The 60,948-nt window shown below is 36.8% G+C and overlaps 1 protein-coding gene across 1 annotated transcript; it reads left to right on the top strand.

Annotated features, from left to right (window-relative positions):
- Positions 1-29,777: 29,777 nt before the first annotated feature.
- On the top strand, positions 29,778-57,939 carry EDNRA (endothelin receptor type A; the record flags this gene model as incomplete). Its single annotated transcript, XM_081999486.1, has 7 exons — positions 29,778-30,179; positions 42,982-43,109; positions 50,458-50,656; positions 54,524-54,676; positions 56,807-56,940; positions 57,345-57,453; positions 57,799-57,939. 7 exons carry the CDS (start codon positions 29,778-29,780, stop codon positions 57,937-57,939), a joined length of 1,266 nt encoding a protein of 421 aa, XP_081855612.1.
- Positions 57,940-60,948: the final 3,009 nt, after the last annotated feature.

Here is a 60,948-nt window from a genome sequence, read left to right on the forward strand (position 1 = left end):
CCAGGCTCACACAGAGAGCATGAAACTCTACCCAGCAATGAACATGCAAGACAGTCCCATCATCAAGGCTAAAGGGTGTCACAGGTTTCAGCAGGGTGTACAAACGGGAAGAGCCAGATAACAAGGCAAAAGTATGAGAAGAGGCAGGCTGAAGTCACTTTCTTCCACTCTGCTGGATGATTCCCCCATTTCTGCATTCCTGTAAAATAAAGTGGTACTTCTCATTCTTGATGATGGGACTGTAATACGTGATCAGACACTTCATCTGCTTTGTCCTACATTTTCTAATGTCATTGAAGTGATTTGGCTGAAAACATGAGAAAGTCAGTTCTGTGCATATTTTGTTTTTCATTTTCTTGGGACTCTCCTTCAGTTTGCCTGATCTAAAAATGAACAACCACCCTTCTCCACATTGCGAGCAGCAGCACACAGTTCTCCCAGGACCTGCCAGCATTACAAGATGAACTGTAGATGACTATTCATTAAAGCGCTCCTTAATTTAGAATCTTTGGAAAGGCTTAAATGGTCTGCACACACACTGACCAGCTTCTAGGAAATTAGAGAAGGCTGACGAAAGGAAGAAAGTGTCTGAGATGGGGGATTTCAATGTATTTAAGGCGCACCTGCATTTTCTTTGTTCTCTCATTCTGAGGCGCTATTTCTTCGTCATTAATACTAATACAGGTTCATAATCACACTCATTCTGAATTGAACTGAACTTAGTAACAGGCATGGACCAGAAGCTAAACTGGACAAGAGTCTACGTAGGGCATACCACAGGGGCATGAGATATACCAAATGTGTCTCCCTCCTCGCAGTCCTTCCAAGATAATCCATCAGGCTTCGCATGCCTTATGGCTCCCATACCACTATTTTGATCTAACAAAGCAAAAGCACAAATCTGACAGACCAAAAGCAGTCCTCCCACTTTGGTTATGGCTTCTCTTCCTTCCCTGATAGGGGACATTTGGGGGTTTCTCCTAGTGATAGCCTGCACGTGTGGTTTTGCTGCCAGAAGAGTACCATGGCAACAGTGTGAGGAAGTGATCTGACAACAACCCATAGCAGCAAGCACCACACTTACGAGTTTATAAAACTGAAAGCAAAGTGCTTAGAAGTCCATATCCTGGATCACTGCCATGGTTCAGTTCCACACATGCTCAGATTATGCCCTGGGTTTTTGACCGAGAAACCACAGTACAGCCCTCATCCTACCCTTTTATCGGAAATGCATCTACAGAGACTGAGACCTGGTTTCTTTTTCAGTGCCTTTGGTTATAATGACAGCACAGAATCAATACAAAAGGTCTTCCTACCAGCCCAGAACACCACCAGTCTTCACTCTTTTTCCCTGAGGCATCAAAAGTACCCTCTTTCTCAAGCATAGTCAGGAACTTTGATATTTGTCTTTATTTGTTCAAATATGTTTGTGGTGAATGAAGGGAGAACATGGGTTCTCTTCTTCCCTGTGCTTTGCTCCATGTCCTGTACCACCTACACACAAAGGCAGGAACACGCTAGCCAAATGACTGCCATGACCTTTATGTTTACAAACCAGCTAAATAACTTTTATACAGGAGGAGCAATTGCAGTATGACTCACCGATGGCTAATCACAGCACACTATTGCAGCAATAACTACTACGTGAGCATCTCCGAAGGAAAATTGACCCTTCCAGTACCTGGCCTTCTGTGTAACCACACACCCTTATCCTGCCCACATGGCACCTCTTTCTAAATGGCTTTGCACTTGGAATACAATCACATCCTACATTCTTGTAATGAGCTATTGCAGGCACAATGTCCCTGCTTGCTTTTTCATTCAGAGTTGCTAACAACTTATCAGTGTTCTTATTTCACCGAAGATCTGAACCCAACTCTTTAAGAGAACATTGTGTGTATTGTACCACAGTATGAAAGCTAATGACAGTTGGGAAATGCTGATGAAAAACTGTGATTTAATTTGTACTGGTGTTATTTTTTGTCATTAAATTCATAAGCAGTTGCATGGAAGAGGAAAATGCATCTGAATCTAGTTATTTAGTACTAAAAGAAGCAAAGTCTTTTCATTCTAATGCCTTTACAATGTTTACAATGTAGAGACCTTCCTGAACTGCAAAAACTGGGCCTGGTCGTGGACACTGCTCTTCATGAGAGCATCAAGAATAAATCAGCCAAGTCTTATGATTCACTGATTCTCAAAAGCCTTTGCCAGGTATCCATCAGAAAAGGAGATGACAGAATTCCATTCTTAGGAATGTCGCAGTAGGTATGAAGATGTTTGTGCTGGCAAAGTAATAATAAAAATAAAAAAGTAATGATGTTTGGAAACTGTCAGTGATCATTCCAGTAAAATGCAGTTAATTTTTTCTTGATCACGAATACAACCATCTTAAAAACATCTATTTGAAACAGTTCTTTTAAAACTAACACATAACTGCAAGGAACTAATTAGTCACTCATCCTGTTCTACTTTTCCCAAAGGATAAATTAGTTACTGTTTCTAAATGGATACTCAGTATTAAGTTTCTTTTAAAGCATATGGAGGAGAGGAGAGATGTAGGACTGGAGAACCAGAACTTCAATTACAGAACCTCAGTTAATGACATAGGATTTTTGGCGTATAGATTCAGACATTTCTCAATAATTCCTCTATATTATTGCCTAACAGTAGACTTTATATATCATCAGTTCAAATCCACTGTAATACAAGAGGATAACTCTCACCTGAAAGTTGGGAAACATAATTCATGTTTTGTCATCAAAAGTGCAGAGCTAAAGTTACCATGAGTAACAGGAAGTTTAAAAGAGCTTTGACTGGGCACTTAAATAAGCTTTTAACCACAAGGATGAGGTGAGACTAGCAGTTAACAAGAAGTCTGGCATCACTCTTTTACCAGTTGAGAATTCAGTGAACACTTTCTGAATTGAAAGCAGTTATCATGAATGATATCGTCCTTCATCCAGATGGCATAAATATGAAAAGGCTGAAGAAGTGGTAACTTAGCTGATACTGGTGTAATAAGGGAAAATTCTTCTGTGTTCAAAAATTATGCTTGAGCTAGACCTGGTCAGAAAAGTTTGATTAAATTTTTATTAATGGGAAAAACATCAATTAAAAACACCCAAATATTTCAAAGTGTGTTGATTTTGGGAAGAACTCATTTTTAAAAGAACATTTTTAAAAGTTGTGTCAACCTCTGCAGAACAACTAATTTTCTAGTTTGGAGTTTTAGAAAAGTTATTGCTCTTTAATTTCCCTACCTTTCTCCAGCTCTACCCTTCACAATACAAATGTTTCTTAGTATCTAACTGCTTTAAAAGCCTTCAACAATATCTATATATTCCTTCTCTGTTTTATCACTAGTATCACTACCTAAAGCTACTCTTTCAAGCTGTCCTTCTTCAATATGTCCCGTATCTTGCTCCTGCCTCTGGATCACTACTGAATCTGCAGTCATTAAAACCCCTAGCGACTCTTGGTACAAGTCTTGGAAAATCTTAGAACCAGTACTGTCCTTATTCTTCACCAGCAATAACATCCTTCACTTTTTATGACTCTGCTATCTGTGAGCTATTCCATATTGATCATCCCTTGTTCATTATCAAAATGTCAGCTTCCACCTCCGATCAGCCATGGATATCTTCTGATACCTCTTACATTTTAAATCATCATCACTGGACTTTTTCTCATTCTGCCCTTCACACTTGGGTAAAGCTCCCCATAAACATCCAGAAAGTTATCTCACAAACATCTCCATATCTTTTGATACGCTGCCCATAAAATTATTAGTGCTGCTAACTATTAAGTTCTCATGCCCTGATACTACTGAGTATCATAGTAGCCAATACTGTTTTATTGTTCTTTTAGGCTCCTTATCTCTTGTTACCTACTTTGCCTCTTCTGTGTACTGACATGACAGACTTTAAATTAGCTTTCTACTCTTTGTAATTTGTATACTGCACAGCATAAGCTGACACTGGTTTCTCACTACAGTTCATAGCCATATAGTACTCCACAATAAGACCAATAAAAAAAAAGGACCTGCAGCAGGGAAACACTGAGTTCAGTTTTCAGAAAGACAAGCGAGATGCCTATATCCCATTGGAATTCAGACACCTACATGCTTCCACAGAGGTCATTAGGAACCCGTTGTCATCTTTAATGGTACACAGAACTTTCTGCAAAAATAAGTTTCTCAAGATATGGCTTCTGAAGGATGCCACAAAAGATCAGTTGCATAGTTTTGACTCAAGTCCATGTTGTGACAGCAGAAAAGAATTTAATAAACAGGAAAATTACTTCATACAAGCTCTCCTTGAGAATGAAAGCCAAAAGCATATATTATACACATTTTAAAATAATATATTGTTCTCTCTGAACCTTCCCCTTTAAGGAATATGCAAAAGATGAAGTGAAAGTAACGTGAGAAAAAAAGAATGTGAGACAGAAAGATCGTGAGAGAGGTTACTCTCATAGCACTTTTGATCTGGCTGACACAGAGAGGTAATAAAAATTCATAAGAAGTCTGTTCTTGCTCAATTTCCAGGACAAAAACGTCTGGATATCTATCCAAAGCTGACTCAGCCTTGACATCTTTTGATCCCAAGTTCCCCATATTTTAGTAACCAAAGGTATTGTGAAGTATTCACGGAAATGCACACATTTCCCAGTGGGTTTTGGTGTAGCCTGATCAGAGAGGAATGGGATGAAAAACAAAAGCTAGAATACAAAAAACCAAACAAAAAACCACCACCCAACCCACAACAGGAAGGGTTAAAACCTTACCATTTGTAATAAACACATAGTTTATTATTTGTACAGCTCTGCTTGCATGCTGTACACAGTGTCTGTCTTGCAATCTCAGTATTAGACCTGTCAGATAATGTTATGAATACAATTCAGGCAATTTTAAAAAGTGGTGGTTTTGCTATACAAATGAAAGCGAGCAATGTGATATGTCTCAAACCAAGGAAAGCTACAAAGCAAAATCAACATTTTCTGGAGAAAAGGATGAGGATGTAGGAAGTGGGAATTTCAGAAGTGCACACATGGCGTGTTTGTAATATGCCTCAACTGACTAATTATACTTTACACATGCCAAGCCTCTTTTATTTTATAATAAAATCAAGAAGATAAATATAGGTGCCATATACATCTGTATTTATGAGTTGGAGGACATGGAGTTAAACAATGTCTTAACAGCACTATTATTGAAACCCTGGTGTATTTTAAGTGAGTAAATCAAATGTACTCACAGTTCTTGATTTCATGATATTGGTCAGCATAGTCAGTTTGCTCTGACCATTAAGGCACTGAGTTGAAGTTTTCACAGTATTTTTCCTCATGTTATGTTCTCCAAGTCCAAGTCTAAGAATTGTTATAGCATGGCCTAAGTTTTAGTGATGCTGAGCATGGATAATCTGCACATCCAATGTAATTCTGAAAAGTTCATCTCATCTGATATTAGGTCATTTAACCAAGATACCTAATATTAACTTTCAAGTTCAATTTTAATTCACTATCTCTGAAATTTTGACCTAATTCATGTCAGCTTCAATTAAAATCTACTTGATATCACTGTAAATCCAGAAACAGTGCTACTGCACACAATCTGCGCCAATGAGACTGCAATCAGAAAATAACATATGGACTGCATTTAGAGATGTACCGTTCCGATTCAAATATTACTTTAGTTTCCACTCTTTAGCCATAAAGACACACAGTACTATGTATTATTTGCACATTTGTATTTGCTGTGTCTCATACATCTATGATTTTTCCTAACATTGGGTTTATTCAATAAGGAAGGAAACTGAGAAAGCAATGAATTATAGCAACATTTTCACACAGCATGTAAGTCACCTTATAAATACAATGGAAGGCCAAAGACTACTGAAGGTAGAAAATGATACACTGTCATCCAAAGTTTATGTCGGTGACTAGAATCCATTTAATTTCAGGATTTGGATTAGGCTGTTTGGCTAGCTTCCAATTAACTTTTTATATATGGAGAAAGCAATAATTACATAGTCAGCAAGTATGGAGTTTGCACACATATTCACTTTTGTATGCTTATATTCACTTTGATATGCTTATATTGAAGAATCCAACAGAGCTTTTAGTGCTTAAAGCTACTGTGGGTGAACTAGAATAACTGACACTATCTTGGAGAGATGTACCTGAAGTGCAACCCTCTTCCACGCACACTTAACTCTACATAAACTGTGAGCAAAGCATGGAGCACAGAAAAAGCCAATTCTTTTTACTGGTAAGCCTTGTTCATGTTACCATGAAGCTTATAAGACAAGCATACCCTGGGTTTCCCTCTGGCTTACACACAACATCAATTAAGTAAAATTTGTTTGCCAAATTTAAAACTGCCAAAGCGAGACAGAACACAACCTGGGGGACATATGCCAATTTGAGTTCACAAAGTTTTTTGTTTTCTGTTTGCAACTTTCACTCACATATTTCTCTGGAAAAAGAAGACACAGGAGGAACCAATACAAAGGTTCACAATATCACTTTTAACTTTATTATTACTACTATGCACAGCATACATACACTTTGATTTCTTTGGTGTGTCCCCTTTTCAGAGGGTACATGAAGCACTTGTTAACAGTGCTGTGAGGGCAAAAGGATGTCCTGGAACTGGAACGTTTCCATGGGACAGCCAACAGCAGGCCGATTCCTGAAGAAAGTGACAGGATAGAAGTTATTGCAGTTGTTTAAACTTGAGCTGGGAGCACCTTACAGAAACTATTACTAATGCCAGTATAGAGATGGAATTGATTATTTAGTAAGTATTTCCAGCTGTTTTTTCTAGTTCTTTCAGCTTGCGTTCAAGAGCTGAATACTTCAAACACATTTGTTCTAGATCAAATAAATCAAAAACTAGTAAACAAGTGAGAATGAGATGTTGTTAATATTCCCAAGTGTGGCTATGCGGTTCTTTCACAGACATTTACAGATTCAAAATTCAAAGGCTTTAAAATAATAAGCAGCTGTTTAAAGTTCCAAGCACTATTCACAACAAATATAGTTTGAAATATAAACGCTATTAATTGTCAGGAAATACAAACATAGAGAACCTATGACTGTCTGGACATAGTCCTGAGCATCCAGCTCCATGTGGCCTTGCTTGAGCAGAGGGTTGAACCAAATGACTTCCAGAGTTGCTTTCCAACCTCAACCATTCTGTGATTCTGTAATTCTGTGAATCTATGTGCATAGAAGTGGATGTACAAGTACCTATTTTGTTTGAGAATGTAACATTTTTAAGAAATCCCTCCTTGACGGTCCAAATATTAAAAAGATAAAGGGACTTCTCAATAAATTAAGAACATTAAGATGACAGGCAGAATGTGAAAATCATACATTATTAAAATACTGCATGAGGAGTGGGAAAGTGAAAATTACAGGCTTTGTGCAGAGAGATGCAAATTACCGCTAATAAAACCTCTAATGCATATATACCAAAGTTTGTTCCCCCTCTTCCCCCCCCACCAAAAAAAAAAGTGAGTACTATCAATTGGATCAGTTATCATTTTCAAGTCTACTCAGACTTTTCTGTCTAGAACTCTCAGTCTCTGGTCGGGATGCAGTCCTACTATGGTACCTATACAAAAAATACTCTTATAAGCTAAGACCTGGCAAACATTCATCTACTCCCATAATTTTATTAATAGCTGCACATACCTAATTTCAGCTACACAATCACAAGGACTTTAAAAAGTCAATTCCATAGCCATGGCAAAACTGAGGCACTTCTAAAATTGACAGTACCTCTAAGTAGATAACATCATGCACTTATCATTTTGTATCCCTCTTCCCCATTCTTTAAAGGCTCTAAGTCTTTTGGAGCTAGGATTAGGGCTTTTTATGAGCTAGTAGACACGCCTAGCAAAATGCCTTTTCACACCAAGTTGGACACTGAACAAATAAATTCTTATACAAAGTAGGAACATGTTAATAAAGATGGCTGAAGGCAGAAAGGAGGGTATTCAAACCACCACATTTAGGTGCCTATGTTAGGAGGATGATTTGCCTTTACAGTAGATGAAAAGAGATCTCTCTCCCCAGTGACTAGGAAAGATTCTAGACAGGTGACCCTTCCAGCTTAGGTGCATCAATTAGGTGGGATGAATACTGACACCTCTATTTGTTCATTGCTTACATTTAAACGTTGTGAAAACACTTTCCCTGATCACACAAATCAGGAAATTAGCTATGCCACCACAGAGATCATCTCAGAAGGAGAACAGATAACCTTTAAATACAGAGACAAACAAATAAGATTTAAATGTAATATCGACAGCAAGAATATATATTCTGAAATTCAACACAGATGATTTTACTAGTGCTTTGTGCAGCGTGAACTTCCCTGTATCCTTGGGATATACACTCCTACCTGCAGCTGCATTTTAATGCTGCATTTTCAGCACTGATCTTTGAAGATCCCTTCCAGAACTATTCTATGAGCCTATGATTTGTTTCAAATTTATGGTTTGTGGTCAAATATTGCCTAAATGCTGCTACTTTTTTTCTTTCCCCTGTTATTTCTGGCTGTCCTGGTTTACAACAGAAACTCCTGTCCACAGTTTCCATTACTCATAGTCAGGAAAGAATCAGTCAGGTGGAAACAGGTAAAGAAGAACGATATGTTCTCATTTAACCTGTTGTAAAAACGACATATAAGGCAACCGAGCTTGCTAGCCAAGCAAAATAAAGTCTGCAAGAGAAATTATTTCTCTCTTTCTAAACAACACCAAGGGAGAAAAATGACCTAGGTTAAATAAAATGTTAGCATAAGGGAAATTTTCTTCAATGAAACCCTAAATAAATTTAGGCCAAAAATTGGAAGAGTATATTTTGGAACACCCTTTACTTAGGAGCTAGGAGGGGCAAGAAACCTAACTGGTTTCAAGGAGGACCACAAAAATTCTTGTAATGAACTAAATGATACAGTTGTCTGTGACAGCAGAACCTGATTCCAGTTGTCTGGAAATTCTGGATCCTACATTTCCAATTGGTTTGTCTGACTGATCTCCTAATATCAGTAAAAGCTATGTTAATCAGAAGAAATATAACTCATGTTAAAAAGAATAACAAATTCCCCACAAAATTTATGAACAGAAATCAAATTAATTTCTGCCTGCAACCTGGACTAGGGAAATTGAAGTTAATGCCCAAGTAATCCATTACAAGCTATTATATTACTCATTCGCAGGACAAATATTTTTTTTTTTAATTCTCTTTTGGCAATAAAAATGTAAGGAAAGATCACAGCAAACCATTGTTTTAAGCAAAAAAAAAACCTGTAAAGTACAGGAAGGGGAAAAGATGTGTTCAGCTGCACACATCCAAGAAGCAGCAGCATTTGTTCAGAGAAAAGCAAGATTAGTGAGTTTTATGTGGAGAATCTGGCACCTGCTAAGAAAACCAAAAATTGTGGAAATGCAATAACACAAATTACACACACTAGATAAACCAAGGAACTACTAAAACCCACTAATTTACCAGTGGAACAAGGTCTATGCTTCAGATTCATGAGTGTTCTCACAAGAAAATACATTTTGAAAGTATTATTGTGAATGAAACAACTCCATATAAATTAAGGGAGTTTCACTGACTCTTAGCATTGGCTCATGTCTGATACTTGGCAATTCATATTTTTGCATGTTTGAGAAGCTTCTTTAGATAAAGCCAAGTCTGGTAGCACCAAATGGCTGTGGTAAAGGCTGTCTGAACGATGCTTCCATCAAAGACAGAACATAGAAGTGCCAGAAAACTTTCAAAAAAGCCTGGTCTCCTGAGGCTTCCAGACCAGTTTTGTTCATCTCAGAAGTAGGCACACATTTTGGAGAAGAATCAAACTTCTACTCACTACACAACAAAATCTCAAAGTTTGACATGTAACAATTAATGTAAAATCTGAGCACGCAATCTCTTTGTGTTCTCTACAGACATCATCTTCCCTTTGATCACCTTTATAATTTCAAAGCAGAGAATCATTAAGGAGCTTTTCAATCAACATTGGTTCTAGCAAAGATTTCCTTTTTACTATTTCCTTTGCAGTAAGATCACCTTATGTATAGTTACAAGTCTAAAACTTAAATAAAGATCAGTTTAAAAAGGCTTTTCATGTTTTCAGACTACGAATGCTACATTTCAACTTGATCCACTCAATGTATTTCAGTGTTGACACACACAAAATGTGCACAACTGCCACTAAACCTTTTGTTTAACTGGAATTTGGCTGGTAACAGAAAGTTATGCAGAACAAGGTTTTCAAAGGCAAACTCAACCATTTTTGTAAGAAAGGGACCAAATCAGAATCTTTCCTCTGCTATCCCTGTGAAAAATCTAGTGTAAGTCTATTAATTTTATTGTTGACAGAATTGTGAACATATCTGCAAAATCAGACAATCAATTTAATCTAAATCTATAGAATTCACCAGCATGAAAAAAAGGTGTGTTGGCTCAGTATGAATGTGATAAGCAAGGCAGAGTTTTGTGACCTGAGGTCATCGCTACGAATTTTCCTTACAAGTCACACAGTACTGTCTTATCTCTGCATCTATGGCAATGCCACTACACACTGGACTAACCTGATGATAAATCTAGACCATTGAAAACTTTCTAATCAGGGGTTCAAACTGACTTTACATGATACTGCTTTTGTGGTATATAGGAAATTTGTTTTTTTTCTTTTTTTAAATCCAGTTAGGGAAACACTGCACCCATGGGTATATGCAGTTATACAATCATCATACATTTTATCACTAATACAGTAAAGTAATATTTCAAAACACTGCAGAAAAAGCAATCATCTTCTCAGATGCAATATAGTATTGGCTATCAGGGCATGGAGCAGTTAGACCAAGTAGTTTGGGTTGGTCTCATCAATATCAACAATAATAAACGAAAATATTTGTCCAAAATACACAGTGCATTTTTTTCAATATGTTGCACATCACATACTTTCCCAAACCAAATGCAATAAAACTCAGAAGTGGGATGAAAACATCCTACAGGTCAAACTCAATGCTAAGCACACTGAGCAGAACAGTTTGTTATGTTTAGTACAAAATGGAAGCTTTGCTGACAGCACACATTGGCCATTGTCAATAATGTTACTAAGATGTAAATAGCATTAGGCAAATTCCACTCTTCCTGAGAGAGAAAGAAAAGCTTTGCTATCCATGAGCTATGAAGCTGCTTTATTCAGGATTTGTGTGATAGCCTCCCCATTACATTCCATCTGTTTATTTACATTATGCAATTCTAATACAGCTCATTAAAAGTTCCGCAATAGCAGCATGAGCCAATGTGAAAGCACATCAGGTGGGAATGGGAATATATATTGCTGCTCCCGAGCTTCTTCATGTCCCTTTGCTTTAATTTGTTGCATTTCCAAGCCTAATATCAAAATCCAGAACAGATCAATTCACCTTACATTTTATTTCGTTGCTACAAAGGCAGGTAGCAGCTGGATCACTTCAAATTAGTTTGAGGATCACCAGTTGTATACTTACCATGGTTTAGGCAAACTCTGAACTAACAGACCGAAAAAATCAGTTTCTGCTATAGTCTGAAAGAATTCTAATCAGAACCAGCTATTCAGAAAAATTAAAGCAACAAGGTTCAGGTATAGTCTGTGCACTTTGATTGCAGATAGGAGGCACGTAACAGCTGCCACCTCATTAAGACTTCAATCTGAGGTGTAATAGAAAAGTGAAAGAGTAAGAAGCAGCAAGAAAGAGGCAGATACATGGTTCAATTCCCTACTATAGATTAGCCAGAAAAGCCATAGGATATCGCAGGACCTATGGTAGAGGTGGAGCAACAAAAGAATTGAGACATAAAATTCTGGATAACAGTTTCTAAGGCTACTTCTGAGATGCTGGACTTGCATCCTTTTAACAAAGGTCTTGTAATCTCTCAATGACAATGTTAACACATGTGAAGCCACTCACATGCAAGCACTCCTACAAGTTTTTTCATTCTCCTGTCATCCCTCCATACACATTCAGCTACCTTTGCATACTAAGAAGTCAATTTTTTTAACTGGCTGATATTAGTAAAAGAAAATGACATTAATAATTCCTACCAGCAATGGCAGAACTAGCATACAAAACAGCACTACCTAAGAAAGAATAGCTTTAGAACTGACAGAAGTTCGAGTTTTATATTTGTAGGCAAAATTTAATCATTCCATGGTTACATTTCTGGCTCCAAGAAATGTTAATACTGGTATAGCAACACACCATTTTTGCTTTTTTACGTTAGGAAATTTATTTCTTATAGGTTGCATGCTGTGCTAGTTATCTTTCTGTGACAGACAAGAGCAGAAGTATAAAATTTACAAGAGGCAAGCTACTAATGTAAGGGCACATATATAAACCAGAGACTGCAGCCAACATTCTCAATTCTTCACAGGAAAAGTCCTTCTGTATATAGTCTTTAGTATACAGTCACAGGAGCATGGACCCTTATGCGGCATTTTGTTTTTCAGTGTAAAAATTCTGAAGCTCTGTATTGGCTCTCAGGCCTCTGTGACCAGGTAGAGAAGCTGAAGAGAATAATCTGTTCTTTAATGAGTTCGAGCAAGATGCCAGTTGGAATTTATTTTCAAGTTTAAAACAGGATAATGATGTAAAATGGCAGTCTGACCTCCTCCACAAAAGATTGGTCTCTAAAATACGATTTAGAATAGCGTAAGATTTGAGTCACTTGGGGTGAAATTCTAGCTTCACTGAGAGACAGAAGGAATTTTCCAAGTGACTTCAAAGTGGTCAGGATTTCATTCCTTATATGCTTCAGTTATTTTATTCAGGGGAGGAATAAGCTGTTGAAGTTTAAAAAAATATGCTTAATTTAGTTAATTTTCAAATGCACCAAGATGCTGGAAGTATACCAATTCTTAAGCTGTAAATGGGGAAGAAAACCTTTGAAATGTCACTTTGAAGAGAATAAGCAGGCTTCTTGTTAAAGGGTCTTATTTGGCAACAACAAATTGTAGCATGCCTTCCTGTTCCTCATTCTCCTCTTATAACTATTATTTATTGCCATTACTGGGATGTGTTCTATAATTGGATTCTGGCACAGATCGGTGGAAAGAGAAAAATCTTTCCAATCTGATTCAAAATAGGTTTTACTTTGTAAAATACACATGCAAAGAGTGAAAGATTATCTCTTTGCTCCCCAGTAGTTATTCAAACCATCTAGATATTTTAGTCCAGGCAGACTTTAAACCTGCAATTTCTGAAGTTGTTTTTACAAACTATCTGTGTGGTTTGAGGTTGGGGCAATTTTTTTCATATTTGTTGGATAGCTTTCTACTAATGGATTTTGGCTGAGCAAATAGCGTGTTCCTTTCAAGAAACACACTTTGAACGAAACTTGCCTCTCACCAAAGAATCACATACTCTGCAGTCATAAATAAAATGTGGTACTTTACGGTCAGAGTTAACAGCTGAAAATCAGACATGTTGATTAAGCATGAATCAGTGATGCTACTTCAGTGTCTATTCAGAAAGCATATTGAAGGAATTATGAAAAAACAAGAAAAGCATAAAAAAGCATAATAGTAAAACATAATAACAAATATAAATAACAAGAAATAAAAAAATAGCACAAAGAAAAGCTAAACCTTCTCCCTCTGTTTAGAAGATGACCTTCCACAGCTGAAGAACTTTTTCAATCAACTGATTAAAATGTAAATGGCCAAGCTGAGAACTGTCAGCCCATTCACATACTCTTCAGCCAAGCACACACTGTTTGGACTTCAGGCTAATCAGAACAACACTCAGACAAGAGAATAAGAAAGAAAAATATAAGGAAAAGACAAACTGTGCAAAACAGGAAGCTGGAAACATTTAACTAAAACATCAGTTTGTTTCAATTTTTTTTCTTTTCTATAAAGCTTAAGCTATAGCAACTGCCAGCACACGCTAGCTAATAGTATCAGCTGCTTCACAAATCAGAATTACTCTGTAGTTTTGACATAAAAATAATTGAAAACTTTTCAGAGCTTTATAGCACCCTTATGAGTCATAGCCACCAACTGATGTCTATTTTGCAAGAAATCACATCTTTGAGGGCTACTATACCCCTACCTGTTTGTCACTGGCAACTTTTCTCTACAAAGGAGGCCTGCCCAAGGATCCCTTTATTTATTTCAGACCAAGTCAGCTGCCCTCATTTAATACATAACTGCAAGAGGGTGTTATTATCAGGTGGACTTGGCATGAGGTGAATTAGAAATACAGTATTTCTTCTCCTGACAGAGCTTTAGGGGAGGGCTATGTTCAGATTCTGATTGGTGACAAGCAATGGATGAGTAGCACTGTCTTAAATTTGGGCCACTGAATTCAGAAGATGCCTCTTTGTGGCCTACTTTGAACTAGGAGAGAAGAACTATTGCACTTCAAAGCAGAGAGCAGATTCTGTATACCAGTTTCGCTTACTGAAAACCCAAAAGAATACCACAAACTTGCAGAAATGTTCCAGTTTCTGTGCAAAGATATTTATTTTAAGTGCCAGCCATTTTGCGTCTTATTTTAAAAGCTTGTTACCAGCTTGTTTTTATTAAGTGGTTGAAAACATTTGACTCAACCATTATAAAAGTAAAAAAAAAAACTATAATCTTTTCTTTCTTTAAAAAAGCCACAGCACTGCCACTGAGAATTTCATATGCATCTACAGTAATGTTACATACAAAGAGTGTATTTTTTTAAAATGATGGTTTTAAGTCCTCTGGATGTTTGTCAGTACACAGAGGAAAGAAATAGATACCAGATATATCTGAAAATGTAAATGTTTAATGAAAGATCTCGTTAAACTGACAATTCAGTCTTTTGAATGCTTTCCAGGAAAAACACATTCCATGAGTATTTCTCTGAGTATGGTTTATCATGTATACATAAATAAAGAATATGGAAAAGGACCCCCAACCCTTCAGATAAATGCACGTATATCATATGTGTCGTCTTCCAAACAGAACAGTGGCTTTCACTAGAATTTTGTACCTATCTCAGCTCTTCATTATTCAAAGTTAATCTTAAGAATTTAGTTTTCTGAAACTCTAGCAGGAACAATGAAGTTTAAAACCTTAGCAATAAGTATAGTGCTCTAGAAAGAGGTGACCTAAACAAGATACTGTAAATAAGTCACAAGGACTGTCTGTAATGAATACAGTAGCATAATGGCATAATGTTTTTTTCAGAAGTGCATGACCTCTAAGAAGCATAGACTTAATCAAAGCAAACAATAATACACTACAATGGTACCTTTTGCAGCAATACCTCAGCAAACAGGGTAAAGCGATACATACTTATGTACAAATCTTAAAATACAATTTTTTAGCCTGTAGAATACTGTAGGTCTTCATAGGGTATATAACCAAGTGAAGTAAGGAAAATATTATAAACATAAATATGCACAAGCAAATTAGAGAATAAGAAAGCACAAGAGAGAGTTGCCGCCTTTGAAGAAGATCCTTCCTAAGATGGTGACTGGCTGATGTGATGACCTGTTTAGCAACCCAACTGGTGTTAACCTCAGCTAAGGTTATTAGAACAGAATAATGCTCCATGTCACTCCCTCTATTTACCTGTGTTTAAAACTGTTCCAAGCACGCTTTCCATAAAGGAGTGTTGTGATTTCTACAAGAAACTTAAGTCCCCCACTAGGCCTATGGGTTTTCACATAAATGGTTTAACAGTGGTTAAATAGGAGACCAAAAATTGCTGTTCTCTACCAGAAGAAAAAAAAACCCGATTAGTTAATATAATTTTGTACCCAAAGTCCTAAGTGAAAAGGAGACTGTCTCTGAAAGTATTATTTATCCACCTTCCTGAGCTCTTGAGATGCTGAGTCATGTATATTGTTAGTTGACAGAACCACCAGGTGACAATGGAGGGCAAGGTGTACTATAACAGAACAACCTTATACAAGGAAATAGCCTGAATCTGAGTCTCATCATTTTGATATAAGTTGCCAAACATATCTGTTCAAACTAGCATTTCTTAATATACCAAGTCATACCACCCCTTCAGGGCAGAAGGAATTAAACTATCAGTTCCTATTCACCACTAAAAAAACCCCTTAAACTTTGTTTCATGTTGAGACACCTCATTAGGGGTGGGTACTTAAATCTACAGACAGCATTATAATAAGTAATGATTAATTAAAAATTTTTTAAAACACAACAATTGAGAATTTGAACCCTTTAGAAAATTGCAAAGACTAGGCATGTGACTATCTGGAGGCAACAGTTATTGTTACTATCTCTAGAGAGTACTTGGCCCAGACATGTCTATTAATACCAGACTTATTAGGTCTTGACAGCTTATAGGACATCTGTTTGTTTCATTTCCCTTTAGTCTCGCCAAATGCTAGCAGCGAAAATCATACAGACTTTTCTCCTACTCCTGCATAACTTGAAAGACTTTTTTGCATATATGAATTTTGACAATAAACAAGATCTGCTAGTGTTCTGTATCTGATATATATGTACAGGCATGTGTATTCAAAGAACTGCAAAGGTGGGTAAATTTCTTTAATCTGAGGATATTTATCTAGGAATAAAGGTGCAGTTAGTGGAGCTAACAAACATTCCTCAGATATAGGACAGCTTTAATAGATTTCTTTTTTAACTTGAACTAAAAAAGGTTGCAGAGACCAAAATATCTCAACAGAAGTTTTTCACAAGCAACTCCAGCAAGTATTTCGGTATATTACGAAATTCCAAGAAAGCGTTACAAAATTTCAGAAAATAATATTGAGACTTTTGGTACGCTTTCCCCATTTTTTCACTTTTTAACATAAATAGAAGAAGTAAACTCAGCACACAGATCCTGACCCAAATAAAATTCAATCTGAGGTATATAGTACAGGTTCTAAGTTAAGCTGGAAGCAGTTTTTTAGTCCATCTTGCATTTTGCTAGACTGTTACGTATTCTAAATCTAAATCCAAAAGGCATTTCTTTCTCAGATTGTTCACAATTCCTGTAAAGCTTCTATTGTTCTTGGCCATTATTTCAAAAGTAACAGTACAGATGAGATTTAAATAGCACCAACTGAAAAAAAAATAGATAGCTACTTGTATATTATAAATGAATCACAGGCAGTTGCTGATGCTTTGATCCACATATTTTGCCATGAGTATATGCCAAACAGCTAAACTATTTAATTTACAAGAACCCAGCTTTGCCTGCTCATTTGATCTTCATATGGTTGTATAAATAATTTGTTTAAACTTTCAAAATAACTTTATCTTTGATTATAAACTTCATGTGAAAAATATCAATTCATACATTTGTAATTATTAAAAAAATTTAGCCTCACTCAAGCTTTGCGTAAGGCCTGTTCACAGAGTCAATACATATGTTTTTTATGGCAGTTTAAAGCTTGCTTGGATGCAGATTTCTTTAAATATTTTCACTCCCAGGAACCTAATTACCAGTAAGAATGTTTTGGATTACAGATTATTTCAGAATCAAAATTTTATTTTCAACTATTTTTCAACACATTGAAAATTTACTGATCTAGATTACAGCCACTAGTGAATTAATAATCATAAAAAAGACAGGAAGTACTAAAAAAATTATGAAAATTAATCAAAATTCTTAACAAGCAGAAATAGATTTTGCAGAAAATTGCAGCAACTCTCTAGTTTCAGATATATTTTGAGATACATGTACATGATGGCATGGTTCCCTACAAAGTATATTAATGTAAGTCAGAAAGAATGACATCATTTATGATCACTCCCTGACAATACAAATAAATGTATTTCCATTTCCATTAAGAGATTGCACTCACTAATGCCAGCTGGGAATCTGATCCAACAGTGTAAGAGTCCCGCAACATATCTTTCATTTCAGTGGGTCTGAAGTAAATAACATTTGATCACAATATTGATATGTATGTTTTCAGCATCTGTTTCACAACAATATGCATGTTTTTCAGTATATTCATAACACACGATTCTAAATAACAACAGATCTTTCATCGTGCAAAAGAGAACATTACATTCCCATTGTCTTAAATCTGACCTAGTTAAGATTAGCATTATACCATTTACTTATGGATTAGAAAATATGAGTTTTACACCCATAAGGAAGTGGAAAGTCTTTTTCCAGATGTTGTTCCCTATGAAAGTATGATGCAAATTATAAACTCACTAGTTCAAAGAGTACATAAGCTTATATTTGCATGCATTTATTGGTTGTAGTTTTTAACCTACTTCCTGAATATTTACATCAAACAGCACATTAAATCAATTAAGAGTTGATGAAAGTTTGTGACTAGGATAAGTAGTAGCTAAAAATTTAAAAAGTGAGCTATACTGGTTCTTGTCACCTAAAATACATGATTTTATTTCATTGCTAACACTTGTTTGCTTTTGGCTATATTCATAAGAATTATCACAAAAAGTTAATATCATTATTTACCCTACCGGGCCCAGGAAGTGCATAGGTCCCAAATTTTATTTTTTTTTATCTATACAAACAGAACAGTCTTGTGTTACAGCTTGATAAAAAGGACTTGTTGTAGGACTTTCTTCTGTATGTTATTTACATTCCTATTACACTGGATTTTAACACGACAAAAATCCAATATTATAAAATGAAAGTCCTTATAACTGTAGTGGAATATCAGACAGGAAAAGGACACTGGCACAAATATCTCCTGTTCATTTTCATTTCACATTCTGAAAAAATATGAAAGTACTAACTGTGACAAGAATAAAAATTAAATTAAATAATACACATATGGTATTAATATGTCTGTATATTTTAACAGCATTATTAATTTATCTTTCCACAATTTCCTTTTATTTGAGAGGACATGGGTTAACTCACAGTTGCTTGACACACAGAAATCAGCTCAGTTTCAAGTTATTTTGTAAGGCAAAGTAAGATTCCTATCACCAGAGAAAGAAATATTTATGTCCAAAGACAGCAGAACTGAGTTGGACTTTTTGTCTAGGATACTTGGACTAAGACACATAAAATCACTCCTTGTTTTCTTTCCAGCATGCCCTCCCTCTGTCAGGGAGCAGCAAAGGCTGGCAGCTCCCTCAGAGCTGGGGAGCCAGCAGCCAAAGGAGCCAAGGAGGATACCATAGAGAGCAAGGCAGGGGCCTTGCCAGCCAGAGGCTTGACATTCTCCTGGTTTGCTTATCTGCCTTTCCTCGCCACACCAAACCCCAGCACTGCAACTGGAATTAAGGGTAAACTAGGAAAATTCATCCATTTAATATTTAATGTATGAAGAAACGGGCACACTACCAACTGTGTGAGAAATGACAGTAGATCAACAGTGGATAGGATAAGGATCGGTAGAGGAAGATAGCTGATGAACACTGCTGTCAGCATTTGATGCCTACGAAGCATATGCGGAAGATACGGGAGGTCTCATTAGAAAGAATACAGCAGAAGTGATAAGGCTCTCTATGAACAAGCTGGGATAGAAGAGGAATGAAAGGAGCCAAGGTTAGTTGGCTCCCAACCCTCTGAATCCTCAAGACAAGTTCAGATTTCTTGACAATTCTGAAATTTAGTATCACTGAATTGTATTAACACAGCCAAGTACCAGTAAAAGCATTTCTTCCACGTAGTGTCTAACTTCAAGAAACACAGAACAAATCGCAATGATAAAAAGAGTCCCGTGGCACTTTCATTGTAAGAGATTTTTGTGAGATTGGATTCTGGTGAATCAATCTATGGTATTTTTATAGAAAACACCCATGATTCTGAATGATGTTTCCGAGCAAAATGCAGGATTTCAAAATAGTCCCTTAACATCAATAAGTTGCTACTCGTTGTGCATCTGTATATGACTGTTAAGAAGTTCCTGGATTATGGTAGTTTTATATCAGTCATGCAGAAAATGCTGGATTTGGTCTAATAATAAAGTTTAGTATGACATTATCCTGGATTTTTTTCATTACGTTACTCATATTTCTTTACTGAATGAAGTGAAAAAAACCAACCACATGTATTTAGGTACCAACTGCAAAGAACTAACTTGAGGCCTTAGCGTAAGGACTTTCATTTGTCTTTTGACGTAATAACATTCATGCTTGGTTTTTCTCATCTATGTAAAAGAGGGTGAAAATCATTGCAATGGAAGTCCATGCCACAGCAAGGTAATAAACAAAAACTATTGCTATCTCCTTTAATCGGTTATAAGTATCACAATTTAGGTGCTCGTTTGCTACATACAAAGGCTGTGACAACACATGACAGCACATCATACCAATCCCGTATGCATGAATCCAATCATATCTTAACCCAGCCCCTCTAAACACTGGATAGAGCCAGCTGTACTATTAAAACAAACAAATAGGCAGAATATTCCACATGCATAAACATAAAAATAGAAGGATCATTCTTGGATGGTTGCAAGAGTGTTATCACCAAAATCTAAAGAGCTGTCTGCTCCTTCTTTCTCAAGTATTACAAACCTAGATTTTTCTATTTACAGTCTTCATGCTATCCTAGCTACCTAAATGTGTTTTATTTTCCAATAAAGAATGTTTTTCTAGATAGCAGAAAGGAACGGTGAAAACTTTTCCAGAAACCTTGATTGTTCGAAAAGTCTTTATCTTAAAATTGAGTTGTAGAGCATTCCTTACATCTCTAAAAACGTGCACAAGTTTGTAGATCTATCACTTAGTAAGTCTGTCAATAGCCCTACATGTATCATTTAAAGTAAGACAGTATGTGGAATAATATATGCATTAGCATATAACATTCAATGTCTAATTCATTAGACATTGAATAATGTAAGAATGGGAGTTCTTATGAAAATAAATGTACAAGCACCTTATTTCAACTTAGCTTTAGTTAGGCTGACAAAAAATTAGATCACTTAGAAACATTAGAAATAAGTGAGATGAGTCAGGGTTTTCCATGAAAAACAGCTTCACTGCAGAGTAGCCAATGGAAATAATTTTAACCTTATTTAGATTAAGATAAAATGGCACTCTAATATCTCACTATCTTATCTAGATAATTTTATTAGTGCTTAAGATAATAAAAGAAGCATCTGGCAGCAGAACAGCATTCCTCTATCACAGAATGTGTGTTCTACACAGGCACCCATCTGCAAATGCAGACTGAAAATTACTTTTGTGAACTAAGGTAAGTTATGAAAGATTTTCTAATCTAATATATTCTCTTCCTCTTAAGTGTTCTTTAAATCAAATTTTAATTTGTCTTTATATCTGTTCTCCCTTCTTCCATTTTTTTCTTTAGTATCATTGCATGATTATGTAACAGGCATCTTGTGTGACGTATCTCTATTTCATTGTTCTTTATGTAGACATTTTTACTGCATATTTATGTAAAAATCTTTACATCTATTACAATTAAAGACTGGGTTTTTTTGAGCAGGTTCTTTGAACTCCCTTAGCTCACAGCTAGTTTCAGGGTTGCCTGAAACAATGGGGGTGAAGAATGAGAACAGCTGAAGATCCCCACATGCTCTCTACAGTCAATCGCTTTGCTGCTTGGCCTCAGAATAGAAGAAGAAAAAAAATAATTTCTTTACAGAGCTAACATTTAAAAAATACACTCTTCGCTAAAAATTTCAAACAACTCACACTTTATTCTTTTTGACAGTATCCAGCTTGACACAGAATATTAATTTATAAGTACTCTTAGAGTGGTTTGTGCTCAGTTCAATACCATATCTTTTTCCAATATAAACAATATAACCCAAAATATTTTGAACACTATAGTTGTAAAGCTCAAGGCAAAATACGCTTGACATAATGGAAGTTTCATCCAAATCACAGAATCCCAGAATTGCAGAGCTGCTGAGATTAGAAGGAACCTTTGGAAATCACCTAGTCCACCCCCCTGCTCAGAGCTGTGTCACCTAGAGCACGTTGCTCAGGACTGAGGCCACTTGGGTTTTGAGTATCTCCAAGGACAGAGTCTCCAGCCTCTCTGGGCAACCTGTTCCACTTGTTTGATCATCTTTAGAGTGAAAATGCTTTTTCCTATATTTAAATCTAATTTCTTGTATCTCAGTTTGTGCCCATTGCTTCCTGTTCCGTCACTGAGCACCAGTGAGAAGAGTCGGGTTCTGTCATCTTTCCTGCCTTCCACCAGGTATTTATACACATTGATAAGATCCTGCCTGCGCCTTCTCTTCTTGAGGCTGAAGAGTCCCAGCTCTCTCAGCCTTTCCTCATATGACAGATGCTCCAGTCCCTTAATCACCTTTGTAGCCCCTTGATCAACTTATTCCAGTAGATCCTTGTCTGTCTTGAAACAGCACCCCAAGATGTGTCTCATCAGTGCTGAGTAGAGGTGTAGGATCACCTCCCTCAACCTGCTGGCAGTACTCTGCTTATTGCAGCTGCAGATCTCATTGGCCTCCTCTGCTGTGAGGGCACATTGCTGGCTCATGGGCAACTTGTCCACCAGGAAACCCAGGTCCTTCTCTGACAACTCCTTTCCATGAGTAGCTTTTTAATAAGTAGCCTTGCCATGACATTGGTCAGCTCCCTCAGCACTCATGGCTGCATTCTCATAAGGTTCTATGGAACAAGAGCTTGAAAATTAGGGTTTCCTACTATGGAAATGGAGACCAACAACATTACCTCTCCCAGTGAGCCTTTCTTAGTCTATAGCCTTTAACACAGTAGAAAAATTCTCCCCAGAAGAAGCTGAAATGCTCAGTAATTGAAGGGAATTAACAATATGTGTTACTATTACTCCAATCTGCACACTAAAGGTCCAACAAACTCATTTCTTACTAAAACTTTTCTATCATGATTCTGCAAAATTTATATACACCCAATCCACAGTTCCTGATTAATATTGCCATTTGGGGTGCAGTAGCTCCTGCAGTTGCTCCTGTATTAATTGTTTAGCACCATGGTCTATTTTGTCCTTTAAACTTCAATCCTCTTGCCCTTTTGATTCCGTCACAGCTTCAGGTTTCAACTTCCCATAGTCCAAGGGCAGGAATATTTTGCTGGATCTAATACAAATACCTTTCCAATTATTAAAATTAACTAATATAAAAGTATTCTCCCTATAATTTTCTTTGAACTATAAATCCGTATTGTAAATTGCCAACAATTTCTAGCAACATGAATGAAACAATAGAGACAGAGAAGGGGGAAAAGAAAGATGGAGGGAGGAAAGAAGAGAGGAAGGACGAAGGGAGGAGCAAGATACGCTTGCCAGAAAGAGGATTTATTTGTGCTAAGCAAATAAAGAGAGTTATAGGTATGTCATTATTAGAGATACAATTTAAATAAAGCAGCTACTGGGAAACAGAGATGTTATGTAATAGAAGCAAATAAATAGTTCAATGATCACTGGAAACAATGGGCCCTGGGTTTCAATGAATTTACATTTTCTGGTAAGTACTTTTTTAAACTGAATTATTCTAAAGCTGCTGCATAAGTGCATCTCTTGTCAAAGAACGGAAAACTTACACAAGATAGAAATACGGTTTGGATTCTTCTTTTTTACATAGAATGAGGTGCAACTTCTGACTGAACCAGGGATACTAAAAGTTGAGGAACCTGCCCACCAAGTATTTTTCAAACTAGCACATTCCTACAAAAAGTTTTTTATTTGCTGAATTCCTTTTTACTTTAAAAATACAAAGCAAGATTGTTCACTAGTTCTACCTATTGAATTCAAAGTGAAACAGTTATCTAGTATTTTAACCAAAGTATCTAGGTATATTTTTTCAAATTATCCAAGTGGCTTCTAACATAGTATTTTGTATTGTTTCTTGAGGGAACAAAAATTATACCAGAAATCAAGAGGAAAAAAGCAAAATAATTAGATATTTACATACTTTGCCATGAATAACTCTTCTGATTTTCCAAAAATGCTACAGATTATAAACACATCAACTGACTGCTTATCAAAATGCCAATTATGGACAATATCTGGTTTTGATTTGGGTCTTTTGAATCTCAGGAACGCAATTTAGGACTCCATGAGCTGCTGAATATATGTTCCTATTTCATACCAAATCTAAGGAGATAAGTGGCTTAACAGGCAATACATTCCCTAAGCATTCATTTCAATCAAATAAAATTAACTCCGCCAAACATAACTAAAGATCCTCTTTTGTTGCCTCTGAGGTAGTTGTATGAAAGGCATTGCAGCTTTAGTTTCATTAGGCTAGTAACACTTGCAATAAAGTATTCCTTTCTAATACCTGAAGGCTTCAGGAAAATTAATAGCTTTACAAAATGTTGAGTGTCTTCTTGAAGCATGACTCCAGCTGCAAAACCCAGGATCCTTAAAACTGAAGTATAATGGGTTATTTTGTAACGAGACTAATACGTTACCCTTACTCTGAATCTTTAAAGTTGTGCAAGACAAGCTAAGTATTTTGTTCAAGACAAAAAACAGAAGAGGTCAGAAGAAACACTTTCACTGCCCTGAATCAGAAAGAGAGAGTCCTCAGTCAAGAGCTCTTCCATAAAAGAATGCACGCACAGGATAGCAGTCCTACAGTGATGGTGAAAGTGTCTCTAATAGCTGAAAATATCTTGGTGTAAAGAACTGTATTTTATCACTTTTCTCAGTAGCTGAGGTCAACTGCATTTGCAACTGCAGTTTTTGGATAATTCATATATGATAACTTCTTTTTCCATGTTACTTTCCTGAACACAGTAAAAAAAATCTAGCAGGAACAATTAAATATAATTTTTGAATTTAACTTAGTTTAAGACAAGAATTCAACTCAGGTTTAAGCACCTAAAAGATTAAAGACAGAACAAATATCCAATTAATAAATAAGCAACAATAATAATAACAAAGAACACAGAACTGAGTAATTCAGTAATTTCTAATAATTAATACTACTTATGTGGGTTGGCAATAATAGAAGCATTCACAATGGTAACAAAGAGCTCTCTTTTTTCGTATTTTGAAATAGATCTTTAACAGCATTAGTAAATTTGATTATTTCATTTAATAGTAAATATGGTTATGCACGGCAGTGTCTGAATATATGAAGTAAACCTTCCAAATGAATGGAATTAGGAATTTTAATGTTTGAATGAGATCAGAAATATAAATTTACAACTCCAGTTGCTTAGATATAAAGGTTGAATGATCCTAGGAAAGGAATAGGGAGTTAAGAATGTTTAGACATTTAAGAATTGCATTTGATAAAGCACTCCATAAAGTAGACATGATCTTTAAGTATACCCTTTCTAGGTCTTCAAGTGCTTTTCCAAGCAGTTATCATACAGATGATTCTTGACAAAGCAAATCATTAATACTATGCATCTATGACATATCCATTATACGTAAAGAATTTAAAATAACTTTTACTAATATATGGACAATTTAATTGGTGTATCAGCATTTATTCAACTTCAAGGCAACCTGAGATTTTGAATTAAACTTTTCTACCTGATCTGCAAACAGTAGGCTTCTTGTGATTCTCAGCCTGAACACTTCTGTTCCTTCAAAGATCTTGTGTTTTGACGCATCATTTAAATGAGATGACTTTCTAGAAGAAATAAAGTAGTACTATTCCAGTCAATCCAGATGCTGGTTTTTCCTGTTCAAGATTTATCAGATGACTTAAAATAATGTCTACAGAAACATTCTTTTAACTATGCAAAACTCATGAAGTTCAAAACAATTTTTTACATGATTTAGTGCTTGATATTTTAATTCTGCAGGCCACCAGCATCACATTTTCTATTGTTCCTTTCAGTCTGTTTTTATTCTTTTAGGACCACATTTTTTTACATCATATTTAGGAAGACTGCCTTTTGGTATTCAAAACAAGTGCATATAAGTTTAGAAAATAATTTCTGTGGTATGGGCCAGGCAGAAACTTGCCATGAAATAAGGATCCTGAAGTGATTCTACAAGGGACTCAATACTTCTTGAACTTGCTAGCATGACAGGATTTTGAAGCTGTTTCCACTACAGGCTGATCTCTCTGATACAGTGGTATTTTTTCATCATGAGAAAATATTATTAGCTATAAGAGAACTTCCCACTTTTTCTGCATAAGGTTTTTTATACCACTACCTTGACAGAAAAACAGTATTAGGAAACATAGGAATGCCAGAAAACACTACACTTTTATGATCTGTGTAAATGCATTTTTGGTCTTGAAAACTCAGAGCAATCAGCAAGGTGTGTCCTGGATGGACCACAGAAATTTTCACCCAGGAACACTCACTGTTTACGAAGCCAGCATTTTTGAAACCCTTACACATGGAATTTTACTGATTGTCTTGGAAACATATTATAATCCTGGCCAAACCCGGAGAAAATGCAAAGTAAAAGCTGTATATTTCATCATGAGATTTTTTTTCCCCTGCCTTGCTCATGTCTCATGGTTCATGGTTCGCTCAGATACACAACCTTTCTGAGAACTTTATGCGCTATTAGCAGGCAGCTGCAGCAGTGGATTCCCAAGGGCTGTTACAGATGAGTCCAGCGAAGTAGTTCAGCTCAATTTCAGCGAGGAAACAGTTAAAGAGCTCAGTGTTCCCCTGTGCCCGGGAGGCAGCCTTTGTGTTTAACATTGGCAGGGGCTCAGTTTGGGCTGGAGGTTTGTTTTAATTGGGGGAGGGGGCAGAAAAGAGGGGACGCTCTGACTTCTTCAGTCTGTCTCTTTCTTTTACTGTTTTAGCGGAGGTGGAGATTTTCAGTCCCACCCAGTCAGACGCAAGGCAGGAGGATCTGGTAAGACTATCCCAGGAAAAGCCACTCGGAGGAAATTCCCAGCAGCAGCGGCAGCAGCCACAGCATGAGCAGCAGCGGCAGCGTGAGGCGGGCGGAGGACGCCGGCCGGGGGTGAGTGCGCGCTCCGCCGCCGGCGGAGCCGGGCAGGAGCCCCTGCCCCTTCCCGGGGAGAGCCCGGCCCAGCGCCGCCGCACCCCTCCAGCGTTCCAGATAGCGATTAGGTGACGACGGAGCACCGCTGTGTGCGTGTGTGCCTGAGAGTGTGAGAGGGTGGGAGAAAGAGAACAAGAGACAGGCACAGGCAGCTTGGGCTAGCAATTATACCAGAAAGTTTAACAATACATAGATCTTGTCAGATGCTCTATATAGGCTGCAGGTAGTACTGATTTGCCAAGTGCATGCTGGAATTGATCTTTTGATAGTGTTACAAGCGGAGAATGTTTTCTTTTGAGTTAGAAGAAGAAATAGAAGGCAATTATCCCAGCAGCGACGAGCGCTGGCTGGCTGCGCCGGAGCGGGAGACAGCCCGAGAAGTGCGTCCGGTCGGCAGCGTTCCTTGCGGCGCTTTGTGCCCTGGTTGAGTTTATTTGCCCCTGTTTACATCTCGGCTGCCATTTGGGCAGATTAATCGCTGTTACCGTTTTAGCTCGTCTTTAATGCTTTGAACAATTTCATTTCCAATAATACGGTCTCTTCTCGTGAATCTCAGCATGGGCATCTTTCCGGCTTGATAGCCCAGGCAAGTCAGGAGTTCTGTTCTCTGCATCTGCGGCTACTTCTGCAGTGCTGTAGGAGAACAGGCACAGCACATGCATGTGGCCTCCAGATGAACGCAACCACTTTACACGCTCCAGCTATTCAGATTACACGTGAAGGAGAACACTAGGTTACGTTATTACCAAAAGTTATTACAGACACTAGCATGTTACTTGTACGAGACAAGTTTGCATGTTGCATTCCGTAACTATATAAATAAAGAGGAATGAAGGACTGTAAGAAAATATCCTTAGAAATTATTATATTAAAAATGTTCTAGTTTTATTTCTTACGGAAAAGTTCCTTCCGGGAGAGGGAAGAGATGGTAATTGGAAGTTTTGTTCCTAGCTTTGCATGCTGGCTGCATGATTGCCATGCTACCACCATGTTTATACGAGATATATATATCAAATTTTCACAAGAAAACGTCATTAAATAAGGAGGATATTAATCTAATCACTAAAACATAGGGCTGTGGGTTCTTTCATAACTGTATCACATTTACTTGGGCAAGTATGAACTTGGGAAAGTAATTAAAATCATTAGTGATTCAGTTTTTCCATTTGTAAATCAGGGAACCATAGTCACAGTAAATAATAAAAGTATTAATACTTGCCTGAAAAGAGTTATAGTCAAGTATGTCCATTGTTGCGATATGATTTAGAAACCTAACATGAAAGCACTTCATCGTGCAAACTTGCTAACTGCCCTGAGACACCATCGTAACGGCATTTAATAAAGAAGGATTTACTCTTTAGTATATTAAACTTTAAAATCGAGTGCATATGAACTCACAGTTGGTGAGAGCCTCATGTCAAATACATCAATATAGGAGACTGTAAACGTGGATCCCTGGTCTGTGAAGGATAGCACTCTCCATGCCAGACAGGAATAGTCAGGTGAATGTTGCTGCTGTATATAGGTACACACACACTTCTACAGACCACACACAACAGAAGATGGCAATAGTTGTAAATATTTATGCTGTGGCTGCATCCCGAAGTCCTATCAGTAAATTGTCTCCCACATTCTTTCTCTGGTAAATTTCTTGCTACAAACTCTGACTTAACAACCCCATAGGGAATGCCATTAGGATCCATTCATTTAAAATCCTTCATGTGAGTCCCTAGAAATCAGAAAGTTATAAATACTTTACTTTCTACTCTTCCTTTGCCAACACTGCAGCACTTTGTCTTGTTTTGCAGTTATGAGCCATGTAAAATATCTTTATCTTAAATTGAACTGAGGCTTCAAGGAAATGGACTTAAGTGGTCTCCCTGGTTTCACTGGCGGTGTAGTATCAATATGCCCTGAGGCAGGGAGCCAGCTCTGGTGGTTACACATAAGCAGTCGTACTTAATGGGACAGAATGCTATGGTGCTTCCTTTCCTATCTGGAAATGTCAGGGGTTGTTGTTAGAATACTAAAACAAGTGGGTTTTTTTTCTTTTAAAGAGCTTACATTTTTATAATTAGCCGTGCCATGGCTAAGTACCGAACATGAGTAGCAATGATATTCAGGCACCAAATGACCCATAAAGTTTGAGGGGCTTTTCCTGACCAGAGGTTTACCCCAAGACTGTAAAAGTCATCCTCCTAATATTTAGGGACTTTGGATCTGGTCCAAAATTTTATTTGAAATACATGTATTTTCAGTCTTCATTTGAAGGTAATTACAGGTAATTACAAAGTCAGAGAAAAATAATATAAAGCCTCATGTTGCAATATATAAAAAATTCTCAGAAAATTAACAAATTTACTGCCATTAATTATTAATGCAGTGCTGTTACCTTATTTTTTCAAAGAAAAGGTAATAGCTTTTTGTTTTAGCTAAAACATCATTCAGCAGTCTCCGAGGCCTCTCTTTGTTGGTATGCTTTTCTTGCAAGATTGTATTTTAAAACGGAACTTCATCCACCATGTTTTTTCCATTCATATACAAATTCTACCTCAAATGAGAAGGATTTTGTGGGATCTCATTTGTATAAGCTACCAATTACTTGTGGCATTTTTTGTGTTTGCCTTTTGTCAGACAGTTAATGGGGGTAATCTAGATTTCAGAGTAGCACTGTGATTATAAACAAGTGTTTACATCTATGTGCTGTAGAGACTGTACATTCAAATGCCCTTCCTAAGTGGGAAACAGGGTATGTTAGTCTACCTGTTGCATTGATTCTCTGTTTGTTTCTTCGTTTTTGTTTTTGCTTATTGTTTCTCTCTGCAGGTGAAGAAGCAAGGAGTATCTCACTGAAATACTGAAAAAAACTTTGTCTCTCTGAATTTGCTCTTTTGGGACTTCAGGATGGAAGCCTTGAGTTTAAGAGTTTCCTTGCTGCTGCTGGTTCCAGGTTTTGTCCTCAGTGACAGCTCTGACAGATACGCTGCCAATCAGAGTGACTTGGGAAACTACTTTTCCACTTTCTCAGGGATCGAATCCAGCATACTTCTCACCACCAGACAGCCCCTGGTGTCCAACCAAACTGTCAAATGCTCCCAGCAGACTAAGATTGCTGAAACTTTTAAATACATTAACACGGTGGTATCTTGTGCTATTTTCATCGTTGGAATGGTTGGGAATGCAACTCTGCTGAGGATCATTTACCAGAACAAGTGTATGAGGAATGGCCCGAATGCACTGATAGCCAGTCTGGCACTAGGAGACCTTATCTATATTGTCATTGATATTCCTATCATTGTGTACAAGGTAGGATGCAACAACAATACATTCTAATTGCAGTTTCCTTACAAGTACGCTGTCTGTTCCCTACGGTTACTTCTTGATCTAAGTAGTGCTCTTTTGTCAATGTATAGTCAACTTAAGAAAAAATACAACTCCTTTTTTTTTCTACAACAAAAACCTTGCTCTTGGGTCTCAGCTCCATAAAGAAAAAGTGTATCTCCTTTTAAAGATGATGTAGCTCTTAGCTCTTAACCAAAGCATGGCGTTGGGCATTTCACAGGAACTCTTCTTTATTATAGCTACTATAAACTAGGAAAAGAATTTAGGAGGGAAGCCGTTCTTTTATAAACTGTTCTCCTCCTTGATGGACATATAGTGTTGGACTAGTTCCTATTTTTGGAATATCCTATCCTTACTTTATGTTTTTACAGAAAATACTCTCTGTGATCTGCAGGCTTGATGTTATGACTGTGTGGAGAGAGATTATGTCAGCTAAACTGAGTGTTAAGGTTTTAATTTAATATTCATTAATAGCAGATTCTCAAAATTATTCCAGACTTAGAAAAATCAATTATATCACAGAACATTTTTTAAATATTAAATTTCATCTGGATTTGTCAAAGTTTAAAAAGAATCCTCAGCAATTCTTTAATCTGGTATAAAGTTATCTTGTCCCATTTTTTTTATTTTCCATTTTAATTAAACAAGGCCATAAAGCAGTGCTTTTTCTGATGCAATATATGTTTACTAATGTAACTTGCATGATTCCAGGACAGACTTGAATGAACAGAATGGAGTCCTTTTTTGATATATCTTGCTGATACTAACTTATCTTAGAAAATCGTCAAAGAATTTTCTAAGTTTTTATGTGTATCTTTGTGGATTTTATACAGGTGCATAGCTGATTGGATATTATAATTTTTCTTTCTTTTCTCAGTAAAAACTTAAGGCATTTCTGTTAATAAACAAAAAAACAGATAATATAATGAAAAATATTATATTTAATAATAATTTTATTTTATATAATGTATTAAATATATTATATTTAATAGTAATTATTACCCATTCCTCATTATTTTGGCCTTTAAAGATTCTAGAGATTTAACTTTCATTTACATGTGTTTTAAACAAAACTTTATAATAACTAGTGTGCTGTGGGTTCAAACTGGATTTTAAGATTAAAGAAACAGTGAATTGAAAAGACATATTTTACATCTTTATAACTATTGACATCAGAACTATTGACCTGCATTATATTGCAGGTATTGATAGGACAAGATCATAAAAATTTGAATTCATTAATGGATTAAAAATATGTGTATGTGCATACGTTGCACTCGTGCAGAGGCATATTCTCTAGGGTAAAACACAGTACCTGGCTCTAATCTTCCAGTAATATAAGTTACTGATAAGTCTTTTAACCTTATCTGGTTTTAATATAATATGAATTTGAAACTAGGATAAATACTGTTAGTAGAATGCATGTGATTTAATGGAAATTCTAGTTTCCGCTGTTCAATATTTCACCTGGAAAATTAAATAATCAATTTTTTTATAAGATAGCAGATATCTGCAGATTATTTTGGATTAACAAGTTGACGAGAAAGATTGGCCTCTGCCTGATTTGAGATTCACCTGTCTTCTATATGTGTGGATGCCTAATGGGACATGGGATTGGGGTTCTGCACGTTTTCTTTAACCTTAGTGAACTGGACTCGTAGCCTGGACTGCATCTCCCATGATGCATTACAGTTTCTTCCCTGGTAAATTATCCTGATGTCTTTACAGATAATTGCTAAGGCAATGTTCTTACTTCTCGTGGTATTTCTGATAAGAAATTTTAAGGAAAAATTACTTGTGTTTTTTTCAGAGCTGAGTTTGGGAAAGAACAGGTGTTTTTATTCCACAATTTTTTCTAACCTTTCAAGAGCTTGGCTGCTTCTTCACAAAGAGGAATGGAAATCTGGAATTATTTTTTCCTTTCAGAATTGCCTTTTGATGGTCCTCTGAAAATTCTTTAGAAGTTTAGTTAAAAGTAACAAACAATATTTTTTACATTCTCTTTATTACTTTGCAGTAGATTTTTTTCTATTAATTTTTGACACTTCTTTGGCATTTTATAGGTTCACTTGCCTTGCTATATCTTATATGATGAGCTAAGCTGTGGTCCTGAATATCTCTATACAAATGAAATTAGCTTAGCTCATGTGAAAATTTATTTCTGTACTGCAGGGAAGTATTTGATAAATAAAGGCTGGCAATGGAACTGCAGCCCCTTGACATCAATGTATGCCAATTCCCATAAATAAGAAGGCAGAATTAAAATTGCATTTACAAACATAATTCTAGTTTTTAGTAATTTTTTGAGTGCTTGAACCTCCAAAATAAATTACTTCAAAATTGCCATGTATAACCATCTTGTTGCATAAGGTTAGCTGCATGTATTCTGATACAGGAAAGCATTTATAAGGGAGCTCTAGTCCTTCTGATAAGAAATTCTATTATTATCTATAGTCCATTTTTCATATAAACCTTTCAGTAATATGTTTGCTTACATTAGGAGCTGATTTTACAGTTTGTCAAATGGCATTCCTGTTTGTGTCACCAGGGATCCTAAAATCTGTGGCACTATTTAGCTCCTCTTGTTGAATGACAGTATGAAGGGTGGCCACTGGAAATATCACAATTTGAAAGTAGAAGTGATAGTCTTTTAAGGAAAAAAATTAAAGTGGTTTTATTTTTGTTTTAAAGTTTAAATTTTAAAGTATTTTATACACTTAGTTCTGAACTTTATTTTAAAGCTTCTTTTACCTCCAGAGTCAGCCTGATGTTGAACCATGTATTAGTACAAAATGTATTAGTACAAAATTAGTAGACAAAACAGCTCTGAAATCAGAATTAGAGTAAACAAGCATGCATCTGCATATTAAAATAATCAATAGTACAGTATGAAGATGGACACATCGTATAGAACAAAATGTGTAATACTATGTAATTATAATGTAATACCACAAATAGGTATAATCACTTTCCTGAAACATAAGGTAGCCTTAACTATTTTGAAACTACTTTCAAAAGAGAAGTAGGTAATGTTACTGATATTCAAATAGATTTTACAAATCCTTAGCAAGGTGGAGCTATAAGATTATTGTAATTGAAAATGTAAGGTCCCAGGAGAATTGAGTCCATCATTCTGTTATGGATTTATGCAATTAAAAAAGATGTGATGCTGGAAAAAAAACCCACCTATGTCATTTATGCCACCTAAAGATATGGTCACAGGTGTTTAACATTTTTGTCTTTTCTTCATAGTACAGTAGGCTCAGAAATTCCCCCTTTCTCCAATTACTGTAATTATATAGTGGATTCCCCTTAGCAATTTGTTAAATGGATTGACATGTGAGTAATATTCAGTAGTCTCCTTTGAAGCGATTCTGGATGTATTAAAGCCCCATTACACTTAATTACTGCTAGTATATCCACTTGTAGTATCAAATCAATATTAAAAATTGTAACAAATTGAGTTTTAGAGAAAGGGTGCCAGTTATAAATCCAGCCTTAATAGACTGAACTGAGACAATTTAATTTTCAATCATATGTTTATAGCACTTAGTCCCAGTTTCCTCTTTACCCAAAACATACCCATCTCAGACTTTCAAGATGTCAAAGCCTAAAGCCTCCAAATCAGTAAGAACGACTTCTTTGCAGTGAAAAGAAGATTGGGAAATACAACTTTTATGTTTTATGCTGTTGTAGAGGTAGGGGTAAGGCATTGAAGAAGAGTCAGGTTTCATACCTCCTTTGCTAGTATCAGATGGCGTAGCACATAGCTGAAAGCTGCTGCATCACCTGCATTACCCATCACTGCCATGTGTATTTGTAGCAAATAAGCTAAATTTGGACACAATGCATGAAAACTTCTTTAGAGGCCTGCTTTCCATAAAGAAACTAGACAGTTTGCTATAACTGTACATTAGGCAGCAGCAGAATATCCATAGCACCACTATTGCCTTGGTTGCGCTAAAGCTCTGAAAAACGCTTATGGCTGCTGCTGCTGTCACTGGCTAAAGTATAGCAGGGCAACAGCAGGAGCAACAGGTGCTCTCAACAGAAAAAGCTGTCCATAGCTCTTTCCTGAGCTCACGGAGCTAGAAACGCTCTAGACCAAGGCTCTTGCCTTTGGAATGGCAAAATTAAAACACAACTATAAAATTTAAACATAGTTTTAACTACTTTATTGGGAAATCCTGAGCTGTCTCTGCTTCCATTTTTATGCAATTTAGAGAAAAATGTTTAAATGAGTTCTATTTATTGAAAACTGACTTACATAGGATTGACATAAATTATATTGCCTTACATCTTAATATGCTTAACTCCTTAAACCATTAGTTTATAAAGTAGATGAATCAAATTAGCCAGCTTTTAACTTGTTTCTTTAAATGTGAATAAAAAACATTTTCCTAATTATTTTAACAGTATAAAGTGAAAGACATCTATGCAGAAAACAAGCAAGAGTGTCCACTGCCCAAACAGCTCAAGATGATGATGTTTTCCTTAAATAAACTAAGCTTTTTCTTAGTAAATTGGTATTTGTGCTTACCTTAGTTGCAACAGCATCTAAATCTGACTAGTCCACCTAGAACATTATGAGTCTAAATACAAAAAATAGCTGTCAGTAGGCAAACATCTTCAGCCATTTCATCTTCAGTAAAGGAAGACTTTAGCTGAGGCATTTCTAGTCATGGATGTTTTTCAACATCAGAGCAGATGCTGTAAGTGTTAGACCAATCCCTTCGTAATCACAAATTATTTGTCATATCTGATTACCTTTACTGACAGAATTAATATTATACGTAAGCAGGGATGATAATTAAACACATTGGGACTGATCCCGTAGGCTAATAGAGAAAGTGACATCCACAGTAGTTATAATTTTATGCCAAAGGAATATAAGGTCAAGCCCACAGCACACATGAAGTTAAGAATACTTAGAAAAGAAACTCCCTTTTAAAAGCAAAATTTGTCATATGTGCAGTGTAGATTTTTCAATGAAGTACCAAGACCAGTGGGAAATTCTGAGGCCACCAGTTTAACAACTGCATTCTGGCTTTCACTGAATTCTTATCAGTGATTCCAAGAAGCAATGTGTTGATAGCCCAGTGTGATGCAGAAATACGCATAACTTGCTCAGAACGTGACACAGACATTTCAGTGTATGTCTCCATGTAGTGATCGTACATAAAAGAAACCTAGAGGTAGCACAGGAATTGATTGCTGACACCCGAAGGCAGAAGTTACCCAAAATGGAACAGGGAAGTGAAGTCTGTCAGGAATCTATTGTCTCCGTTTACAGCCTACAGCTTCCTAGCAAGAAAGGGTTTAATGTGCATACCAAGGTAGGAGTTGAGGAAGAAATTTTCTATTCTAGGTCTTAGTTCAAGATCCACTCTGCCTTTAACTAATGGCTGTGCTTTGGGGGTGGGATATATGTTGCCTTCAATGCACATCTTTGGTTTCAATTTCATCTTCAGTTTCACCCTCTCATGCCTGCCTTGCTGTTTTGTGGATTCGTAGTACTGTACAGTACCTAGAGACTCTAGGTTTAACAGGATATTTTAGTATGTTTGCTCTCTTTATTTTTCAATCAGCTAAACTCTACAGATAACAAGGAATTGTTTTGATTGTGCATATCCAGGGTTTACCAGTTCTTAGCAATTTCTTAGCAACCCTGTCACTCTCTTTAGCAACACACAAAAGACAACACAGCTGGAAGAATAACAAAAGCAGTATTTTGCCCAGCAATTGAAAAAATTCTTTTCAACAAATCACCACACACATAAGCACACCTTGTAACTTATATCCCTGAAGAAGTGCAGCACAGCTTGAGAAACAGTCTACCTAAAAGGATGTGAAGTTAGCCAACAACACAGAACAACAAAAAAGAAACTAATCCTACTTTGTAAACAGCAAAAATACCACAGGGGAGATGTCCAGAGTTGTTAGGAAATGCTTTACTGCTAAGTAGATTTTTGTAATAAACTTTTTAACAAGAATGTAAAACTTAGGATTTACTTTTTTACCAGTTAGTTGAGGCAAAATGTTCTGCTTCAAAAACAGGGCATTTGTTTTCTTACCTTTCAGGATCTCTTGAAGTATAATCTATTTTCTCTTGTGTAAAAACTATACATTCCCTTCCGTAGCTGCCTAAGCAGGAGAAAAAAAACTATAGGCATTCATGAAATGGCATGAGACCCTCTGCTACCTCCACCTTTACTCTGGGCAAAGATAAGCAGAACAGCAGAAAGAACTGTAGCAGGGCAATTCAGAGGAAAAAATGTCTTTGATGGTTCTTATGCATCCCCACATAACCTTTCTTCCTTCCAGAACAAAACAGTCTTTTATCCATTCAAAGTGGAAAAAAGATGATTCTTGGTTGTAGCAAAATTAGGAATGTATTTCCTGCAAAGAACTGCTGAAGAGATGCAGTGTGCTGCCTTTACTACGGCAGTATTGTGAATCTAAGTATAAGGAAAAAAACAGGTGATACCAAAGTTAGCAGCAACCCAAACTATCATGTCACCATGATATACTCGATATTGGTCTTGTGCCCTGCATTACAAAGGTTAGCCTTGTTCTTTGTTTTCCTTTACTTTTCCTCTACGGGTCCTCAAAGTTGAGGCTTTTCACTCCAGCAGTGGGAAGGGAAGGAATACCTAGAGACAGGCTGTGTTCTCTCTCCTTCACCCTTACAGCTCTCCCGCTTTCCAGCAAAGTGGTGGAGCACAGGTGAGTTACATATGTGGGATGAGCAACAGTCTGTGGGTCCAAAGCAAGAAATGGATGAGGATTGTCCTGCAATGTAATTCTCTTCTGGATATATGGGTTGGAGGAAGAAGAGAAAGGCTTGAGAACATGCAGTGAATAATTGTCCTATGAAGTTTCATGGGGACAGAAGGGTCGGTCCCAGCTGAGTCACTGAATTAAAATACCACAATCAAAATACCACAAGCAGAAGACTCAATCCACCCTTCTTCCTAACTATCCAGTCTTACAGATCAGAGACAGGAGGAGCACTTCAGTCAGAATCATCACCTTTTGTCACTTAATGCAGTCAGCTCAATGGCATAGACCTTGGACACTTCTGCATTCAGTCAGGTTTCACCTGGATTCCAACCAAAACACCAGGTACCATATTTGGCCCATGCCTTGAAGCAGAAAAGGGCATACAGAACTGTAGAACACAATTTAAGACAGAACTTTACCAAGAAAGCTCAATGTCTCCTAGAGGAAACTAGCCTTAACAAACAACAACTAAAAAAAAAGCCCAAGTGTGCTATCTGACAAAAACAGAGGGATTTCTCTTGTCTTTCATTCTAGGCTATGTTGCAAGGAAAGGAAATCATCCTGGTTTTGTAACTCTTACTCCATAGTAAGGAGATGCTGGTCACTTATACAGCTAGACATTATTTGTACAAACAGAAACCTGGTTTGTTCCCTTTCTCCATTACTGCACAAGTGTAACAGAAGTCACGGAATAAAGAAATTATTTCTGTTTGTCCTGCTGAAGACAGAGCAGAAACTCTGACTGCCAGGGTTGTGCCAGAGTTGTTCCATAAGTATCACTGAACACTTAAATGACACGAAACTCGCAAGAGTATCCCGCATGCGGGCGGCATGAGGGGCAAGCACTATTTGTATGAAACACAGTTCAGTCTCTGGGAAACTGATCTTGTGGGTCAGCACAACAATGGTCCCAAGTGGATATAGGAAGAGGAAGGCTCTAGAGCACTAGGATGAGATCAGAGCAGGAAAGGGCAGGTTTGATCCCTTTGCTTTCATCCCCAATGCCGTGTGGCAGAGATAGAGGACCTCCTGACATGTAGTTGTTGAACTGAAGCAGTTTTTATAGAGCAGCGCAGAGCTGATTCATATCCAGCACCTAACCCTGTCCATCTATTTTCAGCTGAGCTCCAGAGTCATCATCTGCATGTAAACACACAGTATCGGCCTGGTATTAGATAAACACTGTGGATGTACATAAGCATGTACTGGTGAATACTCCTGTGGCTGGATTATAACATTCTCTCTTTCAGACTATAGATAAATTGCTTGGGATGCACAGTGGGACTTTGTGTTTTGTACATCAGCTAGCATACTAATGGAGGTTAGAAAATAGCAACGGAGCAGTAGAATAAAATCAACTGAGTGACATTTAAAAATCATTGCAAAGGAATGTTCTCAGCGCTGCTGTCTTGTTTGTTTCAAGCTGCAGTGTCAGGGCAGAGAGGCCATATAAAGCAGCAGAGAAGGGGGGATGCTCAAGGAAGCTGTGGCTGTCTGGTCACTGCTGAGGTTTCTTAAGACTGATGGTAGAACCTTGAAATCTTGGTTTCTGATTTCAGCGTAAAAATATGCTGTTGACTACACTCTTCTCTTGCTCAGGAATTGCACCACAGTTGAACTGTATGAAATATTCCTAAGTTGCAAACGGCACAAGGGGTAAAAGTGCATTTCCTTTGCCATGTGTCTTATTTTGAAACCTCAGAGATTTTGTGAGTGGGTTTGCAGAAGCACAACCCATTTCACCAACTCATGGAGAACAGGGGTGCAAGTTGGCATAATCAGCCTGATTCCTCCTATCCTTGTGCCTTGAGAGAAAATGTAATCTGCTAAAATTTTATTCTTGTTTTGTTTGGATATTAAAACATCCAAAAGGACTGAAGAGCATAGCTAGCAGTCCCAATTCTTATATTGTACCTAAGTAAATCAGGACTAATTCAATTAAATTCCTGGGCCCATTTTTTTACACAAAGTAAATGTGTTATTTCCCTCTGAAGTTTCTGTACTCTGCTACGGCAGAACAGAGGGCAATGGACTTGTTTTGATATAAAATTAGTAAAACCAAAGACAGGACTAGATTTGCTAATTAAAAATATCTACAGAAGAAAAAACTGGCACCTGATCCAAGGGGAAGTAATGAATGGATAGCTGATATGGAATGATAATGGAGTATACCCACGGAAATGATTGCAAAGTTCATCTTAAAAATCAAATTACTTAATTCTGATGCCAGTGATTTTGATTAAAATCAACTGGGAAAGAATGTCTAATGATTTGGTACTGATGTTACTTCAATTAGTGGAAAAGCATAAACAAAAGGAATAAAATACTTTTAATCTTAAAAAGGGAGAGCTTCCTGGGGTGTGGGGAAGATATATACATGCTGGAACCATGATAAAGCTTCCCTGTGAGGAGTAATGAGTTAGTGAACCTTTTTCAAGTACAACACTTTTCTTTTTGAAGCTAATATTTGCCTTTGTAGTAACAGTTTCACAGTCACTACAAGGTGCTTGTTCATTTCTGTTGCTGGGTGTATGCTTCAGCCACAGTCAGTGCACATAAATGAATAAAAGGCTGTCTTTCAGTTGCCTTTTAAAGTGTCATCTATAGTGATAAATCAGTTTTGGGGCTTTGGTTGGCACAAGGGATTGACTAAAGTCTGCTAGGACCTCTTTTCCCTGGCAGTACCATTTAGAATTCAACCTTCAGCCAGTGGTGCCTGAAAATTATTCTGGTTTTACCCAAACCCAGACAAGAGTGGAGCTGAAATTCCACATGACTACAACTGGTTGGAGAATTACCATGGATTCAGATCGCCCCTATTTTTCCAACATTTCTTCTGCAGCCCTGACATAAACTAAAGCCTCATGCAAGAATTCTAGGCAAAAGGCAAAAATATGCCCTGCAAACATCTGTTATAATAGTGCAAATCTATTTAGAAAATAATTCTGCTGGAGTCTTCAGTGTATTTCATTCAGTCTATAAATACAGATAAAATCAGAGGAGCTAATCAACAGCTTGCAGGTATAATCTCATTACCTTTGTCACTTGAAGGTACTAACAATAGTTAAATCACCAGTCCTAGTGATCCATTCCCTAGCCTTCTTGGCACAAGGGGGATTTGCTTTCATCAAGTATGATTGTCCTAAACTGGAATACCATTGCAGAGGTGCTCACATTTTCTCTGCTGTGGTCTTGGTGGTAAGATACTCAGCTCTCCTTGAAGAAGGCAAGAGTTCTCAATATGCCAGAAAACACACAGCAACATGTAGGAGCAGAACGAGAGCAAATGGAACCACATTTATATGATATTCTATCACTCTCAAGAAATAGGGAGTAGACAAACTTGGACTGACCCTACAACTTATGTTGAGAAACCTCATTTTAATATTCATCTGAAGAGAAAAAATAATCCAGTAAAATATATAATGCCTAACAGATAACTCCTTTCTTATTTAATAAGCAGTTATACACATAAGTTTGCTTCATAGTATTAACACCCAGGTGGCTGGCTGAAAGTTATGAGTTGCTAAAATCTGTCTTGAAATACAAGTAATCAAATGACACTATGAATATGGTCCTAGAGAGACATAGGCAGCATGTAGTAGATCGCTGCTTCCAGCATTTTTGATGTACTATTTGGAGAAAAAAAAGCACAAGTAATTTAGCATTGTGACGAACGCTAAAAAAGAGGGATGTAAAAAAGCCAGATCAGGACTGACTGTAAAGAGAAGATTAATTCCTACAAATCTGGCATTCAGTGATAAACATCCTGTACTCTACAGCAAAGTGCTCTGAAAAACGCATGCTGTGAAAAAACAGAAAGGTAACTCCTACCTTAACTGAGATAAAGATCGATGTGAATTTTAAGTCCCCATAGTTTACATTTATATTGTTAAAGGTAGTGATTATTAGTATGTTTCAATGTAATGGTAATTTAAATAGAAATAAAATGTTTACTTTGAATACTACACCTCAGGAAAAAAAAAAAAGTTTTTCTAATTCTTCAGATAGAATTCACCCACATTTACTAGAGGAGTATGTTCCAGGGCCAAAGTTTCTACTGAAAAAAATGTCTAGTCCTTGTGGTTGCAAAGATAACTCTCAAAACGTGAACTGACTAAGCAAAGGAGTCTGCCCAAGTGTGAAGCTGTCCTGACAGAACAGGTCTGCAAGAAAGTAAACTCTGAAAACAACAGCTCAAATTTCTGTTGATTTAATCATATTCCAAACAGTATAATCTTTCTTCAGTTTTAACTGTAAAAATGTTAAAAATATATGACTCATAGGTTGTGTTTATCATTGAAAGAACACAACTAATGTTTGCATGCAGACTGCAATGGCATCAGTCCTTGCACATTTGTGCAGATGAAAGTATGTTTCCTTGTTCTCTCTTTTCCATTTTGCGCTCTTGCCCAGGGACAGCTAGACTGTGGCACATCACACATGCTGTATATACTGGAAATGTTTGTTATGCCACCAGCTTATCTCCATCTCATGCACTTGAAAATAAAACTGTTGTGAATTTTAAATCTATTTTAGTTCCATAAAACAGTCTCAGGTCTGGACCTGACTATCTTCAAACATTCAGTAAAATTAGGTTTTAGAAGCTTTCAGAAGCTTGGGTTTGGCTTATAATTGTTACTCCATAGTATATCATTTGCTGTCTTCCTCTGAAGAAAATAAAAACATCTCCAAATTTAGATGGTACCACCAAAATATTCTGCATTCTAGCCTTTGTTCAGTAAGGCTTAATATAAACTCAATGACTGCACAGTAGTAATAATCAGTTAATTATCCAGTAAGACAATTATTATTACTACCTTTAAAAATGTGCCCCCTATTTATATAGGGGATACAACATCCACTAGGATGTTGACAAAGTTACATAACCGGCTCAAGCACTTCATATTTTTATTTCAAATCTAATGCTTTCTATTACACAACCACTCTAATAGAAGTTGATAAGAGCACAAGAACTTCTGGGCTATATCACACAAAGAACTCGTCTTTACCTCTTATTCATTATCCTACCCCTGACAAAGGCTCAGTAGCAGAGACTTAGGGAATAAGATTAAAAAAAGTGATAATGCAAGAGTGGGAAGGTTTAGTGATTTAATTTTTTTAAAAAACTATTCATGGTGGCTGTAAGATCCCCTTCCTGAGTGGAATCAGCTAAATTAGAGCTCAGTACTTTGTATGGACTTAATAATTTTTCACTTATTACATTTACTTACATTGAATGTAATCTGCCGTTTTGCTGCCAGGCACCCAGTGAACGGAGTGCTGTGACTCTGCAATGAGTTGTAGATTTGACTATCCTGAATAATTTTGTAGCCTGTGTTTTGTATGTATACTTGTTCAAAGTTTTAACAGTTACAGCTACTCATTCATGTCTTTCCAAATGGATGCTTTTCTGTTGCCTTGTAGTACAGCCCACATATATGTATGATGGTAGTCATTTAAAACATAATATGGAACAAATTATGTACGTACAATATTTTCTCCACACACTTAAGAATCTGGCAGTGAATATTGTCATGAGTTACACTGTGGTACATTTATAATGACAAGAATCTACTTGCGTGCAGCATGAGAATTTGGCTCTGAGGTATTTCATTATGAACTGTGAGTTACGCTTTGACTGCTTGGTTCTGGGACATGGTAATTGCAACCATTTATGACAGGGTTGAGTTAGATTTTCGTTATTCACTACTGGTGGCTGAAGCACAATAATAAAAAATCTTTTAATGATGCACGTTACTATTATAACAGTACAAGGTCAACACCTAAGTTTAAAACTTTCACTCTCTGTGTTTCTATAGTAGCAGTTACTTCCCAGATTCACTCAGTACTAAGGATATGCTTGAGGTATGGAGAATTCAAGTTTACAATGGCTGTGTCTAAGACAAGAAATAATTACAAATGTTACATACTTGCCAAGTTACTGTTTAAGTATTCTGATTATTTTATATCTTCTCTTTAGCTCCTTGCTCAGAAGTGGCCTTTTGGAGATTCTGAATTTGGACAGTTTCTTTGCAAATTCCTTCCCTTTATACAGAAGGCATCGGTGGGAATCACAGTCCTTAATCTCTGTGCCCTTAGTGTGGACAGGTACAGTATATTTTAACTCTTTTGGCAGACGCTGTTCTTGCTCTTGCAGTTTTCCTAAAACTGAGAGCGCTCAGTATGGTCTGACTATAGTATAGACGTAACTTACATTCTATTTTTTTACGTCATGGCTATAACAAAGCACCACATCTGTAGCTCAAAGTATAATATGAAGCCATTGGACTAATTAACTTTACAGTTTTTTTTTTAAAGGTATTTAAAAGCTTTAGAATTATTTCAATTTCCTTTACAGACAAAACTTTATTGGGATTTGTCTCAGTATTCAGACTTCTTTTTTTCATATGACCTCATGTTTGTTTTATATTTGAACAGGATCATAAACTTCAGGCTTAAAAATAATTTTTTCAACTCACTGCCTATAGACTATAATTACAGTGTTTATTTTGATAACTTTTATAACTGAGTCTTATTGAAAAACACATTGGAAGCTTGATTTGATAGTTTGACATTGATACCTTGAAAATTATTGCCTCTGCTAAAAGTGCTCAGGAAGATACATAAACTTTTTGATAGAACAACAACTAAGATGCTTTTGAATATTATTCTTTTGTGCTTTTTTTCTTCATACATGTAGGGCAATAGCAGATGAAGACTTAATTTCTGTAAAAGCTATTTTTATTGGTCTTGAGTTTACTTGATCATGTTCTAGTCCAAAGTATCAGTAATTCTAATACAGAAAATGTTGATAAATAAAATACATTATGTGTATTAGTACAGCGGTGCAAAGGTAAAAGAAATTTTAAATTAATCTTGGTTTGGTTTAACATAAAAAGTTGATGTACAAGGCTTGCAACAGATGAGTAATGTAGTAATATCCATACCTGAAATATGGTTCCTCATTGCATTAGTAACTCCTTAGCTGAAGCCAGAAACAAAAAAAAAAAAAAAGTAACACAGGTAAATGATCTATTTCCATTTTTGAGTCTGAGAACTGTAAAAAGAATTCTATTTCTCAAACAATACCTGCCCAGTATAAAATACAATCCCATGGACTGCTCTAAGGAATAAATCATAGATCAAGCACATATGACACAGAGAGTTTGTTAGATAAGTTCTGACCAATGCAGTTTCACCAGATTTAGTCCTATTGTTACATATATTTTCATAAATTGGAAGTAACTCAGCTGAAGCTACCTCTTTATAGATGCTTTTATTTTTTTTTTACAAGCACGCATTTGCTAATCCTCACAACAACCAAATGCTGTTTCCATTGGAGGATAAAGTCTTCTATGGGATCAGACTCAGACTGTTTAATTTCCTCCCCCAGTTTACATGCTTTGCCAAGGATATATTCTTTATCATCTGGTGCTCCTCTAGTAAATGGTTCCAGAGAATGTGTGTTAGAAAACAGATGTATACAGCCAGATTCTGATATTGGCTAGCACGAAGTGAATCTAGATTAAATCACCATGAAATCAGGATATGAGAGTGCCTTCAACAAGTTAGGGCGCGCACTGGAAGTGGCATACTCACATTAATACAAAATTCCACATTGGCTAATGTTTGCTTTTTAGTATGGAAAATGAGTAAATACGGAATTGTGTGCTGTCACAGCTGGACTGTATCTGGTCTACAGTTATTTTTTCCTTATAAAAGCTCCTGAAAACTATCTCACATAGTTCACTTGGGTGTCTGTATATGGAATTGCATTCTACGAGGTAGAAAAAGACAGAGTCAATTGGTATAATGAATTCAGAGCTCCGTATCTTTGATAATTGTTGACTGTCTGTCCCTCTTGCAGACTGCAGCCTTAATTTAGATCAAGATTATTTTTTGTCCTACAAGGACTATTCTCTGTGCTAACTACATCCTATTGTGAAACTCCACTCATTACTACTGCCACTTGCACAAAGTGACTTGCACTGACAGTGTATTAAGGTTTAACTGTGCATGCCCAAGCAGAACAATGTCCACTCACAGGTGGAGAGGGTTTAAGAGGCTGACAGAAAACACCAAACCAGCCATTCATCCTTCAGAGGAAGCTCACATTTGTTGCAGATGCCTTTCAGGCATTTTTAAATTCTAGGTCACGATGGTGATGATAGTTTGACTCTTTTTCTAAACAGTGCCTGACTGTGACTAAGAGGAATGATATTTCCCTTCCTGAGCTTTTACTCTTGCTTATGTCTTGGGCTTAATGATTTTGATGAAGAAATGGTTTGAAGAAGAAGAGAGAAGATATGGATCTCATTTAATATGTATACACCCTCTTCTTGCCTCCTCTGCATACCAAATTGCATAGAACAGCAATCTCAGGGCAGGTATTTTCATCTGGCCCAACGTCCAGTATTAGATAAGTCAAGATTTTACCACTAAAACAAAGCTCTAAGAGCTTTATTGTATTAAGAGCTTTGCAATCAACACAACACTGGCTATCTTTAAAATTAAGAACAGCTGTGATGTCTCACAATGAAGAGGAATAGATCAATATCAGCAACAGTAGAGTCATTTAGGAACTGTTCTGACACTAATCTTGACAGTGACGGCTTTTTACATCCTTGATCAAGTCTCCTATCTTTTCTGTATTGCTTTTCCCTCCTATAGAAGACTGATGATACTTGCAGAACAGAAATATGTTCTACTAGTGGGCCATTTGAACAACTAATTTTCTAATGCAGTCAAAAGCACCTACACTGTAAGACAGCATAGGGGACTGATAGTCCACAGACAAGCTATAGCCCATGATTTACTTTTCATATACTCCTGGATTTCAATTGTATAAGGCCCACAGTACATTTTCTTTTCTAATTCAAATTAGATACCACTGTGGTAAAATTCATCCAAATTGTTTGAAAAACTAATCTGGCCACAACAAGAACCACAACCATGCTGCATCAATGAGACCAATACTGGAAGGCTAACTAGAGTTCTAGAATTATTCTTCACCAAAGAATGATGAAATCACAGAGAGGGAGTAGAAAAGCATCAGAAATGATTCAGTGGCCTTACAGATCTCAATTTTTTGCTTATCAAAAACAATACTTAAGAAGCCACTTAAATATAATATCCAAGTACTGAAATACAGGTGTTGTATCAGATATCCATGGGGTCTTTAGCTTAGCGAGGAAAGATATAATAAGAAACTATAGAACAAGGTTTCAGCCAGGCATATACCAAATGAAAATAAGGTATAAATTTTTAAAAATGAGGGTGATTAACTACAAGAAGAAACCACCACGGAAAGGCAAAGGTATCCTGCTTTTAATGTTCTCAGATCAAGACAAGACATCCTTCTGAAAGAAATGCTTTAAGCAAATTATAACTAGATAGGCATGCAAAATATTTAATTGTATGTATGTATACTTCATGATGTAATGACCCCGTGTTCTTAAATACTGTGCATCTCTAAATAAAAGTAGCAGGAGGGACTACAGAGGCCATGAGAAGTAATTCGGAATAAAAGGCTAAGAATGGGAGAAGAGGGAGGAGAGGAAAACAGAGGAAAGAGAAGAACTGAAGGGCACAATATACTAAAGTTGACAGCACATGCATGAGCAGTAGAAAATGAAAAGGGGGGAGAGGAGCCACAACATTGAACAAAGAAAAGGAAATGACCTGGAAAAGAACTGAGTATTTTAGACGAGGTTGGAGGCAAAAGGGAAACAAACAGAAAAAAAGAAAAGTAAGACAAAACACACGCACACAGATTTTAGATTGGGGGATTAAATGATGCATGTATTTTACATCAGTTCCCTGGCAGACATCCTATATTTTTGAAGTATGAGGGAAATAAACCCTGCAGTATTTTCTCACTCCTAATTACGGGAGGTTTGTGGCTAGACAAAGATCCTATGTATTACATAACTCACAGAACACCCACCTGAAAAATTATACTACCACTATTTTTCAAATCACTGTTCCAGCAGTGCGTAAAAAGACCAAGTAATTGCAGGTTAATATGCATTCAGGAAATTCTGATCTAATGACTGAGTTTCCTATGCTTTAGCTGAAACCATTCATGAAATTCTTCAGCCAATAATTCCTTACCTGATAGTTATTTGAATTGTGAACTGAAAAAAAAAAATTGCCAATAAAATATATACAGGACCCAAATCCTTACTGCTGTGCACACTAATCTTCTCATGTGCAAACCAGATGTAACTCGAACAGAACAGGTACAAAAATGCAAGAAAGGGAAGAATTGGATTCACAATTTACAACCCCTTTGTTGTCACTTACATAGTTACACAGGTGACACAACACAAACATTACATTTCTTACTTGAAAAATATGTACAGTCTACAGGCCCCTGTTTGCTAAGAACATCATTCAGTCAAGGATGAGATAGTATCATGTACCTTGTGCAGCTGATGGGACCGACTGTAAAATTGCCAGTCAATAGAAAGTAAACTTCAAGTTGATTGTTAGATTTCCAAAGTTCACAAATACTTGCATATTTGTGTGAAAGGTTGTGTTTCTATAAATATTCCATTTAGTCATTAAAGCCAAAATCTGATATCTGGTAAAATAAGATATGATAGGATCACAAATTATTTAAAATTAAATTTGAATTTTAATACAAATAAATATGTGTGAGAAAATACGATGCTGAGCACTACTTTCTCAATCATCTCAGTATAGTTTATTTGTTACGATGCTCTCAGAGTTCCAATCTCATAGACCTCCTCCCCATGAGTGAACCATTGCCTCCCTCTTTTCCAATATTCTTTGACAACAAGGATACCTTTAAAAGATGTTTTTATTTTTAATCTGCAAGTCCAAAATGTAGTTTGCTTTAATATGTTAAAAATCTTTATACATACATTTCTGTTAAAATGATGTACTGAGAAACTGTCCATAGTACACCTGTGACTATGCTGTGTATGATATTGCTATAGATATCAAAACAAAAATTTCTAGTGTGTTTACTGCAAGAATGGTGGCATACAAAGCTCTGACACCTTCCAGTGATGTTCTGTAATAATGCTTTCTGAAGTTTTTGTGAGGGGCTTACAGCCTGTTCTTGCATTCATGCATCTTCCTTCCTCTAACATTGAGGCTACAGGGGATTTAATTTGTAAATCTTCCATACTGTTATAAGCACACTTCCAAATGAAAAAGGGGATGTGATATAGGAAATCAGAAGAAATGGGGTGTGTGTGAATCCCAAATTAGTGTTTTTGTCAGAGGAGGGCTGAGGATGCCTTTTAGTAACTAAATTTTACTGACCTCTGTAGCCTATGTCCTATATCCTTTAACTAAAGGGGTTTTTTCCCATTGGAAGCTCTTAATTCCTGCCATCTCAGAAATTCAAAATCTAGTACTTCCCAGTATACTCAAAGCATCCTAACACAGAGTTCTGAACTACTCTTTTCCTTATACCCTTGTTATCCCTGAGCCTTCAAACACATGCCAAACTTCTGTATTCCTTCCAAACACCTCTCTACCATCCCACCCTAATCCTTCCTCAACCTAATCCTCCAACCTAAAGCTTTCTGATCTAAATTCCCCTTTCTTTTCTTCCTTTCCCAAAGCTTACCCATGCCTGCAACTCAAGAGCCTACATATTTACAAATTGTATCCTCCTGGTCTGTTGAGGGCACCTCCTTTCCCCAGGCCTTCCACCTTCCTTGTGCCTGCTGGTATGCCCTTTTTGTACTCCAGTTAGCTGCTGTCATCAGCTAAAATCACCACCCCATTTGCTTTTGTCTGAAAAGCTTAGCCTTGGCTCTGCCTTGGAAAGGTGTTAAGGATAGAGATGGCAGCTGTACATATGCAAATGTATCTGCCAGGACTCAAAGGAGCATAAAATGAGGGCATGTCTGAGGAAGAAAAGAATACTTGCCATAGTCAGGAGCGTAAAATGACACAGCTCCTTACAATTTATGATCTTCTTTGGTGACTTATTCTGACATTTTTTAAAGCAGATGAACCACCTGTCTTGATTTTTTTTCTCCTCAACTGAAGAAGACTATTTCATCAGTGGATGCCATGATATACCTATGTAGCACTGTAATGCCAAATGGGAAGGTGCTATTATTTGGGGAAATAAAATAAGCAGTTTAGAAACTGTTACATCACATCAGCATGCATTTCAGACTATTACAAGATCACAAATAGTATTTGTTCTTTCCGTAATTTTTAGATAGCACTGTCTTTGCTAAATTGTTGGAAATGCTAAGTAACTCATTTACTGTAGTTATTGCTAGACAACATTTAAGTCTGCTACTGAAAATTTTATTTATGGACTGGTTTGTACTCTGTATTGTATACTTATCAGTCTTCTCCAAACAATTTTTGAACCTTTTGACCAGAGTTGATAGACAGGTTGAGGTCTCACAGCTAATAAATTTCTACAAGTTCCTTGAAAGCTTGCAGACAAGTAGAGGAGAAAGACCCTCTCAGTTCCCCAACTGGAGGAAAGGCTGCAGCCTGGTATCAAGAATCCTCCAGCATTGCAGGGACAGAGAAGGTAAAGAGAGGAAGAAGAGGGAGAAATGCATGGGCTGTATTTGAAACTTCTTTAAGAATTCTTACTTTTTACCAAGGTTACAGTTATGAGATGCATACACATAAGAAAGCAGGTTTCAATAATTCCACTTTTTACAGAACAACTTGCTACCTAAGGGATAAAGTAGTCGGAAAATATGTTGGTTTTGGCATGCACAGGCCTCAGCCATAGACTTCAGTTTCTCATCAGAAAGGTGATGTAGAGGCTGAGATAGCTGTCAGACTGCCCTAACTAGCACCCAGTTGTAGTCTAAGGCAAATACAGAATATGCTGCATAAATACAGTGATTTTAACGTTGAATAGTGTAAATAGAACAAATGAATTTTCATTTAATGAAGAGTATTTTCACAGTATTTCATTGCATGGAAGCTGACAACACATCAGATAGCACTGCTGTTACAGCTGAAGTAGCTGAAGGAGATAGCTGTTTTGTATCTATTAGAATGGCTTGTGTGCCTGGAATCTTTCTTTCTTCTGTTATGTCAGCTGATGTAGTGAAAGATATAGTCTGCCCCCACAAACCTTGCCTACTTTAATTAGAAATCATTAGTGTAGTCCACATAGCAGAATTACATGCAATCCTGTGCCTAAGCAGAATAGTTGCAGTCAGCTCTCTGCTATCCACCTCTTTATGTGCTCTGCTGTGTCCTAGATGTCTTCATAGCTGGTAGAGCCCCTGCAACAGGCAGAAAAAAACAAGCAATACAAATCTAAGATGTCTTGATAGCTGGCAGAGCCCCTGCAACAGGCAGAAAAAAAACAAGCAATACAAGTCTAAGATGTCAGCTTTAGGATTTTACTTACTATATAAAATTGAACCAAGATCTTTGAATTTAAGGAGGAAACTGAAGGCTGGAAACTAATGCCTGTCTCTTTCAGGTACAGAGCAGTTGCCTCCTGGAGCCGTGTCCAGGGAATTGGAATCCCTATGATCACTGCTATTGAAATTTTCTCCATTTGGCTTCTGTCCTTTATTCTGGCTATTCCAGAAGCAATTGGTTTTGCTGTGGTACCCTTCAGATACAAGGATGAAGGTTATGTTACCTGCATGCTCAATCCTACAAATAATTTTATGCTGGTAAGTAACAACCTTTCTTTTCTTTTCGGAATCCACAGTATATAGGCTAGACAATTCAGATACTGGATTATAATATGCTTTATTCCCCCATGAAAGTGCAAAATGTATTCTAATGTATATTGGTGCAAAGAAGATCCTTCATTTACAGTGACCTGTCTCTACTTTCAGTTGGAGATACTAAATGGGACTTTACAACATTTTCATTTCTTCACTACTGAGAATTCTTAATATAGAAATTTGCAATTCAGGCCTGCTTAAAGTACAATCAAGACATATCAGGGTAGCCAGAACCTTCGAAGGTATTGTGTTTCTAGGTATAACACCTTTGGAGCTTGTAACTGTCAAAAAACATGTTTTACCATGATTAGTCATCATTTTGCATGCAGTAGCCAGCTCTTCTGGCAGATAAAGAAAAGGGTGGGGCCATGCTCTAACATAACTTTTCCTATTCTATGTGCACTTACAAAGTCAAACTGAGAATAATCCCTTCACTTACAAGAAATCATGATTACAAATCTGACAGACTCACATCTCCAACTTAGGTAGCTTGGACACTGTTAGCTGTCATCTAGGTACAGCAACTCAAGAGCAAGAGAAGTGCCTGAGACACACCAGGCTTCTTCGGCATGTTTCATAGCCCTCATCCTCTGTGCTACTGTAGTTTAACAGTTGCCAATACACACATTAGCTTGTTCAAAGCAAGTCAGGTGAGTAGTCGCTACATAATTAATAGATTTTTACTGCATAGGGGGATAGTGTTTTTCTACCCGGCCTTATACTGAGAAAATGGGAAAGTGGTATCTTAATTTTTTCTTTGTGAACCCAAAGAAGGGCTAGCCACCATTTGCCCAGTAACAAAAAAAAAAAAAAAAGAGTAATATTCTCTTTTGTCTCAGAGAAGGCAGATAGTGCAAGGTCTCAAGTCTTGAGGGAAACACCATATGTTTTGGAGGACTAGTTTTTTATGGTAGAGTGCCAGCTTCTCTGTTTTGAATGTTTGGCACTTCTCCTTTTATTGGATCAGAACATGGCCTGGGCTAAAATTAGGAAGGATAGGGCAAAATGGAGGTAGGAAATTTAGAAAATAAAAAGTGTGGATGATTAGTGTTTTTCAGAGAAACATCCCCAACTTTGGTAGGGTTACACAGACTGCAGGGATGGCAGAAAGAACAAGAGACAACTGCAAGAGAAGACAAAAGGAATTCCCTAATGGAAATAATTAATGCAGGCTAAGATGGAGAGGAATTGCCCAGGACTTACTATATCTTTGTTTCTAAACTCTACAGACTATATGACTGTAAATACTGTAGTTATAAGAATATGATTTATGAAATGCAGACTGCTGAAATTTTCCCTTTTGTAATTGATGTTTTTCTCCACAAATGTGCCTGGACAATCTCCACTACCTCTCTCCCTAAGAAAAAGAATAGTCTTCTCTTCCCTCTTCTCAAAAACATTATAGTTCAGGTCTTCCATAGGCATGCTAACTTTAATGATTATTGTTCTGTTATTAATGTGGTTAGTAAAATAGCTTGTTTTGTTTTATTAGCAGGAATTAGTATCTTTGACTTGCTCAGCATAATTCAAAAGTTCAAATCTCCCCATGCCAGTTTGATTTTTAAGGAAACAAACCAGCATTTACGTTCAAGCTGAGAGTAAATGTTGGACGTGTCAGTCAAAATGGAGTGTTGTGTTTCAATTTACTGCAAGCATGTACAAACATGAGATTAAGATGGAAATACCATTTTAACCTTAACTATAGTATTTAGTACCACAAACACCACAATAAACAATTACTAAACTTTGGGAAGGATTTATGATTAACTTTTGGTTTTAATAGGAGCTTTCTTCGTGTTTAAAGCTATCCTTGAAAGACTTAAAAGTTTCATGCAAGACCATGATTCCCAAGAGGCTGAGTGCACTAGGAAACTTATTTAAAATGCACATTTCCTGTAGAAAAACAGTTCCATGTGGGCTTTCAAGACAAACACAAGAATGTCTACTTCTCTTAAATCAACGCAATTTTGTGCTTTGATGTAAGCTTTTTGAAACTCAGGATTCCACAATTAATCACTTACAGACATTTTCATGTAGGTTTTATAACTTAACCAAGCCAGGTCCTCATACAGAATTGATGCATTGGTCAGAGTTATGACACAGAACTCTATGTGAGTGTTTTCTTGACTGACAGGCAATGCTCACGAAAGCTGGTAGACAGAGATGACAGGAAGTTTTCCTTGTAAACATAGCACGGATTCACACAGTACACATTTTGTTGTGCTGCCCAACCAATGTGATTCTAGTCTGACTTGGAAGGATTGCCCATGGAAAAGATAATTGTCTCCATATATTTGTAATCCTTTTCTCTGCAGAAGGAGTGGTAATTAGATTTCCCCTCAGTACAAACTCTTCAAATATGAGGCATATTGTTTTCTGGTTTTCTGCTGGCAGCAGCTCTGTTCCCAGTGGGGGAAATTCAGCCCCAAGGAGAGTTCAACTATGCAGCAGACTGTAGCCCCTCCTCACGCAGGGATGAGGCTAATGAGGAGGAGGAAACAAGCTAATCGACACAATTCAAACTGTCCGGTGAGGTGGGGTTGTGGCCTAGATACCAGAAGCATACTCTAAATTAGCAAGCTCTGGAAGCAGCGAACTGTGTTGGGGCAGAGGGAGAAAAATCAAAAACATTTCCTTTTTCTTATTAAATAAAATTTCTAGTGTAACTAAAGCAGATTTTAAAATTAATATTATTAAATACTAGTCTATTAATTGCATCTATTTTTTTCATCTTTCAAAGTTTAGTACTGTTCAGTTTTAAATGTAAATAAGATGTCAAAAGTTTGACTTTTTCAAACAGGATTCGTATAATCCTCAGTCATTAGCATTTTGACATTTGGTGTGGGAACTGTGATGTTACAAGAGCACATCCGCTATGAATAAACAAGCTAGGGGAAAGATTATGAGAAAGAAGGTTCCCTTTTACACACATCCGTCTCAGTGACTAATAACATTGAGACAGGAAGTATTTAAAATGTCATATTTCAGTGCACACTTTTGGCTGAGCATAAAAGTTAAAAACCAAGATACAATATTTTCTCAAGTCTGAAAATATAATTGTCTACAGAAAAGAGTAATTTTAAATGTTTTGACAAACGTAGTATTTCCCATAATATATAAATGTATTAACTTAAACCACAGCTAACACTTAAATTACACAGCAAAGTACTGCTACTCTATCAAGTCCTGTCACAAAAGGCAAATGGTATGAATGGCAGGCAAAGGGTTAAAAGTAACTGTACCACTAGAAGCCACCCGTCCTAAGCTTTGTATGTATCAGAAAAACACTTATGAAGTGGCTCCTATCTGCCCAGCACATAAGCATACCAACTACCAATCTTCTCACTGATAACAGAAGGTGATTAAACTTACAAGACATTTTGAATTTTCCTTTTTTGGAATCAGGAGAGAAGCTGTGGAGGTAAATGGCATTTCCTGAAACAGGCTTTTAGTAAGATTTGTTATCTAAAACTGACACTGTCTACATTTTGGCATGTCTTTTTCATGAAACTGGATTCCAGTTTTCATGAATGAGTGCAAATGTTCAGAAAACACAACCAAAAAATTAATTCCAACCCAAGAGATATTGCAACAAAGGATATCCATAAGGTAAAATGAATGTTTACACTGTTACAATTCCCATTTTGATGTTGGGCCAAAACATCAACAATAACAAAGTTTACATCATTTGTGCTGTTTACCAATAGACAGATACCAGCGTACCAACTGTCACGCTTTCCAAGACCTTTCTGTTGTACTTTCCATCGCATCATAAGAAAATATCTTCTCTCTTCTTTACCTTATCTACAGTTTTACAAAGACGCAAAGGATTGGTGGCTGTTCGGTTTCTATTTCTGCATGCCACTGGCGTGTACTGCCATCTTTTATACGCTAATGACTTGTGAAATGTTAAACAGAAGAAACAGCAACTTGAGAATCGCTCTCAGTGAACACCTTAAGCAGGTAACTATTAGGAACACCAATGTTTGGAAATACTGTTCTTCTCTCTTTGGGTTAGCTTAGAAATGTTTCAAAGTGTACTTGAATACAGTAAATTACAGAAATAGAAAGTGAAAATGTAGGTCGTTTATGACACTAAGGTATTCATTTAAACCTGGAACACAAGACTGAATCATAGTATAAGGAGGTATTGAAGACAGACGCTCAGGAAACTACTCAGTTTCTTTTCTTAAGCATGTATGACAGTTGTGCTTTCCTGCTCTTTAACCTTAAATCACTACTGGCTAAATGCTTTGAAATTGAACTACAAAGATTTGCTGTAAGATGTTTCTTTTTATTCATAAAGATATGACTCCATGGGTCCTTCCTACTTTTGGGACGCTTTGATATGCAACCAGTTGTGTATAAAAAGCAATTGTAGAATAACCAGTTTTAGAATAGAGCGAATTTTTTTTCATTGCACTTTTGCAGTACCACTACTGTAGCTGCTTTGAACAGAGCAACAGGAGAATAGTACAAACAAATGATCATAAAGTCACTCACAGAACCGTCAGATATGGCTTTGCTGTTTTTGCAGCACTGTCTGATGTTTAGTTCCTAACGGAAATTTTAAAAACAATCTGTAGTTTTTCCCCTGTGTTAATGTCAGCCCCTCGAATGCTACTCTCTCTTTTAATTCCACATTCACAGATGTGAATCCTTAAAGCAGTCCCCTCTGCATTCGTGTGAGTTCTCTCAGAGGTTCCTCCTCTGCTGGTTCATTCCAGACTAGGGCACACTGGAAAATCCTCCCCTTGTGCAGATCCTCTACTTTTTCCCCTCATCAGGCCCCAGGGCCTGCAACACAGTCTGTCCTAGGGCCACACACAAGCTACTCCACCCATTAGAACTAGAATGGTATGTACTACAGAGTAGGGAAATCCACCCTCCCCCTTCTCCATCCTGACGTGCAGTGCCCAGCAAGCTACTCAGACTGGTTGCTGGAGGATGACATTATGCCACAATTTACAAATGCTTGTCTTTTTAACTATGACCTTTTGCCCTTCTTTCTTCTTTCCTTCCCTACAGCCTTGTCCACATTAATGTCTAGTCATGATCCTTCTGGTATTTTGATAAAAGCTGCTATTATAAGAAAGAAGAAACAATAATAATCATATTCAAAGCCTAACAAGACTTACTGTAATCACACATTTGACTTTTAGTTTTTTAATGACAAAGCCTTGCAATGCTTGCTATTGCTACATTATGGTGGCACTTTCAGAAGTGGTATTCCGACCCCCTCATATGCTTCTCTTTATCAAATCCATGCCTACCAAACACCACTGGTATGCATTGTCAAAAATCCACTAAAACATCTGTAAATCCCTAGAGCCATATAAAATATCCATCAAATCGAAATTATATCCTGACTAAGTATTATGATTATGAAGCTGTAATACAGACAAACGTTGTTTGTAGAGGAACTGTTTACTTAAGAACATCAAGATCACATAGCAAGGATCACATGCAAAATTAATATACTCTGCAGTATCCCTTTATGTAATATGATGCATACTAAGTATAAAATAATACATCACAGAGAATTTGACATCCTGACGAGGTACATGATTGAATGGGAACTTTTATTGCCAATTGATTTAGGTGCCTTAGGTTTACAGATTGCCCCACATCAAAGATTAGGTAGAAGTGGTTTATCAATCAGGTGTGATCCCAGTTTCCCTCATACATGAAAAAGTTTTTCTGCAAAATATACATGTTTCTGAAGACAGAGGTTTATCTGAGAGATTGCCAGAAAATTAATCCAGTGTAGAGGAATAAGAAAATCAGGAATCAGGAAAGCCCAGCAGTGGATTTTCCTTGGCTAACATCTACAATGTCCTGGCAATGACCTGTGTGCTCCTGCTGCTCCAGTCTCAGTGATGAGCAGGTTCTGTTGAGGATGGCCAGAATCACAAACATGACAAGCTCCATAAAAAACGGTTCAGGCACATCAGGTAGTCTGGAAGCTGCACTTTGGGAATACTTGCATGCTTTATCTAGATTACTTACTTTACTGCCAACATCACTACACTGCTATGACCTACCAATATGAGTTAGGCACTCAATCATAGTTATCTTTACTTCTTTTTCTAGCGTCGAGAAGTTGCAAAGACAGTTTTCTGCTTAGTAGTGATTTTTGCTCTTTGCTGGTTCCCTCTCCATTTGAGCCGCATTTTGAAGAAAATGGTATACAATGAAAGAGACCCTGGCAGATGTGAACTGCTCAGGTACTTTATTTTCTATATCAATCAATTGTTTATACTGAAAAAATATAATGCTGCACACTTGGAGTTTATGTAAGAAATGTCATTGTGCATGCAGCTGTGGCGTTAGAAGACCAAACATTTTATTTTATGACTTTTCAACGGTATCATTTTCAGGTGTTTCAGTTTTAATGGGGTAGCATAATTTCAATAAATGTTGTCTGTCACCATTGCAATCACTTTCCTCTGCCTTTTATGAACTTCTGTGAGACAGTTTATTAAGACCTGGCACGGCACAAAGTTAGATTGAGGGAGTTAAGTAAGAGAGAATTAGTTTCTGTGACAGAAGACATTGTAACCACAAAGAGCATGGACGTTCTACAGTATATGAACAGTTTAAATGTTTTGCTTTCTCTTTTGTTGCCTAGTTTCTTGCTGCCATTGGATTATATCAGCATCAACCTGGCAACCATGAACTCTTGTATAAACCCAATAGCTCTGTATTTTGTGAGCAAGAAATTCAAAAACTGTTTCCAGGTAAGATCTTCTTCATAAGATTTTATGTCCAGTTAATTAACTGTATTAAACCACTTAGTTATTACCTATTTTTAGCAGCTGGGAGAAGAGGCATGCAAAGGACTGAAGGATTATAAATTGTCTAGTTTACAAGCTAGCAGTTCACATAGCACACATACCAAACTGAAAGTGGAACTATCCACTTTATCTGAAATGCTAAACCAGTAAGTAAGTTTGACATAGTCCTCATATGTAAACATGCAAACTGTGATAGACATGTTCTATCTATTTCTGAATGAAAAATATGGCTGGCAATCTGCACAGAATTGATAAATTTGTGGTAACTTTTTTTTTTTTCCCCCTCAGTCATGCCTTTGCTGTTGCTGCTCCCAATCTAAGAGTCTAGTGACTTCAGTGCCCATGAATGGAACAAGCATTCAGTGGAAAAATCAAGAACTAAACAATCACAATACAGATCGAAGCAGCCATAAAGACAGCATAAACTGAAAATTAAGGACTCTGATACCACTTCAGAATCAAACAGGAAAAAAAAAGTCACAACAAAGCTATTTCAACAGGAAGCCCAGTGACTGTTCCATAATCAGTTCAGACGTGTGCACATTTGTACCTAATTCTAGAAGTGACTGAGTAGATTGACTATAACTGTGATGTTCTGTGAACTGAGATCCACTGGATGGTAATTCTGTCTCTGAAAATGATACTGATATGATTATGACACCAAAAAACTGACTTGAACTACACAGGTGGTTTGCTCTTCTGAACCAAGCAGGAACTGTCCAGTGTCTGTGACTGGTACAATACAATCTTTTTACCTGATTTTCACCTAGAATTAATCCCTCCAGAATTTTTCAGAAGATATCAAAATGGAATCTGTCCGTGACTATATTTTCTCTCTGCCATTTGTCTCTTAATTTTTATTTGTGTGGTGGATACATTCCACGCACCAGTACGTTTTGCATGTTGTTGTTGTTGTTGTTGTTTTTCAGGTTTATGTTGGAAAATGTTTTGGTCCACACCAGTATTTTATTTACTTATGTTACAATGGGTCAGGACATTAGCTGAGCAAGCACTTCAGTACTTAAAAATAGGAAGAGACCATTTAAAGTAGCATCAACATTTGGCACTTAAGCAGAGATTAATACCAAAAAAGAGGTATTAATAATACAGTACTATACTGTGTTATTTATTCTAATAATTTGTACAAAATGAACATAATAAACGCAATCTGTATCAAGCAAAAAGAATGAAAGATGCCCACAGAGGGGCACCTTACAACGTGTTTTAATTAACCTGTCATGTTAATTCGTAAACTATATGAACCTATTAATCTATTTAGACTATAGCTGCGTTAAATCGAAGTCAAAATGAGGGTCAGTGGAATACAGCGAAACATTATTAAAGCTGTCCAAAGAGTTCTGAGAATATGGTTATTATCACAGCACTATGCACAACACTACTTACATGTTGTGAACATGAGGTTACAGTCATAGTGAATGCAGAACTGTGGAAGTCTGTAACAGTTGGACGTGCACAAGGATATTTTGTGCCTTATGCTTACAGAGTTTTTTGTCTTACTCTCACAACATTCAAAGATTTTAAAGGGGTTTGATAGTTTATTAGAATTGTTAACCATACAAATGCTATGAATAATATATACAAAATATTGCTTGCATACATGTAAACTGGTGATTTACTTATTATTTCCATCCATTATGGTTACATGGCAAGAGATTCTTCGTTTGGCTATAAAAATTTTTAATAGGTAGCCTTTCATTAAATAGTGGAATTAAATAGTGTGGTGTTATATATTACATGCCTCATGCACAAATCTGCTAGAAAATTTATAGCATCTGTTGTGCCAGGCTGAGAAGCAGTAATTAAAATTCCACAAAATTTTAAGCATCTGTTACATTTCAAGTGAAAGATATAATCCTGCATACTTTTATTTACGAGGTCCAAATTCTAGTGCCTACAGTGACTTCTGCTGCACAAGTTTCCCAAATGTTTACATTCACACAAATCTTCTAAAGTATATTAAAAAAAAAAAAATCTTTAAGTTGGTTTATGCATTTTTGTGTGCTTTTGTCTCTGTGACATATATGCATGTATAAATACATACAAATTTATGTTCATATGTTATAAACCTAAATACAGTCTTCTGACAGTGCTCTGTAGTAGTGCCTAAGAGCATGGTATTGAATGACACTTGGCTGAATTTTATTCAAAACATGTCATCCTCAAACTGTATCAAAAATCATAGCAAAAGAGTAACAATGCTTTCATTTGAATTGGTGAGTCTCTTTATATCCTGACACCTTCACTGCTCCTTTGACAGAATGTCTTGAGCAGATGATAAAAGTAAACAGAAAACAGACATGAGGAATGGATTTAAGTTGTAAATTGCCACTTCTTTATGTCAAGGCAGGAAAAAGCTTTGTGCGCACTCCCCTCTTCTGTTATTTATCTGATGGTTAGATGGACCAAAAAATTCACTCTATACCAGTAAGCCAATAATCTGATGGTTCAGAGACAATCTTTTCTACCTGTCTACATAAGGCAGTGAGCAGTAGCGACAATCCAGGACAGAAGCTTTAGGATTCTTAACTTCTGGGAAAAAAAGCATCTACCTACAAAAGTTTCAGACCCTGAAGGGTTTTCAGACTTTTTTAGGCTTTACCAGAACTGATACCAACCACAAGTCATGAACAGCTAACAGTTTTCCTTCCAACATTAACACTTCAAACATCTACTGCTTTCAAATCAATAGTCAGCTCTACTGTGTCACAAAGATACAGATACATGTGTGCACACAAAGTGTACTTTGAGCCAGTTCAACCTAGATGGAAAAAACGTGTTCCTAAAAAGCTGACGGACCTTAGCAGCAGCATTATAAAATACAAAATGTTTTAACTAAAGAAAAAAAGAGGGTAAAGTATGTAACAGATGTGAGAGGTGTTTTTTAGAATGCTTTAGAATGATTTTTGGGAGCTTATTTAGGGATCAAAGCCTGCAAAAACTAATTGGTGATCCTCATTTCATCTCCTCCAGCCAGTGGAAGGACAGATACAGCCTAAAAAACAGTGACAAGGCTGGTCTCGGGAAGACTCAGACTTTTTTGCCATGCATGCTCTTTTGTATTTTCACTGGCAGCTGCTGCTCCCACTCACAAACCAGTCATAAGGACAAAGGGTGTTATGATGTGGCAATTATGGTGAGGGGGGAACTGTTTCTGTAAAATTTACTAAGGTACTTACTTTTAAAATTCTCTCCTATTCTTCTGACTGATAGTGGTAAATATTCCTCCTAGTATTGTTCCCACCCTCAATTCTGAAAAAGCTACCTTTCTGAAAGAACCAGCAAAAGCCTTCCACAATTCTGAAATGCAACCTTTTTTGATTTTAACCTTTCCTTTTCCTGCCACGTTCTGCAAAAAGGTGCTCTGGCATTTCTCTTTGTGCATCAAAAACAATGTAGGTTTAGTTGGGATTTTCCTCT

Source organism: Phaethon aethereus, assembly GCF_964289735.1.
Source record: "Phaethon aethereus genome assembly, chromosome: 4".
Lineage (NCBI taxonomy): Eukaryota > Metazoa > Chordata > Aves > Phaethontiformes > Phaethontidae > Phaethon > Phaethon aethereus.